Source organism: Schistocerca piceifrons, chromosome X, assembly GCF_021461385.2.
Source record: "Schistocerca piceifrons isolate TAMUIC-IGC-003096 chromosome X, iqSchPice1.1, whole genome shotgun sequence".
Taxonomy (NCBI): Eukaryota; Metazoa; Arthropoda; class Insecta; order Orthoptera; family Acrididae; genus Schistocerca; species Schistocerca piceifrons.
Genome location: NC_060149.1, coordinates 632467385 through 632539473, shown reverse-complemented (window position 1 = coordinate 632539473; position 72089 = coordinate 632467385).

Genomic DNA, 72089 nt, shown 5'->3' with positions numbered 1-72089 from the left:
TAAGAAGTTGCCAACCACACAGGCGGCGTGTGACGACTGCACGGACAGCAGTCTGAGTGGCTTTGGGGTGAGGCAGGATGGAAGGTCAAGGAGGCGCAGAAAGAAGCTACTGTCGAAATTAACACTTTATTTCTACTTACCACAATTATTTTGCGGCGTGGTTGGAAGACGATCACACCCCTGCGCCTGCAGTTGGTCAGCCGTCAGCCAGTGTCTGTCCAGTTGACTGCAAAAAGTGTTGTAGCACTGCTTTGCTAACGTCTGCACCTGGTGCCTGGAGCACAACTATGTTGCACGAGAGTACTGACACAACCGGAATCTAGCAGAGTTAGCCCTTCTTTGATAAATGAGAGCATGTAGGTGGCAGAGGGAACGGCAAGAGACGTGCTCGCCTAATTGTCAGAAGGTGGATGCTGTGCTCGGGGTGCAACACACTATCTTGTGGTATCAGTGTGGCAGCTCCTGGAGGGGATCAGCAGGCCCGCTCAGCTGTAGTACCTAGTTTTGAGGGCAAACTTAGTGCCGGAAGCAGATATCTGAGTGGTGACTGGTGGCTACATGTAGTCTCCTCATCAGACATGGCCCCTGCATACTGGTGGTGCTGCCAGACTGTGAATGAATCTCTATAGTTATTTATACGACTGTGGGGTGTATTTTTTCCACTATTACCCGCCCCTGGTTACGTAACTCATAACATGGTTCTTGCCCTGGCGTGGTGACACTGTCCTGCTCGCTCCAGATATTACCACAGCATGATGCAGATTTTCTTAAGAATGGCTAGCCGGTCCCACAATCCTTTCGTGTATATGTTGCTGTAACCCGTACGTTGCCACACTGCATTTACCAGCCAGCAGTTGGTAACACAACGCACCACAGTAGCTTCCTTAGCTATTTCCACAAGTTTCACTAAAAATTAGGTAGTAACAGTACATAGCCCCTCTCCATGGGAAAGACCTATGTCTTGCTGAGAACCAGTCCCCAGCCGATAATTTGCAATTTAAGTGACTAGACTGATTATACATTTCTTATATTAAATTAATCTTTGTGGCATCTGCCTTATAGTTCCCTAAGTACTTCTATTGTCTACTGTGTACAGTGAGCGCATCCTTGCTCCTGCATAGGTTTCTCAATGCATCCAATCGTCCTCAAGCTCTAACAAATTCAGTGTCCACTTCTCGCTCATGGGATCCAGTCCACTGGTACCTGGATTACCCATGGATTGGTATTCTGAACAGCTCGTTGTCTAAGATAAATAAAAGCTATCCAAAGCAATATCAGAGTCATTATGGCACTAGGAACTGCAACACTCAAGGTCAGAGATACCCATCATCTAGTATCCTGATAGCATTCAACATGCTACATTAGCTGCACCACAGTAATCTGCCTTTGCTATGCAGCTGTTATTTAACTCAGTGAATGAACTGCACTTGGTTCTCAGGTGTTGTTCAAGCAGGTAAGATTTTGTTCAGGCAGTCTTTTGTTTAGGCAACGTCTTAGAGAGTTTATCTGGCCAACACAGCTGCCGTTGTGATGTTTTCGTATCTTAAAGCGTACCTCCCGTCACTATAGCTGGTAAGTGGAATGTTGGTCCATAATACCACACATACTTCCATTAATTAACAACCCACTGGCTGTTAACCCCAAGCGTCTTTCCTTTGTCCTGCTCCCCTTGTTAAGAGCAACTGGCCATCACATTTATATCGGTTCCACTACCTCGTTTTGGCGTGGTCGACCCTCTACCTTACCCCTGAACAATTATATAGCACATGCATTTCCTCACGTCTGAATCTCGCGAGTAAGACACATCGCTACCACCCCACTCTAGCATTACGGTAGTTCACCCTTGATCATCACCATATGCCGATCCCAATCTTCCGCTATCAGTAATATAACACCGTCTTTTATCTGCACAAACTTCGCACTGGCCCCAACTTTATTACATTGGAGTCCACGATGGAACACCTAAACATTGTGTGCTTGTCCGCCACCTTGCGTGGAAGCTGAAGTAGTTAATATACAGGGTATTCAAAAAAACCAAGTCGAATACTTAGAGCGGCATTAGCACTCAGCGAAACAAGAAACATGAGTCCACTAAGCATCTATCCTGAAATGCATACACTCCGACATAAACATGTGGTTATGGGAAGGGCTGTTGGAAGCTTGGTTGCGGATATAAGCACAGTCGTTGCACTGGCGCACCGTCAAATGTGGTGGTAGGGTATTATGATGTCTTACGCTTGGTACTCTACCTACCATTAGGTGGTCTGCATTCAGTCGTGTGGTTCGAGCCGTGTTGTAAGCTACACCAGTTTTCGTCTTATTTGGGTGCCTTGTTGCACAGTACGGTCAGCCCTAGGTACGTTTTGTGGTGTTTTACCTTCTTCCAAACATGGATTCACTTATGTGTTTACTGTTATAGCACTGTTTGTATGTTTAAATCGTGTCGTGCATTTACATTTTCTCTCTTCTACCACTTGTTAGCAATAGAAACCTACTACTTGAAAAGTGAAATGCCGGATATGATATTCTGCTATGATTTAGCAAATGGACGTAGCCAGTGTTCTCTATGCTGAAAAATATCCACAACATAGAGTTCCCTCTGATAAGCATTTGTGACTTTTCCAGCGTCTGAAGGAAACAGGTACCCTTGCACCTCGGAAGACAGACAGTGGAAGGCCGCACCCACTATGCACGCCTGACACGGAGGATCGTGTGCTACGTCCGGTGGAAGAAACCCTTGGGACCAGTGTGCAAAGATTAGCAGCAGTAGAAGGCATGTCTCACTCTCTTATGTATGGATTACTTCATGAACAGTTACTGTACCTATATCACCTACAGAGCGTTCAGTCCCTAAGGCCACAAGATCTTCATGGTAGACGGCGATTCTGTCAATGCCTGTTGCAGAAGTGTGCCGCAGATACACTGTTCGCATCCAAGATTTTATTTACCGATGAGGCTAGGTTCACTACAGATGGTGTTGTGAATTTCCGTAGTTAGCATGTATGAGCGGATCTAAATCATCAAACAGTTCAGGAAAGATGCCATCAACGCCGATTCTCAGTCAACGTATGGTACGGTGTACACAAAGGTTAACTGTGGTGCGTTAATATATTGCCTACCTTGCTGGAGGTTGCGCCACTGCAGCGAGAAATGCAAATGTGGTTCATGCATGATGGCGCACCAGCACACTTTCATCACAATGTTCATGAACATTTGACGCAGACATTTCGGGACTGAGTTGGTCGGGAGGAGGGTGGAGGGTGGTGGGAGGTGAGGAGCCCACACCTTGGCCTGCTCGTTCCCCAAACCCCGATCCCCTAAACTTTTGGTTATGGGGACACTTAGAGGAATGGGTCTACGCCTCGTTAACCAACGATGTGCGGACTCTACAGGGTCGCGTCTTCAATGCGTGCCAGCAGGTACTACAACAACTGGGTGTACTTCAAAAAGTGCGTCATACCTTATGCTGGAGGGCAGAGGGGTGCATTGTCATGAATGGATGCCACGATGAACAACTCCTGTAAACACGTGTTTATCGCAGAGAGTATGCATTTCTCGACCCATGTTTATTGGACTTATCTCAGAATGTATGCACTTCCGGGTCCACGTTTATTAGACTTATTTTCTTGTTTCGATGAGTACTAAACTTCTCAAGGTATTTTGCATTTTTTAAACACTCTGTATAGAGATGTATCTGCTGCTGGCAGCTAAAAATGTAAAAGCCCAGGTACACAATCAACACCAAGTTTATCTAAATTAGGCGAACACAAATTTTCCTTCGTGGAAACAACCTGGAAAAAGTCATGAACATAATAACTCTTCTAGACTGAACACAAAGTAGCACATGTGGCAAGGAATAAGTGTAAAGAGACTAAGAGTTCCAAATCAAAGTTAATCACTAAATATTTAAGGCGGCTGAAGGCCAGCGATAGAAAATAATTAACATAAATATGATCGAATTCAGAATGTCTCTAAAACGAAAGCGAAACCAGTTAGAAAATGTCACTAGCTAGTAGTTATGCATAGCACTATTCTACAAAAATGTTACGTTCTGATAGAACAGTCCCAAGATAAATTGTTGTGAGCATTTACTCATGTAGCGCCCCCGAAGGCCAGTCCATGATTAAGAATCCAGTATGAAGGTAACATACCTAATTCCGGTGTATCGCACATAAAAACAAAATGCTGAATTCATACAAATTCATTTGCGGAAAGTCCGCCCCCGGTAGCTGAGTGGTGAGTGCGACAGAATGTCAATCCTACGGGCCCGGGTTCGATTCCCGGCTGCGTCGGAGATTTTCTCCGCTCAGGGACTGGGTGTTGTGTTGTCCTAATCATCATCATTTCATCCCCATCGACGCACAAGTCGCCGAAGTGGCGTCAAATCGAAAGACCTGCACCCGGCGAATGGTCTACCCGACGGGAGGCCCTATTCACACGACATTTAAATTTTTTTATTTGCAGAAACACTAACTCGGAGCTTTGCATCGTCGATGCGGCTGCTCCAAACTGAATTCCTGACTGAAGAAATGCGTGAGCATTCGGTGTCTATCCCAGGAAGATTAATCGAAGTGAACCGTCTGCTCAGGGCCCATGCGCCAGCCTAAGTAGAGCCCTCGATGCCGCAATACATTCTATCCTGCTTCCTGTCATGTTGTTGGGTAGGAAAGACGACCCTGGGGCTAGAGTCCTCTACCATTAGTGTCACAGTCCTTGACTATCGGTTGTGAGAAAGCTGGCTGCCAGCGTAACTCGGATACAAAGTGTGTTGCAGGCAGAGTGGTATGAGCCCCTGATAATGCACATAGAGAAACGGATGATGGAATATATTTATCAAACATATAGGACAATCTGTTCTAGATATTATAAACACCCTCATTGTTCATGAATCCGCAGTGAGAAGTGAGTAACAGGAGCACAGAACTGAAGATACTACAGTCCATTATGGATTAGGCGGGCTCGATGTAGCTACTTTATAGCAACATAAGTAACTGTCAGGAAGAGCTAATGCGAAAGCAGAATGTAATGCAAGGCTACCAGAGATGTTAATCAAACGCTGCAGAATATTTATTAAGGTCAAAATTGTGCATAGCCGTTCACCGACCTCTGGGAGATTCCAGACTGGTGGGTTGCACATTACCCACTGTTCCCTACTGATAATTTCGGATTCAAAAGTACCGAAAGCAGCACAAGTCCATAACATGTCTACCACAGCCAAAACGAGAGTATTATTCCGAGAGGCCATGCTATGTTGGTTGCTAACTGAACACACGGTGATGCACGGGCATGTACACTACTGGCCATTAAAATTGCTACACCAAGAAGAAATGCAGGTGATGAACGGGTATTCATTGGACAAATATACACTCCTGGAAATGGAAAAAAGAACACATTGACACCGGTGTGTCAGACCCACCATACTTGCTCCGGACACTGCGAGAGGGCTGTACAAGCAATGATCACACGCACGGCACAGCGGACACACCAGGAACCGCGGTGTTGGCCGTCGAATGGCACTAGCTGCGCAGCATTTGTGCACCGCCGCCGTCAGTGTCAGCCAGTTTGCCGTGGCATACGGAGCTCCATCGCAGTCTTTAACAATGGTAGCATGCCGCGACAGCGTGGACGTGAACCGTATGTGCAGTTGACGGACTTTGAGCGAGGGCGTATAGTGGGCATGCGGGAGGCCGGGTGGACGTACCGCCGAATTGCTCAACACGTGGGGCGTGAGGTCTCTACAGTACATCGATGTTGTCGCCAGTGGACGGCGGAAGGTGCACGTGCCCGTCGACCTGGGACCGGACCGCAGCGACGCACGGATGCACGCCAAGACCGTAGGATCCTACGCAGTGCCGTAGGGGACCGCACCGCCACTTCCCAGCAAATTTGGGACACTGTTGCTCCTGGGGTATCGGCGAGGACCATTCGCAACCGTCTCCATGAAGCTGGGCTACGGTCCCGCACACCGTTAGGCCGTCTTCCGCTCACGCCCCAACATCGTGCAGCCCGCCTCCAGTGGTGTCGCGACAGGCGTGAATGGAGGGACGAATGCAGACGTGTCGTCTTCAGCGATGAGAGTCGCTTCTGCCTTGGTGCCAATGATGGTCGTATGCGTGTTTGGCGCCGTGCAGGTGAGCGCCACAATCAGGACTGCATACGACCGAGGCACACAGGGCCAACACCCGGCATCATGGTGTGGGGAGCGATCTCCTACACTGGCCGTATACCACTGGTGATCGTCGAGGGGACACTGAATAGTGCACGGTACATCCAAACTGTCATCGAACCCATCGTTCTACCATTCCTAGACCGGCAAGGGAACTTGCTGTTCCAACAGGACAATGCACGTCCGCATGTATCCCGTGCCACCCAACGTGCTCTAGAAGGTGTAAGTCAACTACCCTGGCCAGCAAGATCTCCGGATCTGTCCCCCATTGAGCATGTTTGGGACTGGATGAAGCGTCGTCTCACGCGGTCTGCACGTCCAGCACGAACGCTGGTCCAACTGAGGCGCCAGGTGGAAATGGCATGGCAAGCCGTTCCACAGGACTACATCCAGCATCTCTACGATCGTCTCCATGGGAGAATAGCAGCCTGCATTGCTGCGAAAGGTGGATATACACTGTACTAGTGCCGACATTGTGCATGCTCTGTTGCCTGTGTGTATGTGCCTGTGGTTCTGTCAGTGTGATCATGTGATGTATCTGACCCCAGGAATGTGTCAATAAAGTTTCCCCTTCCTGGGACAATGAATTCACGGTGTTCTTATTTCAATTTCCAGGAGTGTATTATACTAGAACTGACATGAGATTTCATATTCACGCAATTTGGGTGCATAGATCCTGAGAAATCAGTACCCAGAACAACCACCTCTGGCCGTAATAACGGTCTTGATACGCCTGGGCATTGAGTCAAATAGAGCTTGGATGGCGTGTGCAGGTACAGCTGTCCATGCAGCTTCAACACGATACCACAGTTCATCAAGAGTAGCGACTGGCGTATTGTGACGAGCCAGTAGCTCGACCACCGTTGACCAGACGTTTTCAGTTGGTGAGAGATCTGGAGAATGTGCTGGCCACGGCAGCAGTCGAACATTTTCTGTATCCAGAAAGGCCCGTACAGGACCTGCAACATGCGGTCGTGCATTGTCCTGCTGAAATGCAGGGTTTCGCAGGGATCGAATGAAGGGTAGAGCCTCGGGTCGTAACACATCTGAAATGTAACGTCAACTGTTCAAAGTGCCTCAATGCGAACAAGAGGTGACCGAGAAGTGTAACCAATGGCACCCCATATCATCACGCCAAGTGATACGCCAGTATGGCAATGACGAATACACGCTTCCAATGTGCGTCCCCCGCGATGTCGCCAAACACGGATGCGACCATCATGATGCTGTAAACAGAACCTGGATTCATCCGAAAAAAAGACGTTTTGCCATTCGTGCACCCATGTTCGTCGTTGAGTACACCATCGCAGGCGTTCCTGTCTGTGATGCAGCGTCAAGGGTAACCGCAGCCATGGTCTCCGAGCTGATAGTCCATGCTGCTGCAAACTTCGTCAAACTGTTCGTGCAGATGGTTGTTGTCTTGCAAACGTCCCCATCTATTGATTCAGGGATCGAGACGTGGCTGCACTATCCGTTACAGCCACGCGGATCAAATGCCTGTCATCCCGACTGCTAGTGATACGAGGCCGTTGGGATCCAGCATGGCGTTCCGTATTACCCTCCTGAACCCACCGATTCCATATTCTGCTAACAGTCATTGGATCTCGACCAACGCGAGCAGCAATGTCGCGATACGATAAACCGCAATCGCGATAGGTTACAATCCGACCTTCATCAAAGTCGGGAACGTGATGGTACGCATTTCTGCTCCTTACACGAGGCATCACAACAACGTTTCACCAGGCAACGCCGTCAGCTGCTGTTTGTGTGTGAGAAATCGGTTGGAAACTTTCCTCATGTCAGCACGTTGTAGGTGTCGCCACCGGCGCCAACCTCGTGTGAATGCTCTGAAAAGCTAATCATTTGCATATCACAGCATATTCTTCCTGTCGGTTAAATTTCGCGTCTATAGCACATCAACTTCGTGATGTAGCGTTTTTAATCGCCAGTAGTGTATTTTTTCCCATACGCTGTTTGTCCATCTCATCCTGCTCCTCTCTCTCTCCATCTCGTCCTTATGCCTCTTTCTGTCCATCTCCTCCTCCTTCCTCACTCTGTCCTTCTCCTCCTCTCACCTCTGTCGATGCATCTTCTCTCCCCTCTAGCCATTTCCCCATACCCCCTTTCCCTCCACCTTCTCCTCACCCTACCTGTGTCCACCTGCTCCTTACCCCTCTTCGTGTGTTCGTATCTTCGTCCCCCTTTTTCACGCTCCGCGTTATCACCTCTGTCCCAATAGGAGATAGTTAGTTCTTAACGCCACAGTAGCTTTATCCGTATAGTAAGTAATATGTGTAACAAGTTTCATTGAAATCGATCCACGAATTTAGGTACGACTTATTACATATGGATTTGCCCTCATGTGCACATGTCAGGTGTTTTTCCCATTTTTAACGCATTCCACACATATTTGTGTACATTTTTGACCTGTATCTCTAGTGAAATTCGCTCTGAAATTTCGTTTCCACATAGTTTAATGTCTATGACGTCATATCTCATGATCTATGTGTCATACAATGATATATTTCTGCAAGTACATTAGGAGGTATACGTGAATACTGTTTGAAAATTGTGTTGGAAACAGATTTAATAGAAAAGAAGTAATAAATTAAAAGGCCATACCTGATGCAGCAGTTTTAGTGCAATAATGACTAGATTGTGGCCAGAGAGGCTTCGGAAGGCCCAACGTTACCGACCGACCGCCGTATCATCCTCAGTCGATAGGCGACATTGATGCGGATATGGAGGGGACTTTGTCTGTTTTCGTGATCAGAGCCGGCCGTTGTGGCCGAGCGGTTCTAGGCGCTTTAGTCGGGAACCGTGAGACCGCTACAGTCGCAGTTTCGAATCCTACCTCCGGCATGGATGTGTGTGACGTCCTTAGGTTAGTTAGGTTTAAGTAGTTCTAAGTTCTGGGGGACTGATGACCTCAGATGATGAGTCCCATAGTACTCAGAGCCATTTGAACAATTCGTGATCAGAGTCGTTACTTCTCGGTCAAGTAGCTTCTCAATTTACCTCACGACTCACAAGTGCTGAGTGCATCCCACTTGCCAACAGCACCTGTTAGGCTGGGACGTTCACCGAACGACAGCGATTTACTTGGATTATTTATTTATTTACTTACCGTATGGAAATACACATGCAATTTAGAGCGATATTTACACAATGCAAAAGAAATATTTATACATAACATAAAGAATGTACAAGAGTTACGGTCACTAATTATATCACAAAGTGATATCCAGAGAGTCCATCCAGTCTAGTGCTGTTGGCGAGGCGTTGACTATGTCGTTCCAGCCTCCACTAAAACATCTATTGGAACATTCTTCTACAATGTGTTCAACAGACTGTTCTGCTGCTCCACAGTTGCACATCGGGGAGTCCGAGGGTCCCAATTTGTACGTGAAAGACTTAGTTCCTTCACGTCCACATCGGATTCTGTTGAGCACACACCAGGTTATTCTTGGTAATATGCATGTAGGGTGTGCATGTAAGGTGTCAGAGGCCACGATGAAGTATGCTGGTGTCGTTTCTCCATGTCTCCTTCCACACATCTTAAGTCTTGAATGGTTCGGGTTCTCGAGCTGTCCAGAATGTTTTTCTTGATTAGAGACGCGTGCAGGTGGATTGACCAGTATTTCCTGATTTTCTGGGCGGGTAACCTTTGGAAAAGCTTTACGTTATTAATCTTTACCCGTTGACGGGTCACTGCTTCTTTCCGTCTCAAATGTGATTGGGTGATGCTATTGAGAGCAGACAGCCAAGGTAGTGGGGCTGATATCAGGGTGCCCGTTACAATTTTCGTGGTGTCATTCAGCTGAGCGTCAACCTTACTGGCATGTACAGTCCTCTACCAGACAGGTGCGCAATATTCAGCCACAGGATATACGAGAGATAACGCCGCTGTACGGAGTGTCAGCTTGTGCACCCCAGGAAGTTCCAGCTAGTTTCCGGATAATGTTGTTCCTGGTCTTTAACTTTTCTGCTAGTGATATGAGGTGATTCTTGTACGTAAGTGATCGGTCCAGTGTGGTTCCAAGATACTTAGGATGAGAGTTGTTTTTAAATGATTTTTTACAAAAGGTGACATTTAGTAGCTGGTTTGCTAATCGGTTGTTGAGGTGGAAAGCTGTCACTTCAGGCCCAACTAGATCTCGTATTTCTCACGGCCAATACGACATGCAGCGATCCCACAACTGCACTTTTAAGAAAAAAAAAATGGCTCTGAGCACTATGGGACTTAACATCTGAGGTCACCAGTCCCCTAGAACTTAGAACTACTTAAACCTAACTAACCTAAGGACAGCACACACATCCAAGCCCGAGGCAGGATTCGAACCTGCGACCGTAGCGGTAGCGCGGTTCCAGACTGAAGTGCCTAGAACCGCTCCGCCAAAAACGGCCGACTGCACTTTTAAGAGCCAAACATCAACAAAAGCTATAGGACCTTGTGTACGAACCTTAAAGCTAAATATAGGAGGAATATCAAGAGGTAAAGGTGACTATTTGAGAAAAATAGCGATAGAAAACGAAGTTGATATCATCTGCAGGAAAATCATCTCGTCAAGGAAACCCAGATAAACTCCCGAGCCTTTTCTCTGGTGATCTGATGGGAACCGGTGTTACCACTGCAGCAAGGTCGTTAGCTTTACTACAGTAATGGCGAAAACATAATTAGCGACAATTTTTTTCTTTCATCAACTTGTGGAGGGCGTCAGCGAGAGGACTCATGAAGATTTGAAATTATGTGTAACGTTGGTGCAAGTCTCTAAGTGCTCTCATTTCAAACACTGTATGAATATATTCGCTATCTGAGTGTGATGAGTCTCGCTTCCATTCCACCTTCACGCCCACCCTTCTGAGTTGTTTTTACCTCCACAGTGGTTCTTTCCAGAAAGTAAGCGACATGTGTGCGAAGTTTGGTTGAAATTGATCCAGTGGTTTTGAAGGAGATGTGGAGCATACTTACATACATTGATACATACACTTCTAGAATGCGAGTGGATTTCGTATATAGTCCAGCTGCATCACCGAAATCTGAAAACAAGTTACACTGTCAGGTAATTAAAACCTATATACTATCTTGTAATTGATATTCAGAGTAGAAAATTATGTTCAGACAAAAACGAAACGACTCTTTGGCAACATCCATTCCAAAGCTTGCGTGTTTCGAGGCATGTTCAGCAATTTATGCCATGTCAAGGTTTCTTTGCGTCAATGGCTGCCCATATTTCTTTATAAACTGAAAGGATAATTAAGTATTGGGTAAGTGGCTATGTAGCAAACTTTGGTGTTTTCTGGTTGCAAAAAAATATATGTACTGACAAGTTTACCTTGGTAAAGCAAATGACCACTTTCAGTTTACTGGGAGAGTTATAAGAAAGTGTGGCTCATTTACATAGGAGACCGCGCATAAAACACGTCTTCGACCCATTCTTGATTACTGCTTGATTGCTTGCGGTCCCCACTAGCTCATAATAAAGAAAGGCATCGAAGCAAATCAGGATCATGCTCCTAGATTTGTTACGAGGAGGTTATGTCAACAGGTACGTGTTACAAAAACGCTCCGTGAACTCTAATAGGAATATCTGGAGAAAGATAACGTTCTTTTTGCGAAATATTTTTGGGAAATTTTCTTCACATCAGGTACCATGGCAATGAAATTATTGAAAGAAGGTTGCATATTCTTCTTTTACTGTAGTCATTTTATTAATTCACATTTAGTTTCAGCCTTCTAGGCCATTCTGAAGTACCGTTGTGATTCTGCACAAAATAGAACATATTATTGCATTATTTTATTAAATTAATGTTAATAATATTACGAGATACACTACCAGCAAAACAGACCCATTTAATAACTCAGAGATACAAAACTGGATGTGACAATTGTTCCAGAGTATGCATTGGTAGAAACTTTTGGATACCTTTTTAAAGAACACTTAAAATCTAACAGCAGTACAAGTGCCTTTCCTCCACACCTCCTAAACAACAAGCATACATCCAGAACATGAACGGAAAACTCCAAATTTTTCGTTGTGGTGAGAATACAAGCAAGTCCTGTTTTAAAAGAAATCGAAATTTATATTCATTTGACAGCTAACCAGATGCACACTTAATGAGTAACCAGATGCACTCTTAATGAGTAACCAGATCTGCAGAACAAAAAATTCCTCATAACTTAATCCACGTTCTGTTAATGAGCAATCAAAATTCACCTGCAAAATAAAGTGAAGTATAACTTTAATCTCACCTCGCCTTATATTTTATAGTTTTTTACCTTATTTTCCATAATATGTAAATTTAGAAAAATAGTATTTGAAAATCATTCCATTTATTCCATGCTAGCTTTAGTCTTTTATCATTGTATTACCTTTTGTAAATGGCAAGCTGTCAATATAACAACACAGCACTTGTGAACCAATAAGAATAGAAGACACAAATGTAAAGATGCTGCCATTTCTGTAGGAATGGCTTAGTTTTATATTACAGGTAAATATATTTGCAATATTTTACATTCACTTCATCACACTTATTTCTTGGTGGTAATACACTCCTGGAAATGGAAAAAAGAACACATTGACACCGGTGTGTCAGACCCACCATACTTGCTCCGGACACTGCGAGAGGGCTGTACAAGCAATGATCACACGCCCGGCACAGCGGACTCACCAGGAACCGCGGTGTTGGCCGTCGAATGGCGCTAGCTGCGCAGCATTTGTGCACCGCCGCCGTCAGTGTCAGCCAGTTTGCCGTGGCATACGGAGCTCCATCGCAGTCTTTAACACTGGTAGCATGCCGCGACAGCGTGGACGTGAACCGTATGTGCAGTTGACGGACTTTGAGCGAGGGCGTATAGTGGGCATGCGGGAGGCCGGGTGGACGTACCGCCGAATTGCTCAACACGTGGGGCGTGAGGTCTCCACAGTACATCGATGTTGTCGCCAGTGGTCGGCGGAAGGTGCACGTGCCCGTCGACCTGGGACCGGACCGCAGCGACGCACGGATGCACGCCAAGACCGTAGCATCCTACGCAGTGCCGTAGGGGACCGCACCACCACTTCCCAGCAAATTAGGGACACTGTTGCTCCTGGGGTATCGGCGAGGACCATTCGCAACCGTCTCCATGAAGCTGGGCTACGGTCCCGCACACCGTTAGGCCGTCTTCCGCACACGCCCCAACATCGTGCAGCCCGCCTCCAGTGGTGTCACGACAGGCGTGAATGGAGGGACGAATGGAGACGTGTCGTCTTCAGCGATGAGAGTCGCTTCTGCCTTGGTGCCAATGATGGTCGTATGCGTGTTTGGAGCCGTGCAGGTGAGCGCCACAATCAGGACTGCATACGACCGAGGCACACAGGGCCAACACCCGGCATCATGGTGTGGGGAACGATCTCCTACACTGGCCGTACACCACTGGTGATCGTCGAGGGGACACTGAATAGTGCACGGTACATCCAAACCGTCATCGAACCCATCGTTCTACCATTCCTAGACTGGCAAGGGAACTTGCTGTTCCAACAGGACAATGCATGTCCGCATGTATCCCGTGCCACCCAACGTGCTCTAGAAGGTGTAAGTCAACTAACCTGGCCAGCAAGATCTCCGGATCTGTCCCCCATTGAGCATGTTTGGGACTGGATGAAGCGTCGTCTCACGCGGTCTGCACGTCCAGCACGAACGCTGGTCCAACTGAGGCGCCAGGTGGAAATGGCATGGCAAGCCGTTCCACAGGACTACATCCAGCATCTCTACGATCGTCTCCATGGGAGAATAGCAGCCTGCATTGCTGCGAAAGGTGGATATACACTGTACTAGTGCCGACATTGTGCATGCTCTGTTGCCTGTGTGTATGTGCCTGTGGTTCTGTCAGTGTGATCATGTGATGTATCTGCCCCCAGGAATGTGTCAATAAAGTTTCCCCTTCCTGGGACAATGAATTCACGGTGTTCTTATTTCAATTTCCAGGAGTGTATGATATACTTTCTACGGAATAACAAAATCAATTTTAATGGCCTAGAAGACTGAAACTAGTTGTGAACTAATAAAATTATTGCAGTAAAATTGGGAAACGCCACTTTCTTTCAATTATTGAGAAAGTTTAGAAAACAGGCATTTGTAATTGACTGCAGAAAGATTCTATTGCCGCCAGCATACATTTCGAGTAAGGACAGCGACGACAAGATAAGAGTAACTAGGGTCCGTATGGAAGTATATAGACAGTCGTTTTTGCCTCTCTCCGTTTGCAAATGGAACAGGAGAGGGAATGACTAGGAGTGGTATTAGATATCCTCCGCCGTGCATTGTGCGGCAGCTTGAGAAGTATTCATGTAGATGTGGAAGTAGATGTAAATGTAATTTAATAGGAGCTGCTAAAAGGTGAAAATCTTCTGCGTGTTTATCGGAAAGTGTAACCACTCATAGGAGAAGTTAGGCGGACTTTGATTTCTTGAACGCTCTGCAAAATTTGATAAGCAGCCAATTCTCTGGATATGATCCTAATGGAACATTCAAACGTCGTGGTGAAAGAATGCAACCACAATGGTCTATATCTGTAACAGCACAGAGCTGCTCGTGTGGTTAAATATTGTTCCTGATCACTTCTTAGAAGCATCCGGTATCGGAAGGAGTCGCGCAGCTCTTCCGTGGTTCCTTACCATGCCGTTTTGGTACGTTTCTTCTAAAATACAGTTTACTATAATAATAATAATTATTATTATTTGCTCTTCGATGCCTTTGATCATGGAGACATCGAAAGTTCTAAAATATCTCATCTGCTTGTCGTATATCTAATTAGACACTGGATCATTTACTGGTGGTAATATGCGAATTGTTTGGTGGTACAGGTTCTGTGTTCAGGAGACTTAGGTTCTCGTGTACAGGGAATTGTTAATGCATCCTTTCAATCATTAACTGCAGTGTGCTTATCAAGTGTGAATGGTCTTGTAGAACTGTACATCATGAAGTTGTCCATTCTTATTAAAAGACAGTTCTCACAATAAGTTGTGCAGCTAGGCAAGTAATTTGCTTTCATATCGTGCAGAAATGAGTTGGTGGTGGCTGTGGCGGGCCGTGGGTTCAGGCGTACACGTCTGAGGCAAGAATCGAACCTGGCGTGCCATGCGAGCACGCACTGGACCGTCCTTGGAGGCGTGGCCTTGGCTGAGCCCGCCCCTCGACGCCTGCAGCGCATCGCCGTTTCTTAACAAGTTTCACACGCTCTCTGACATCATCCTCAACATTTCTAAACTGCTCAAATAATCACTAGCAAACACACTCACGTCCACTGTCTCTTTTACACACCAGCGTAAATAATTCTAGTTCCGTATAATTACAAGCGTAAAAAAGCATTCAAATTGACGTTTGTGGCCTTAAGTCACTTTATCTTTCCCTCCTATACCACTAGAAATAATTGCAATGACATCTTGAGACTCTGTTCAGTCGTTAAACTGGAACATTTTCTGCCTACAGACGCTTTTCTTGATATGATACCAATGAATTTGCTCCTTATTATTAAATCTACGCATACTTACCACTTCTGACGCTTCTGCAGAATTGTACCTTCAGAATTTTTCCAGTCCCCCATTACATTTAGACTCTGTCTGGCTCTGAGCATTATGGGACTTAACTGCTGTGGTCATCAGTCCCCTAGAACTTAGAACTACTTAATCCTAACTAATCTAAGGACATCACACACATCCATGCCCGAAGCAGGATTCGAACCTGCGACCGTAGCAGTCACGCGGTTCCAAACCGCAGCGCCTAGAACCGCTCTACCGCTCCGGCCGGCTATTTAGACTCTCATATGGCTAAAATGAAGTTTTTAAAGAAAACTGTAGAGTGAAGAACAGAATTTGTTTTCAACTCTTCTAAAAAAGAGTTAGACGACTCTGATTTACTGCAAGTACAATGTCGACTGGAATCCGTATTTTTGCTGAAGACTAAAAGAACAGAACGGTAGCAGTAGATACTGGTGCCGGCAAATAAACTGCGCTCTTGAGAAGAACCAAAGGCCTTCGGATGAACGGATTATTATCAACGTCTCTTTCTCACTCTGTAAAGGATTTATAGTTGATCAAAACCGCGGGCGTCTGTATCGTTATAAGGAAATGTACGATATAATTTCGCTTCCCTTTGCAGGAGAACCTTATCAGACGGGATTTCTTTTCGAGAACTGCACAAAGCAGATTACCGATTATTTTAACCTTTACATTGTCATAATAAATCTTCCATTACTTCGTCTGGCTCTGAGCCATTCTTGGTATTCCGCGAAGTTACTGGCCGCTCGTACTATGTTTACTAAATAATTTCGCAGTAAACGGTGACCTTGATCTTATTTAAAAGCCGGCCACTGTGGCCGAGCGGTTCTAGGCGCTTCAGGTTGAACCGCGCGACCGCTACGGTCGCAGGTTCGAATCCTGCCTCGGGCTTGGATGTGTGTGATGTCCTTAGGTTAATTAGGTTTAAGTAGTCTTAAGTTCTAGGGGACTGATGACCTCAGAAGTTACGTCCCATAGTGCTGAGAGCCATTTGAACAATTTTTTTCGTTTAAAAACTATTACGTGACTGTGAACCCCAACTGCGAGAATTTATGCAGTACAAAGGAAAATGTCGCTACTGGCGTCATCATGACTATAAACCATTTATCACTGTGGATAAAAATTTAGAAGGAACACGGCTGTTGAATTTGGCCAAAATTCTCGACAAAGAAGTACTCGCACTGCAGAAAATAAGGGCACTGTGTTAAATCGTTTTCTAGAACCCGCATCAAAAGTCGCCAACCAGCTTTCTAGTGAAAGGTGCGCTATTATGAAAAGAGAGTGAAGGAACCTGGGGGAATGACGATTAAACACCTATCCTAAACAACGTGTGCTGGCAGAGGGGTCAATTGTAGATGATCTCAGGGTTCAGAGTGGAATGTATTTTAATGGGTGCATTGATATTGGCGGTTAACATTTTGAGCAGATGCTGTTTGCTTAAATTGTTCTTACAAGGCATAAGCTGTTTACATCAATAATAAACCAAGATTTCATTTCTGCCACTATCTGAAAACACTCAGTATAGGAAACTTCTACATTTGATTTTTTGTCCGAAAGTTTAGGGATAACGTATATTGGTCATGGCATAAGTTGAACACTCCTACAAATTTTTTTTATTATCTCTACACTACTTAATAGTTTTCTTTTTTGGTCAGTTATGCTATTCTACATATAAATCTCACAGGTATCGTCCAGAATTTTCGATATTTTTCAGCCTTTTCACCATGTATCTAACCCCAAGATTACATAGAGTGGTGGAAAGTGAAACCTCGACGCCCAGAAGCAGTTGCACTATGTAAACGAAATATGGGAGACCTAACTGTACATCTGAAATATGAGGCATTTTCAACGTCCGCCCTTGTCAACTACACTGAAGAACCAAAATAACTGGTACGCCTACTTAATATCGTGGAGGGTCCTCGCGAGCATGAAGAAGTGCCGCAACACGACGTGGCATGGACTCGACTAATGTCTGAAGTGGTGCTGGAGGAAATTGACACCAAGAATCCTGCAGGGCTGTCCATAAATCCGTAAGAATACGAGGAGGTGGAGATCTCTTTCGAATAGCGCGTTCCGATGCATCCAAGATATGCTCTATAATGTTCATGTCTGGGGAGTTTGTTGGCTACAGCGGAACTGTTTAAACCCAGAAGAGTGCTCCTAGAGCCACTCTGAAGAAATTATGCACGTGTCGGGTGTCGCATTGTCCTGCTGAAATTGCCCAAGTTCGTCGGAATGCACAATGGACATCAATGGATGCAGGTGATCGGACAGGATGCTTACATACGTGTCACCTGTCACAGTCGTATCTAGATGTATCAACTGCACTCGCCTCACACCATTACGGAGCCTCCACCACCTTGACCAGTTCACTGCTGACATGCCGGGTCCATGGATTCATGAAGTTGTCTCCATACATGTACACGTCCATCCGCTAGATACAATTTGAAACGAGACTCGTCCGACCGAGCAACATGTTTGCAGTCATTAACAGTCCAATGTCGGTGTTGAGGGGCCGAAGCGAGGCGTAAAGCCTTGTGTCGTGCAGTCATCAAGGGTACACGAGGAGGCCTTCGGTTTCGAAAGCCCATATCGATTATGTTTCGTCGAATGGTTTGCTCCCTGACACTTGTTGAAATGGCTCTGAGCACTATAGGACTTAACATCTGAGGTCATCAGTCCCCTAGAACTTAGAACTACTTAAACCCAACTAACCTAAGGACATCACACACATCCATGCCCGAGGCAGGATTCGAACCTGCGACCGTAGCGGCCGCGCGGTTCCTGACTGAAGCGCCTAGAATCGCTCGCCCACAGCGGCCGGCGACACTTGTTGATGGCCCAGGATTGAAATCTGCAGCAATTTGTGGAAGGGTTGCACTTGTGTCATGTTGAACGATTCTCTTCAGTCGTAGTTGGTTCCGTTCTTGCAGGATCTTTTTCCGGCCGCAGCGATGTCAAAGATTTGGTGTTTTATCGGATTCCTGATATTCACGGCACACTCGTGAAATGGTCGTACGGAAAAATCCCCACTTCATCGCTACCTCGAAGATGTGTCCCATCGCTCATGCGCCTACTATAAAACCACATTAAAATTCACTTAAATCTTGATGACCTGCCATTATAGCAGCAGTAACCGATCTAACAACTGAGCCAGACACTTGTAGTCTTATATAGGCGTTGACGACTGCAGCGTCGTTTTCTGCTTGTTTACGTATCTCTGCATGCCTATACCAGTTTCTTTGGTGCTTCAGAGTAAGTTCCGTGCTAGTAGAGCCACTATGACGTGGCTCAGTACGTTTGCTATTAATACACAAAAATTTTCATTGCGAGACCGTTAGTTATTGTTTGGATTTGACGTTGTGAGATATGTGTGGGTCAAACATGCATAGAACGAGACGAAGAAGACAGTATAAACAGCTGATGAAGTTTGAATTAGGACGTATGATAGGGTTGCCGCAAGACGCATCTTCCCTTCTGCCATATTACAGAAAGAACTGGGAAGGGAGTATCCACAGCACATTATATGTGGCAGCAATGGTCCCAAGAAGGCACAATATAAAGAAGGCTAGGGTGCGGCAGCGTACGGGCTATACTATTAAGAAGGAAGACTGCCGTGCGCTGGACTGCATTTGAAGTAGTCACTACAACTCCTGCGCAGCGAATTGTAAGGAACTGATTCGTAGAGGCACAACTCAGAGCCCGACGTCCTGTAGCGTTCATACTACTGACTGCGAAGCAGTACTACGTGTGACTTCAGTGCCATCAACCTAGAGGTCATCTTTCGGCAGAGTGTACATCAGTTCTGTTCTCAAATGAGTGATATTCCTCTCTTAGTGCCAGTGAGCAAAAATGCGGACAGATGAGCCTCTGGAACCAAGTAGCCTTTGCCGTGTACACGTTGGAACTATAGTCTGAGCAACTATTAATTATGACAATCGTCGCTACAACAAGAACCGTGGCAGAAAATTTGTGTGGCAGATTTTGTACCTTAGCCGATTGTACTGCCATGCTTTCCCAGTATTCAAGAAAGTGCTTTCCAAGAGGAGAAAGTGCACTCAAACTGCGGTGACTGCACTGGTTAGTAGGCTACTACTATTTCGTAGTTCTTGTAGGAATGCTAAGGGGCATTTGGCCCATATTCAAGTTTCCGCCAATATTAGATGGTGGCGACGGGAAATTCAAAATTTATAAATTAAAAATCGAAGATGGTGCTTGCAGGAAATTTAACAAACGGATGATGGTGCTGGCAGGAAATTTTTCTATTATCTATTGCAAATGAAATAGCGGATCACTTCACTTAAGAATGCAGGGTGCAGTTGTGGGAAAATTAAGTTTTAGTTTGTATTAAACTGAAACAGCCAGCGATAGTGCAGTATTATTTTACCTAAAACGAAGAAGCCAGTTAGTATGTATAGTCTGCCATGTTCAAAAGTATCTGAATTTTCTGCGCCATATTCAAAGGCAATGAATTATATTACAGTATTTCTACATAAAACAAGACTACGTAAGCTTCACATGAATTGGCGCCTTGTACTAGATTATTCGTCAATATTTCGTAAGTGCGCCCGCACGCACACACACATACACACACACACACACACACACACACACACACACACACACGCACGCACGCACGCACACACACATATATACGTCTGCAGGTATCTGACGAGAGCTGAATATGTGATGGGTAGTAACAAGGAGAGAAACGAGAAGGAATGCTTTTTGTCAGCAATTTTGTCAAGTCCGAACGTGTCTGACTTTCGGAGAAACGTGACACACCATTGCATAACATCTGCATACAGCTCACTCTACACAATCAGCAACAGCTGGAGTGAGGTGACGTGAATCTCACCTCACCATGCGCATGAACTGAGCTGTGCATCTGCCAGCCAGCGTCTGGAGTCAGCGACATCTGCTTTGTACAGACTTTCACATGCGATGCGAGGGCTGTCGATGTCTTAAGATGTAAAAACTTCTTTCCGCGAGAGCACCTTATTAAATCAATTCACTGCCGACGCATACATCTTTATTAAAAGAAGCAACATTGCATTTCTTGTTAAGGTTGGTTGTGGGTACAATTTGAGTCTATTTCAGTGCCACTTGAGCAAAAATTCTAATTTCACATACGTTTATACTAATTAGAATTATACTTCATGCTGATATCAGTAAAAATTGTTTTATGTGGTGGACATCCACAGGAGTTGAATTGCATGATGTTGAGAAGAATTCCGCTGACACCTATTAAAACTGTTGTTTTATTGATATAAAACCGGTTTCACAACCTACAGCCGCATCGTCATATGCAACCTACATGATAAAGAGTGTTATACAACGTCTCAACACATGTGGATTCTTAAAATAAATAAAGGTAATATTTAAAATATACTCACATTATTAAAATGTCATAGCTGTGACTATCACACTGAGTCATGATATGTTATTCAGTGAATATTGTCTACATTACATTAGCAAACGAATGTTCACAAAGGCAAGAGTCATTAATTTGATTAAAATTGCTAGTGGTTGGATCATATAGTTATATACACTGGTTTTAAGATTTGCCTGCATCTAAAAGAGGAGAAAAAGTGTAATTATTATATTGAGAGAGCGCAACAGAATTTTTTTAATGCTGGATTGGCTGTCAAATAATCATTACTAATCTGATTAGTTTGGGCACAATGCAAATTACTGTGTGGAATGGTACAAGATGGCACTTTCTTACCGGTGTTGGCAGGAGTAGAAGCTGCCTACACAAGCAACTAAGCTGGTTGGAGGTAAGGAAAGTATCTTGTGGACGTTGTGATGCCATGTAGTCATGACTAAGAGCGCTGGTTTGCTCCCTTTATAAGCCATTTCAATACTGAATTATATGAGGTAGTGATACTTAACACTGTAAATAATCAAAATTAGCCAGAATAATTTAGTGCTTTAAATCTAGAGCATCTGTCCTGCAAGTATATGACCAATGCAGTCATATACGTTAGCCCTATAGTATAAACCGTAGTTTTCAGTTTGATAACAAGAACTATCTCTCTCTGTGGTACTTATGTGTGGAAAGTAACTTTTCCTCCTTTGCCATATTTCGATTTTCATAGTTGCTAGCTAAATAAATAAATAAATGTGGTTTTACGATTTAGCTCTTAGGGAAAAATGTAAACAACAACAGTCACATAACAATCTTAATTTAATGTTGGTGTTAAGTGTAGTACGATAAACTTGCTCGATACGTATTCCTAAAGCATGGTCACAACGGACACTGATACATCAGTATTATTGTTACTTCTCCATTTATGGATTAAACACTGTATCTTGCATGATAGTACCGGTACTTCATTATGTAACATAACACACTATTCATCTAACAATAAATGTAAGGGTTCTTATAGGTTTAACGTCCAATGTTTAGTTTATTCCAGAAGCTTATGCACCATTTCTCTGAATGCCAAGGAGTATGTTGATAATCCACTTCTTGATTACTGATGAATTTAGAAGCTGTATAAAAGTTGCAAATTCAGTTCGCTGTCGTATGCACATTGTAGTTGACAGAAAATTTTTACAGTTCTGCTGTAGCATGGAGGGTAATATGTTACAGTTTTTCTGTAACAACGGCAATTTGTTACAGTTTTGCTGTAACTACTCCAACTCCGCAGCTGAGTGGTTAGTATGGCTGAATGCTCTGTGAAGGATTCAGGTTCGATTCCCAGCGGGGTCAGAGATTTACTCTGCTCAAGGCTGGTTGTTGTGTTGGTCTCATTATCATTGCATCATCATTCCACATGTTGCTGAAGTAGAGTCAGACAAAAAGACATGCACCAGGCAGCCGAACTCCCCAAGAGCGGAGTCCAGGCCAAAACATGCCATACACAGATTTTTTTTTTTTGCTGTAACTTTGAGGGAAATTTGTTACATTCTTCCATTAACATTGGAAGTTTACAGCAGTTTTGTTGTAACGTGGGTGGAACGAAGTGGACTGGAACATAATAGAATGGAATGGAAAAGATCAGAACAGACAGAAATGGAGTGGAATTTATCAGAGTGGAATGGAACTGACTGGGATGAAATGGAACAGATAGGAACAGAGTGCAGTGGAACAGATCAGAATAGAACAGAGTGGATCAGAATAGAATAAAACGAATCATAATGGACTGTAGTGGATTGGGATGGAATGGAACAGAACGGAATCGCGATGGATTGTAGGAGAATTGCAGTTGATTGGAATGGAACAAATCAGAATTTCCAGTCTGAATTTAACATCATGTCCAAAAATACCTGAACGGTCTGAATATCGTGTTAATTAATGCCACTTTCATTAGTATCAGAGAAATCTGAATTTGCATAAATTAGCAACGTGTTAAAAATTTATGTAGGTGTAATTTGTGTAGATTGACGACGTGATCAAAAATGTCTGAATGCTCAGAATATTGAGTAAATTGGCACCATGTTGTAGAGTATCCAAACCATCTGAATTTTGCATAAATTGGTGCTTTGTCCAGAATTATCCATAATGACCCGAATTTTATCTAAATTGGATTTTAACACTCTCAAATTCACATCATGTTCAAAAGTGAGTGTTCTAGAAATGCGTCTTTATTTATCATAAACAACGATCATACCGTTTTTCTGATTGATGTAGCTCAATAATATAACTGATGCTTGGCAAAATAGTTCTTGATGTTTCCATAAACCGCTTTGGAAAATACTGAAACTTCCGTAATGCAGCGCGCAATTCTTGTCAAAGCATTTGAGCCGCGCACGGTAGCCGCGTGGTCAAGGCGCCTTGTCACGGTTCGCGCGGCTATCCCCGTCAGATGTTCGAGTCCTCCCTCGGACATGGCTGTGTGTGTTGGCCTTAGTGTAAGTTAGTTTAAGTTAGATTAAGTAGTGTGCAAGCCTAGGGACCGATGACCTCAACAGTTTGGTCTCCTAGGAACTTACCACCACCACCAGTCAATGCATTTGACTCATGTTGGCGTAATACGACACAAATACCCATTCCGTGACAGATACGACCAATAAGAACTCACTGACAGTGCATTTTGCTTGTTCTAACAGTTCTTGTTTTGTTGAGATTAGTAAGTCTGAACCAGTTTGAACAGTATGACTTAGAAAGAAGGGGTGGGGGTGGATAGCCGCTCAAGACAAATTATTGATGCTGAAACATCATAGCCATCGTTTAATTCTTTCTTCTTCTTGGAACAAGTGCACACCTCTCCAAAAAATGTGAGTGTAACATATATTACCACAAGTATTAACAACATTATATCTTTCATCCACTAATTACTTACTGGTAGTCACGCATGCTCTATCTAATTCAAAACTGAAGACTAATCAAGCTTCTGAGAGGGGGGGGAGAGCAATGACAGTCGTCTAATACTCAATCATGACTGAATTCAGAGCCCGCGGAAATTTGTGGCAACCATCCAAAACATGTACGTTTTACATCTTGTGCATACTGAGTCTTCTTCCTGAGAAAGTCTGCATAACCAGATCGTCTACAAAGCATCTTTCAATCTCCTTTTTCCCATTCTTTTCAGATGGTACAGACTAATTCAGCTTAGTTCATTTAGAGAATTGACCGGCAGTGTATTTTATACCTTTCGGAAGACAGTCTATTCAAACAGACATATGAATACAACACTACTGTCTTCTCCAATCTCACCGACTTGTGTAACTCAGAGATGCTTTTCATTCACTGTTGAAGAATGTGCAAGCAGTGAGTGTTGTCTAGCACCTGTCTGGAGCAGAGAACAAAAGATTACAGCTGCTGTCATCATAGATCCCAGTAGGAGCAATGACTGAGACCAACAAAGACTACCGACGGAAAAGTCTCTCGGCAGGCTGAAGATTATAACTATTCAGCTCAAGATATCAAGTCAATAAACGAGTTCGCGATCATGTTAGAATCTTACTGAAAAATAACCATCCTGATCATAAGTCCATGTAATTCACAATTACCAGTTTCGGCTTACTGCCGCTGTTAAAAAATACAAATAAAAGCAGTAAGATGACAAACATTGGATCAGTTTTATGACTGATGTCACCCATACCATTAACAGTATTCTGATAGAAGTATCAACTTCAAGCAGCCTGTACATGTAGATACATACGAAGAGTTGGTAATGGCATGAGAGTGTGCTATACCTATACAGACAGAGCTGTAGCCAGTAGAAGGCATTAGTGCCGAGGTACTTAAGTGGCCCGAACCATACGTGGAACACCTTATATGTAATATGCATAGTCATTAAGTAAAACGATTTCACGTAGCAAAACGTGCGTGTAACGATAAAACATAAAATGAAGTGTAATATGTATAGAAATTATGTATTGTTCGACATACATCTGTCCATGTGAAATAGTTTTAAATAATGACTATGCATATTAAAATTTCACGTTTGAACGTATGAAGCTGGTCACTTACGTATTTCAACATTAGTGCCATATAAAAGCAATAGCTATGTTTATATAAGTACAGCCAAATATTTATCAGTGTAATTATAATTAAATATTATGGTCGTAGCGGCAATCTGATGACATTCGACAATGAGCAAATTATCGCAAATAGCTCCTCCTCACGATTGTGGCTTTGGAAATATCTTTTTTCCACGTAAATTTATAGCCTCCTTATGACTGGACATAATATTCCACGTAAAATCTTTCATCCCCCTTACAGCTATCGAAGTGAAGAAACTACAGTTTTTCTCGTCAAATCCATACCTACGTTACAACCGGATGTAGTCAAGCCCTAGTCATTTTCTTTCGGAACCCTGACCACAGAAAAGTTATGTTCCAACAGCATGACATTTCTGCTTAACATTTCTATAAGCGTAAAGCGTCGGAAAAAGATATGGTTTATCCACATTCATATCAGTTGGGTATCGTTTCGCACTGTCCAATAGCAAAACCCTCCCGCCACATCGTCATTGTCATACATTTGTTGAGCAATAAAGGGTGTAATTGCAACGGAACAATCCTCGCATGTTTTATTTATCTTACGTACGATGTTTCACAGTGGCCGGCATTTGCCATAGCAGGAAGAACTGATACCCCCAGCCAAGTTACAGACCCATGCTAATTGTCTCGAAATCACACCACATTCCGACAACACTGCTCCAAAGTTACAAGGCTGTCTATTCCTCCATCCGTCACTGACTACGTAAAGGCTATCATAACGGGGACAATACCACACAAACTTACAGGATGAGCTTCTCGACAATACAGAGTATACACGGACTGCACAAAGAAACTCAGAAGCATAACACTTACAATTCATCGATACCGAATGACAGTCTACAAATATCCTCACGTACATGTTATTAATACGACAGTGAAATGGTATCAAAGTCTCCGCTGACAGCACAGTGTCTCTCTCTTTCTCTCTCACCTCGTTATGTCTGTTACATCCACCAGAGTAAAACTTCGAACTATAAAAGTTTCACTAATGTCACCTGATAAACAACTCAATAAAATTTTGCCGCACATTCTCTTTTGATACATCGGAAACAAAAACCTTTTGCGTGTTGGCATAGACGATATGCATCTATCACATTACGTATACACATATTTATCCATTCGAACAGGTAGCCTGTGACCGAAACCGCTTCCACGGACCTGTGTAAGGTTTTGTCGCCTGCACTGGAGGAAGACCATATGCTACAGACTATCAATCGCAATAGAGGGTCCTTGTGTTGTTGTTTCATAAGCAGTTTCATACAGTGTTTTTTCCTTTACAGCTGTGTACACATCCATACATTTAGTTTTTTACTATAATCTTGAGGTCTGTGTCAGGTACTGGACCGACATTAACATGTTTTGAGCCATCGACTCTCACAGACAATTGAACTTCGCTTGGTGTAGACTAAGCTGCTCTCACAACACACAGAATGGTTCAAATAAAAGACAGAGACTGTTCGTCTTATTGACTTGTTAACAAAAATGTGGAAGCATTCTCAGTATATGAAAACTGGAAGAGTTTGCGGCATTGTGAGACGTTTCCAAACAGCTATCTGTAGGTGATGACTGCTAGATTTTTTCTCATCTTCCACAGTGTGTGGGAGAGGTGTTAGCAGATGCTCGGTGTTCTGTTTTCGAAAACACCCAGAGCATTAATTCCTCATATTGGTGACGTATATTGCACCCAGATATATGATCGCTGCTTGCGTGTTCTAGGCGGTAGTCACTCAGACCTCCAAATCGTTGGGCACTGCATCTCTTTTAATGACTCATAATCATAACCGCATGTGGAACAAGTGGGTATTCTGCAGTACATTAACCCACAGAGCACAGATAGTGTGCACCATCAGTTGTGAATCCCACAGATGAAGTTATGGAATGAAACACTTAATAAATTTGCTAAGATTTTATCACGATTTGCGTCTTCCCCTATGTGGATGGTAGTCACAAAGTATTCTCACATTCGTAGGATATAGTCGGAGACTGAAAGATCTAGCTCTCTGCCTTCAATTTCGATACGAGCTACACCTTTTATGAACCTGTCAGCTAAGAACCCAGAGCAAAATTCTATATGGCCTGTCTCTACGCATCTCGTAACTCTTCCTCTGACTTTGACCAACTCTCCCTGCAACATTGACTCCGATTTAATTCGGAACTGACCAGCTGTAGGAGGGTAGTACACCTGTTACATTCGACGTCTCGTTAAGGAATAGACCGATATGAGTTACACGTAATCAATACACGTGGATATTTAGCTTTCTCAAAGAGTATAACACGAGTCCAAACTTGTACTGATCGATGTTAGTGATACTCCCTTTCAAACAGTTTAACTGCTGTTCTGCAAATATTGTACCTTACCAATCTTACATACGTCACCCATCCAATTACACACGAACTCTCTAGATGCTTGCAGCTGAGGAGTTTAGCACTCCTTGTTGGCGTAGAGTAGACACGACCCTGATACATTGGATAGTGTTGAGATGATATAACACATGGTTAAGGAGAAGAAGAAGAAGAAGAAGAGGAGACGTATGCTTTATGTATAATGGAGCTCCGGACGGAAGGAGTTAGAGACCTTTTATGTAAATCTCTTATGATATCTGTGGTGTCACCGCCAGACACCACACTTGCTAGGTGGTAGCCTTTAAATCGGCCGCGGTCCGTTAGTATACGCCGAACACGCGTGTCGCCACTATCAGTGATTGCAGACCGAGCGCCGCCACACAGCAGGTCTAGAGAGATTTTCTAGCACTCGCCCCAGTTGTACAACCGACTTTGCTAGCGATGGTTCACTGACAAAATACGCTCTCATTTGCCGAGACGATAGTTAGCATAGCCTTCAGCTACGTCATTTGCTACGACCTAGCAAGGCGCCATTACCAGTTACTATTGATACTGAATCATGTACAGTCAGGAGCGACGCTCATCATTAATGGATTAAAGTTAAGTATTCCACCAGCTACGTCCGTTTTTCTAAATTCTAATTTCCTTGTCCTGTTCCAGACCTCAAGCCAGCCTGCGTGAGCTAAAACGCGCGCCTTTCGGCTTCCTCTAACAATCACGGTGTTGGCTCTCCTGCCAACCCACAACAATATCAATTTTGTAAAACTGTTGTAGTGTTTGGATTCCATACCAAGAAGTTACCTGGAAGAGAGAAATGACTGTAGAACATAAACACACACTCCTAAGGCTACACGGTGTTGCATTTAAGCATGCTACAATGTTAAAGCAGTACAGTTTCCGGTATGTTAGTCACTTGGAATGAAATGCTATCGATACTTTAATGCAGGAAATATATTTCCAACACTTAACATACATTCACCCTGCAAGTTTTCTGGCCTAATGAGTATGGTGGGAAACTTTAATATGACAAAACGACTGCCTCGCACACTAAAGGAAGAAAAGGAAAACATAGACTCTTTGTGATCCACGCACTATGTAGCTGTCTGAAGATATACAGCGCCCACTGTTCACATCGGATTACGGATCGGAAACTGTGCTATGCTCTCATCAGTCCTATATATGATCGTAAAAAACGGCAAATGCATGAAACTACGACACCTTATGAGGAAATAGACAAACGCATAATAGCCGTGTTTAACATGTGAAATCACACGCAATGCTACTCTAACTCTGTGAGCAGAACACAGTCTGTTCCACACACGCCATCAGTCAAGCAAATGTATACACAGGGGTTGCAGGACCTCACAAACGTCCGTAACCAGCTTGGAATCACTACAGTTATAAGATTCAAGACTCAATTTACGTCCAAGATGTGGCAGGGGAATGGGGTACTTCACATACATATTCGTTTGTCTAGGGGAGAGTGCCGAAATAAGTTTTCCATCGGTTTCGTAGACATGATTCATCGCACATGCATTGGAAGTCCTCTGCTGACTGCGGTTTGGAGGGATGTGCTATTAACGATAGCAAAGACAGCGCCCTGGGAGGCACACAAAACACGCAATTGTAAACGAATTAAACGCAGGTCATACCACACATCTGAAACACCCCAAGAGAACAAAGGAAAAATGGTTAAATGTGTGATAAATCACTTGCCACAATATCTCCTCTGTAGAATGCCTCATCAGTCCACCATTAAATGATATCTCGTTATAGCCCCTCTCAATCGATTACTTCATCCACTTTCTATCATCCTTTAACGCAGACCCACGTCAATCTAGAGGCATATGGTTCTCGTTTCCAGGAGAGCATCAAAGACAGCAGTCAACCTGTATGTGTCACTATTATCTCAGTAGACATACCGCAGAATGTTGTTAAAAACCATGCAGCAAATGTTCTGTAAGGTATATGTTAGCTAACACCACATGATTGGGTTTGTAGAGAGTACAGAGAAGCACGTAAACAGTCTTGCACAGGATCAAACATGTGATCCACTCTGTAGCTATATATTCCAGCCCTCAAGCTGATAATACAATACTCTTAGGCTAAGGACACTTTATAAAAATCTATAAGGTGGTTGCTGAGAACTTTAGGGTCACACCTGGGCTTATTACTCTGCATCTGGTGGTTATCCACGTTAAAAAATCTATACCAATCGTCTTATCGCTGTCCACGAGAAATGGCTGTTCCCCTGGATCTCGGTGCTTCCATGCCAACTTTTTCTGGTATTCCTCTTGCCGTTACATCCTCGTTCCCATGTACAAGAATTTTCCTGCATCAATCAGACATGTAAGTACTCCCTCATTCTCCCTAAATTTCCCCGCATTTTGGTGTATTTTCCCTCAGTTTATATATATATTTTCTGTCAATTTTTAGTTGTACCCATTTTATGTCACTTCTGCTAAAGTGATCATGACGTCTTGTCTCGCCACGAACTCTAAAACTGCTTCTAACTGCAATATAGTTTGTCAACACCTAGCGCAACTTGGCTATTTTCCTGTATTTATGTGTGCCTGTATCGGTTTCACGTGGTCAGTTTCTAATTAAATAGGAGACAATGTTTCATGGTGGGTTGGTTAAGGCAGAGGAAGAATTATGAGATGCAGAGAGACAGGGCATCTGGAGATTTGCTCCGGGTCGCTGGCAAATACGTTCAATGAAGGTGTAGCTCGTTTCGAAATAGAGGGCAGAGTGAAAGATCTTTGAATCTCTGACTTTATCCTACGAATGTGAGAATATTTTGTGATTCCCATCCACATTGGGGGAGATGGCAAATCATAATAAAATCGTACCAAATTTATGAAGTGTTTCAGCTAAGGAACGAAGTTTCTGCACGTCCTCTCTGCTGATGGCCATTTCCTACAGTAAGAAACAGTGAAATAGCTAGTGTAACATGTATACGACCCTCGCAAAGTAATGGAAGGTGTGGTTTAGCAATGATGCAGAACCTAGCTGCAATGTCATTGGCTGATAGCATCATGTGTTGGACGCGATAAGATGTTTTGTTGACGAGACAATTCGTCGAGAGCTGTGGTTTAGGACTCGAGTGATTGAGCAAAATGCGTTGAAATTATGGAAAATCTGGTAAAAGTACCAGAATTGATGGGAAATACGTAAAATTGATGAAAATGCGACAAAAAATGTGAAGCTATCAGGCTACTTACATGCTCGCCCGTGTGTATCAAAATCATTCCATTTATACACCAGTGGGATTGACAACTGATGTGCTCTTTCGGTTTAAGTCATGCAGAATATCCCCTTGTTCTGAATGTGTTGTCATGCATTGTAAGTCACAAAAATGAAAGATGCAGTGACTACCACCTAGGACACCAAAACAGCGATCACATGTCTGGGTGCAATATGCATCAATAATTTGAGGAATCCATGCTCTGGAACTCTTTGAAAACAGAGCACCAAACATGTGCTACCCCTTCACTGCGGAAGATGTGAATAAATGTAGAAGTCATCACCTTGGGATAGCTGTTTGGAAACGCTTGGCAGTGCCGCAAACTCTTCCAGTTTCCATATATTGAAACGTCTTCCACGTTTTCTTCAATAAGGAATACCACATCTGTCATTGATTGCAACTATTCTGTGTGTTGCGGGAGCAGTTTAGTTTGCACAAAGCAATGTTTGGCTTTCTGTGAGACTCTATGTATCGAAACGTGCTAATGTCGGTTTAGTACCTGATGCAGAGCTCAAAGTCATTGAAGAAAAACCAGATACAGAGATGTGTACACAGCTGTAGTCATACACTGCTTCACAGTGTTACAGCAAAAAAAAGTATCAAATTGCTTATGAAACATCAGCACAAGAACCATCTATCGTGATTGATAGTGTGAGGGATATGGTCTTCCTCCAGTATAGGTGACAAAACTTTACACAGTTCCATGGAAGTGACCTCAATCACAGACCACCTGCTCCAATGGACCAATACATGTACATTTAATGTGATCAGCGCATATGGTCGACGTCAATATGCAGACGGTATTTGTTTGCAATATATCGACAGACAGAGTTTCAATAAAATCTTATTGAGTGTAAGTGAGTAGCCTTTACTTGGAAGTGTGTTAGTGTAAATACAAACCTGGAAATGTGAACTGACAACCGAAATATGCTTCTGAGCTCAAAGACACGTCATTTACATGAAATTGAAAAGAATCCCATTTGTGAAAACGGATCTTATTCATAAGCAAATCAATAAGGAAACCAATAATTTCACACTAAGTAGACTGGTCAGTGCGAACTGTTTGAAAAAAAAAACTAAGCTGCATTAAGAAAAGACAAATTGTAATGTCGACTTGTATAAGATTGTAAGCTGAAACACAGGAAAATTTCTGTACTGACATATGGCTCTGGTAAAATATAGAAACTGACAGAATCTACATTGTGCAAACGAAACAAAACAGTAACGTATTATGAATCTGACCTACAAAATGAAGTACTGGCAGAAACAGCAACAGAGAAAGACTCCGCAACAGCTATAACAATACTGAAAAAAACTAACTACAGTTGGTCCAGGGAAATCGAGTTCATAATCTTGACACAGAATGCAATGAAAGACAAGACTCAACCTTTAAGTTCAGAAAATTCAGTTAGGAAAGAACAAATAAAAAAATTATAGACTCTAATACGAAAACTCATTTCATCTAATAACTTCCATGGTACAGTAACTCACAAGATCAATCAATAGAATAATCATCAAAAACTCGGGTGTGACGAGGGTGAAGTAGACCAACAATACAAGTTTACAACAATAAAAATAAACTTTTTACCACATCTAAACATTCATTTTAAAAACTTTTTTATGTCTGTACGCTATCCAGCCATTGTTCTAAGTCATCGTTCCTCCTCATAATAAATCTGCAACTCACATAGTTCCAAAAGTGCTTCCATGCATTACACTGTACACTCAATGAAACCTGCCTGCTGCACACCGCTGCTTTCCACTACTGACTGTCAAAGATTCTATCATTCCATAATGCTGCCATTGCCGATACAGATACTGTTGCCTAACATCTGTTTCTCTGACCACAATTCTTTAAATACATCATTTTCCTTTACAAATATTAACACGTCCAATAACATCATCAAAAACCATCTTACATATGTTCTCTACCATGTGGCGCTAGCGATGTTTTTTATAGTTCGTAGTTTTACTCTGCTGGATGTAATAGAAATAACGAAGAGAAAGAGAGACACTGTGCTGTCAGTGGAGACACTGTCGCCATTACACTATCGTATTTCTAGCGTGGTAATCATAGGAATGCGATATATCAGATTAGGACATGCACATGAGGATACTTACAGACTGTGATTCGGGTCGATGAATTGCCGCTTTTATGCTTCTGAATTTATTTGTGAGGTGCACATATAATCTGAATGGTTGAGAATTTCCTCCTGTAAGTTTGTGTGTTATATTCCTCGTTGTGATAGCTTTCTGCCCAGTCAGTGATGGGTGAAGGAGAAGACAGCCTTCTAACTACGGAACAGTGCTGTCGGAACATGGGGATTTCGAGAGAATTAGCACGGCTGTTTGACGTGGCTGGTGGTATCAGTTCCTCGGGCTATGGCAAACGCCAGCCATCGTGAAAGATCGTACATAAATGATGCGAGAGATAGTTACACCATTTGTTCCTTCGCAAATATGTGATAACGGCGATGTGGTAGGAGGGTTTTGGTACTGGACAGTGTGAAATAATACCCAGCTGGCATAAGTGTGGACACACCATAATTTTTTCGGATGCTAGATGCACATGTAAAAGATAATCGGAAATGTTATGCTATTGGAACATAACGTCATGGACATCCTTAAGAAACTGATGAGAATGTGACTGCCCAGTAGTAATGCAGGTGTAGCACAGACCTGGAAATCTGCGATTTCAACACATTGATAGCCATAAGGTGGGTGAAGGATTTTAAGTCACAGCCGTCGGGAGGAGCTATTTCTGATACCCTGCTTATTGTCAAATGTCACCAACTTGGCGCTACGAACATAATATTTAATTATAATTACAATGACAAATATGCGGCCGGTTTCCTTGGAAGGCTCTGCCTGGAGTCCAGATGTGTGGCGGATGTAGGTGGTAGCTGGAACGTGTGAACATTTTCGGCTTAAGGTGCAAGCCTCCCAAACCGGTCAGGCAGCTAACAGGGGTGCAGCTGACCTCACCATGTCGTCCTCTGTGCACATGAATAGCAAACTAATACTCAATATATGCTGGGCAGCCGTCACAGTCACGTGTTTTGCAAGTATTCTCCGATTTTTACATGGATATTTCGGAAGATTCGGTGTCAATCAATGCCAAGTGTTGGCGCTTGACGTAAGGATGACATCTGAATTCCTACCACTCTGGTAGTCCTGGACACTCTCCATGTCTGGGCAGTCCTCTCTGGCCGACCAAGTCCAGGTGCAGACCTGGTGCGATCGCTGAGGCATGCGTCCACTGCGGCAGCTACATATGCGCTACTCTCAGTCCTGGGGATCTGGGGGTTGACTCCGGGACATGAGCATGGGATATACTAGTTTTTCAGTGATATGCGACATCTAACCATGACAACTAAGAGGGCTGTTCAACAAAGAACGATCATAATTGTTTCTTGACAACATACCTTTACTCATCCTGATAATTTTGATGGTCCTTCTCAAAGTAGTCTCCCATCAATGAAATGCAATTGTCCCAGCGTTTCTGACAGTCTTCAAACAAACGCTGGAAACAATTTTATGAGATGTCCTTCAAAATTGCGTCCGCAGCCTTCACCACTGCTTCTGATGATTGATAATGCCTCCCACGAAGGCGCTTCTCCATGTTAGGGAATAGAAAAAACTCACTCTGTGCTAAATCCGGACAATAGGGAGAGTGAGGGATGCACTTCACTTTGATTTTTGCAAGATATTTAGCAACAACGTTGGCAATATACGGCCGCACATTATCGTGGTGCAGCATTCAGTCTGCTTCGTGGAAATGCGGTCTTTTGCGCCTGATATGGACTTGTAATGTTTTCAGGAGATCCCTGTAGTATTCTTCAGTTACTGTTGTGTATACAGGTACAACATACTGGTAAACCATTCCGTGATTATCAAAGAATGAGTGACCATAACTTTACTAGCAGAAGCAACCACTTTTGCTTTTTTGGGGGTTGGTGGTGAAGGATATTTCCACACTGAGCTTTGCTGTTTGCTCCCAGGATCAAAATGATGTAGACAAGTTTCATCAGCAGTGATTAAATTTGAAAGAAACTCCGGATCTTTCTCTAACACCAACTCCAACTGCATGCAGACCTGCACGCGAATATCCTTTTGTTCGGGAATTAACAGTCTTGGAACCCATCGCGCACAAACACGTGCCATGTGTAATTTTTCTGTCACCAACGAGTGGGTGGCACCCAATGAAATGTTCAGTATTTCAGAAAGTGATCTTAAGGTAATTCGTCGATCCTCTCTCTCAATCACAGCAGCAGTGTTAATGATTTCTTCTGTAAAAGCAGTAACAGGAGCACCGGGTCCATCTTCTTTAAACATTTTAAACCACCTTCGAGGTGTGCTGTAGGAAGAACAGACTCTCCATAGCCCTCATGTAACATTGTATAGGCCTCAGTTGAAGATTTATTGAGACGAAATCAGAATTTCAAAGCAGCATATTGTTCCTCGAGTGATACCTCCATTGTAGCGGTAGGTGATACTGAACATGTCTGACCTTGCCTGTCTCTCACAGGCGAGAACCAGGAGTCCCAACAATGAAACTACTACGGCGTGTTTGTTGCACATTAAGCTAAGAGAATATCATAAGATTAAATTTTAGCGCGAGAAATTATGACCATAAAACAATTATGATCATTCTTTATTGAACAACCCACGTACAACTACGGAATGGAATGTGGTCTGAGTGTGCAGTGTTTACTGCTTCTCAGTGCAGTACAGTAGACTCTGTCTTGCAGTGGAACGATGGGAGTTGTATTCCTTGTTGTTACTCACACGTTACTCACTATTAATTACAACCATGTGGTAGATCCTTTCTTCTCCTTCTCCTCCTCCTCATTTTCCGCCCTAGTGTAGCTGAGAGAACCAACCTAGGGATTATGTGGTGCTTTGAAAAACCAATTCCAACATAAAATTCCCGATTGATGAATTTATTGTTTCCAGCAGTGGTATTGCAATCACACACATCAGTCCAAGCCAGCCGTAGATTGTTTAAGAACACTGCACACAACTGAACTGAAATTTGAAATTTTCAGCTATTTCCAACATGATGGATTTCCTGTCAAACGATCTACCTGCGCCAGTATCCACCAACAGGATGCAAGTAAAAAATCCTGGAGGAGGAAGTGTAGGGTTTCAAATGGTTCAAATGGCTCTGAGCACTATGGGACTTAACATCTGTGGTCATCAGTCCCCTAGAACTTAGAACTACTTAAACCTAACTAACCTAAGGACGTCACACACATCCATGCCCGAGGCAGGATTCGAACCTGCGACCGTAGCAGTCTCGCGGTTCCGGACCGAGCGCCTAGAACCGTTAGACCACCGCGGCAGGCAGTATAGGGTTTGGTAACCAGCAGCTACAGTATCAAATCCCACCATATATACCAGTTCTAGTATCTACCCGTAGGATGCAAGGAAAAATTGCCTGTACACAAAGTGTATTGATTTAATTAATAAGTCAATCAGTCTTCTAGAGTGAGGGAATATTTCCAAGACATTTACAGCTGGAGATTTACCAGGTATCCAATATTTTGTTCAGAACAAAAGAGGGGCTAGCGCAGTACACGACAGACAATCGCAGGGCAGGATGTCACCATTTGAGAGACAAAAAGGGAGAGAGACAGGTAGATAGAGAGAGAGTGCATGTTTTTCGACAGGAATTTCTCGGGTATTAATATCTAAGAGTTGCTGCCACCTGATGCTTTGTTCGATAGGAAGTATCCGGAGGGGTGAGGGGAAGGGATGGGGAGATTGGAGAGATGAGTGTTATGATGCTTGCTTCTCTCAGGGTCCTAAAAAAAAATGGTTCAAATGGCTCTGAGCACTATGCGACTTAACATCTGAGGTCATCAGTTCCCTAGAACTCAGAACTACTTAAACCTAACTAACCTAAAGACATCACACACATCCATGCCCGAGGCAGGATTCGAACCTGCGACCGTAGCGGTCGCGCGGTTCCAGAGTGGAGCGCCTAGAACCGCTCGGCCACACCGGCCGGCCCAGGGTCCTCAGCTGGTGGTATTGTGAACTAACTCAGTACGTATCTGCACAGCAGGGTGAGCACATAGAACAGCAGCTTCCACTGACTTGGTGTGAAGGTATGTGTTTGGAAGCAGAATGCGCAGGTGCTGCAGCTGGAAATAGTTACTTGACGTGGGAATTCCCCAACAAAGGACGCCGTCACAAATAAATGGGTCCCTGGCTGGACGATCACAAAAAATGTAGCTTGCATCCACTGTTGCGGCCATCGGAGCTCTCTGGATGCTGAGTATGCATCGCGTAATTTCAATATTGATTGAAAGTCTCTGTACGATCGGGTGTTGTGTGATGTCCTTAGGTTAGTTGGGTTTAAGTAGTTCTAAGTTCTAGGGGACTGATGACCATAGATGTTCAGTCCCATAGTGCTCAGAGCCATTTGAACCATTTGAACCATCTCTGTATGATCAATGTGCTAATCCCGGAAAATGTGCGCTTAACAGTAGATGGCCGCCACCCCTCAGAGATTCTGGTCGTATGTAAAGTATCCTAGCGCTAAGACACGTCAATTCCTTCTCTTAGAGACAGCAATGGAAATACTGTCGAAGATAATTAGACGTCCTTAAGGTAGTGAAGCAACTTAAGCACTTAATAAAAGCAGGTATTCTGGTCCAGACTGTATACCATTTAGGTTCCTTTCAGTGTATGCTAATGCAATAGCCCCATACTTAACAATCATATACAACCGTTCACTCCACGAAAGATCCTTACCTAAAGATTGAAAAATGGCACAGGTCACACTAATATACAAGAAAGACAATATGAGTAATCTAATAAATTAGAAGCCCATATCATTAACGTCGATATGCAGCAGGGTTTTGGAACATATATTGTGTTCGAATTCTATGAATTACCTCGAAGAGAACGTTCTATTGACACACAATCAACGCGGATTTAGAAAACATTTTTCTTGTGAAACACAACCAGCTCTTTACTCACAAGAAATGCGGAGTGGTATTGACAACGGATTTCAAATTGATTCCGGGTTTCTAGATTTCAGGAGGCTTCTGAAATCGCACCTCATAAGCGACTTGTAGTGAAATTGCTTGCTTATGGAATATAGTCTCAGTTATGTGATTGGTTTCGTGCTTTCCTGTCAGAGGGGTCATAGTTCCTAGTAACTGATGGAAAGTCATCGAGTAGAACAGAAAGGATTTTGGGCGTTCCACAAAGTACTGCCATAGGCTCTCTGCTGTTCCTTATCTATATAAATGATTTAGGAGACAATCTGACCAGCCGTCTTAGGTTATTTGCAGACGATGCTGTCGTTTATCGTCTAGTAAAGTCATCAGAAGATCAAAACAAATTGCAAAACGATTTAGAAAAATAATGAAAACGTGAAGTTATCCACACGAGCACTAAAATGAATCCATGAAGCTTCTGCTACACGATAAATAAGTCAAATCTACAGGCTGTAAATTCAACTAAATACCTAGGCATTACAATTATGAACAACTTAAAGTGGAATGGACACACAGAAAATGTTATGGTGGAAGGTGAATCAAAGACTGCGATTTATTGGCAGAACACTTAGGAGATGCGACAGATCTACTAAAGAGACTGCCTACACTAAGCTTGTCCGTCCTCTTTTGAAGTACTGCTGAGCAGTGTGAGATCTTTACCAGAAAGGATTAATGGAGTACATCGAGAAAGATCAAAGAAGAACACCACGTTCTGCATTATCGAGAAATAGGGGAGAGAGTTTCACTGACATAATACAGGATTTGGCGTGGACATCATTAAAACAAAGGCGTTTTTCGTTGCGGCAGGATCTTCTCACAAAATTTCTATCTCCCACTGTCTTCTTCGAATGGAAAATATTTTTTTTTTGACGTCGATCTGCACAGTGAGAACCGAACATCATAATAAAACAAGGAAAATAAGAGCTCGCATGAAAAGATACAAGTGTTCGTTTTTTCCTCGCGTTGTTCGATATTGGAATAATAGAGTTATCATGAATGTGGTTCGATGAGCAATCAGCCAGGCACTTAAGTTTGATTTGCAGAGTATCCATGTAGATGTAGATAAGATGATGATGTAGGTGTGATGTCAGGGGCCTGAGCCACCGTGGCTTCCAAGGACAGCGTGTCGTGCAGCCTCTTAACTGCATTGGGCACTGGTGTGTGTTGCAGCCCGTCGATTGCCTGAGGTATTTAGCACGATCTGTGACAGTGTAATTACCTGTAATGAGTGCTTCCTGATGGTACTCCTCACGCGATTAGAATAAAAAAGAGGCAGTACTGTTTGAATATTCCACACACTGTACCCCGTAAATTTTTTAAACAAACAATATTACACACACTGCAATCGATTTCCTGCCAATAAAGTAATATTTCCAGAAGGGGACAGTATCGAACAAGGAAAACTGTCGCATACAAAAAGGATATCGATTTAACTGATTATTGAATCAAATTGATTGGGAGGTAGGGCACTATTCCAATAACTCGAGTCTGACCTGATGCAGCTCATGTTCAACGACAGAATACTGAAAGCTTGAGGGGGCTGTCCTGCGAATTTTTTCGATAAATTTTATTAATTAGTCAGGTAATTTGATATCAAAAGTGGTGACATGGAACAGAACAGTAAGTTAAGGGGGGATGACAAAGAAAGTGCACCAGAAAATCCCTTCAAGGGAGGGGGAGGGGGAAGGGGACAAAGGGGAGTGGCTGAGCTTTTCCTGCCAACTGCCAAGATGGTATCACCCAAAATAAAGAAAATAAATTACCCTATATCTTCTACTCCTGGAGTTCAGCACAGACCAAATCTTATTGCCAGCAATTTCCAGATGGGGCATTGAGGAGTGGAGGAAGGGATGGGAAGGCTGAGAGATTTCCCAGGAAAGGGAGAGAGCAATAAATTGATCAATTTAATTTTCAATTAATTTGATATGCAAATGGTGCTTTTATCGATGAGGGGGACGGGCTGGGTTGTAAGCTACCGCTTCTGTTTTGCTCTTTTCTGCTGATGGTTAAGCCTGCGAGCCGAACGTATAAGTGACAAATTTTGCACAACAGATTTTATAACGCTAATTTGTCGCCCTGACACTTATACGCTCTCCAGAAGCGTAAGCTTATCCTTTGCTCTATATGTGTTATTAACTAGTCGTAGGCAAATCTGGTTGGTTTCTGACCATATCCTCAGTTTACGCTAGAATGTTCAGATGTGCTGACCAACCAACACTGCCTCCACCAGGTGGTTGCAAACATGAAATACACAAATAAGGAAATAATAAAATGACAAAGGAAAGTACTAGCTATGAAATGATACATTCAGTAGTGTTAAATTCTTTACTCTTCTGAAATCTACTCTATACAAGATTACACAATACGAGCAACATTTCAGTTCTGCCTATTCACATTTGGTAATGGCTCTGTCTGGCACTGTCCTGTGATATATTCACGGTCGTAAATTCAAGCGCGGAATACTGACATCAGCTATGGCAATTGGAATTATATTTAGAACTACACTCGCGACTAGCAACGTGAAGCCTCAGCATAGAACGAAAAGGACACATGATCAGCAATTTACTTTACTTCCCTCATCGCCGTGGCGAATGCATGGCCACTACAGTGATCTAACGCTTATCGCTGCAAAGGTTCTCGGCTCAGCGAATATGGCTCTGAGCACTATGGGACTTAACATCTGAGGTCATCAGTCCCCTAGAACTTAGAACTACTTAAACCTAACTAACCTAAGGACATCACACACATCCATGCCCAAGGCAGGATTCGAACCTGCGACCGTAGCAGTCGCGAGGTTCCAGAGTGAAGCGCCTAGAACCGCTCGGCCACATCGGTCGGCTCGGCGAGATAACATAAATTCTACCTCACCAACAGCTTCTGTAGGCACCTCCACGGCTGCCGTGGAACACCAAACGATCCTCAGGCTCTCGTTACAAGTACCCTGTCCCAGTAACGAGGTCGCACACCTCGCCAGGACCAACCTCTCTCCTCGACGCCTCAGGAACAAGTGTTTCCTAGTCACTATGCTTTTTCGTAGTTCCTGTTCTTTTTTCTTCCCCCCTTTAATGTGCGTGGCCAATCATGTTGCTGGAAGGCGTTGGTTTCTGAGCGCCGACCAATCTCAGTTTTGCAACCGACTGAAGCTTCTAGAAGCTTCCAGACTGTTCCAGAAACTTCCACTCCAGCGGTTGGGAAAACCACCTACACGAGGCCACGCGTTTTGTGAGCGAGCCCCTGTGTCTTCTCCTTGTCCTCGGCCATGTGGCTCCCGCTAAGCCGCGGTCCACCCGCCTGAAGTTTCCAGTAGCTTACGGGCACTGTTGTCGTCAGCTCTCAGGCCTGCCTGCCTCGATTGTGTCTTTCTCGTTCCCCTGCCAGCCTCCCGTCTCTGTCCGCTTCACTATCGCCCAACGTGCAGATATTCTGCTACAAATTAAAATCCCTAGCCCATGCCAGTATCGTTAATGGTTTCCTGTCTCGATGTTTACACTATTAAAGGGTCTTCTTTCCGGAGTGGTAGTTTTAATGTGGCTCAAAATGATGCCACCTTACAGGGTATTTCCCAGTGAGGAGGAGGAGGAGGGGAGGGGGGGGGGTTCCTCAGAAGTCTTGATTAGCCCCAGGGGGTTATAAATCAACTCCAGGTAGTAATACTAATAAGTCAATTAGCATAACAATAGGTTTGCCCCTGAAAGTATGCTTGCCCCTGAATGTATGCAACCCACATGAACAAATTCTCCTGGTAAATCCCCCTACCCTCACTATCCAGCTGCTGGCGACTCTCTGGTCTGCGCATCAGCCTCCAGATGGCGCTCGTTAACTCGGACCTCTTTCTGAATCCGCACCACTTCCTGCAATGCATTTTATACATCCGCCAATACAGGGGACAGCCACTATAGGGAGCACTGTCAACTGCAGACTGCATTGTTTCTGTGTCTTATTGACAGTTACAGAAATTCTTCAACCGATAAGCACAAAACACAATATGAAGTGTACACAAATACAGTTATGATTCAGCTGTTAGTTCAGTTGAGTGCCTGAAGTCAGCTCAGTATAGTAATTTGAAGACTAGGTTCCGACTTTGCAGTAACAGAATGATTAACACAGTGTCTGCACATTACTATCACTTGTAGAATAATATTATAGATTGCCAAGAGGCCACAAAATTATTCAGATTTCATTGTATTAGGTTTAGAACATCAAGTGTCATGCACCAAACTGTACGAAAGGTAAGTACTGTATTGTAACAAACTCTTAATAAATGTTAGTTATTATTTGTTATTGTCTTGCCACATTTCTGTTATAGGCCTTACCTATTAAAAAGTGTTAATAATCATAGTGTGCAATTGTCTTGGAATGGTAGCAATGAAACACTTTTGTGTAACTGTGGATGTTTGGGTTGAATTGATAACAGGAATCACTTACTAAGTTCACAATATATTCCTAGATATTCTGCATATTTGACTGTCAGCCAGTTGAACTTATTTTTATCATAATAAATGAAAAGCACCAGTTTGCTTTTGTTCTACAATATTATTTTCATTGCTAACTGGTTTTCGGCTTACAAGGCCATCTTCTAAAGGTTTTCCTGTCAACTCCATTGTTATTTAAGTACTGTTCAGTTTTTACTATTTCATTGCAAAGATGTTACTCACTGTATGTTTCTACTTCACTCTAGATGTGTTACTTCTCTTCCAGTGTTGTCTGCTAACATTTAACTTCTTTGGTGATAATACTCAGTAAATGCCTGAAGATGGCCTTGTAAGCCGAAAACCGGTTAGCAATAAAAATAATATTGTAGAACAAAAGCAAACCGGTGCTTTTCATTTATTATTATAATGTTGTTCTACCAAGAACCGACGGAAGATTCTGTTAATATTATTTTTATCACATTGGTGTTTGTTTTATTTTGTAACAAATTTTGTGCTCGCAATAAGCCAAAACGGATCACTGTAAATTGTGTAGTGTATGTGATCAACATAGACCTTTATGAGTAACAATCGATGAATATTTCCATCGAATCTGAAACTAATATAGTAATGTTAATGTATTAGTATCAAGTTATCGGTGAACCAGTACCAAAACACACTGCATTAGACGCAATCACTTGTCTTGAGTGGGTTATTGTTGAGTCAGCATGAAGAAATCGAATATGTGGAGGTATGTTAGTTAATAGAAGTCGGTGTAAAGAGCCTAGATATTTTTTGGATGCCTGTTTCCATGTTTGATAACAGATTTCGTCTAATGAATCAACCACCTAAAATCAATTTTTAGTTGATCTACACTTTCTCTTGGCCAAGTCATGTAAAGAAAAACAAATGTAGCTCAACATAAAGTATGTGAATTTAGCGCCATCCTAAACTAGTGATGATTGTTCTTGAGTAATGTTACTGAGAAGCTGTTAAATAATCCTGAGACATTTTAAGAGAGGGATTGGTGTTGGGAATTTTAAGAAATAGTTCAACAGCATGTTAACGTAAATTAAAATAAAGGGTTGTTAGCAAGACTACATAGATAACTAACAAAAGTGAAAGCATATCAAAACGCGCTAATGAACGTTCAGTCACATGGTAATGCCTGTTCGAAGTGATAATGAACGTTCAGTCACATGGTAATGCCTGTTCGAAGCGATCAATCGTGGTGAGTTTGTATCCTGTAAATGGGCACGTAGAACATGGGTCTGAATATATTCTGTGTGCAAACAGATTAATCATTCTAACCTATTTTTTAATAGCAAACTGGAACATATTCAAATTTTCAAAGGAAGGAAAGATTACTGGGGTCTAACATCTCAGCGACATTCCGATGATTACAGATGGAACGCAAGCTCGGATTGATTCAAGGGTGGGGAAGGAAATCGACTGCGCCCTCTCAAAGGAACTATCAAGCATTTTCCTGGAGTGATTTAGGGAAACCACTGAAAGCCAAAATCTGGATAACTGGATGCTGGTTGGAACCATTATCATTCCGCATGCAAGCCCAGTGTGCTAACAGCGCGCCACATTTTGGAAAAGCAGAACAAAGACAACTGTGTAAACGTCTGTAGCATCTAGTAGTCTGATGGCGAATGGATGGTTGTAGATGACATGAGAGGTGAGAAAGAATTTCGAGCTGTACCACTACATGTTACAAAGCACTATCTCGAGAAACATGTAAACCTATTAATGTTGCTGTTCGCTAGTACAGACACGTACCATTTCTATTACATATAAAACCTTTCAAAATTACATTACTGTTCATGGTAAGTCCATTACTCTATCTAAGCACTGTCTGTGTTATTTTCATTCTAAAGAGAAGTCCCCAGGGCACAGTCGAAGCCAGTCAACAGGATCATACCAAAGGCAGAGGAATAGTGCAGATATTTCGAGTCATGTATTAAACATGGTTACCATGAGTCGTTCATTGGAACATCGAATGCTTGCTGCAGCCATATTTTGGTTACAAAATTCATGTGCGCAAATCGTGTAATACTGCATTCTATGTGCATTGTAGTTACAATGCCGAAAATTCAGAGTTTCAACTGTACTGTGGTACTGACAGCATGGAATGAATTAGCAAGCAACTGCATAAGATTGCTGAGCTGATTAAAAATGACGTGTTGCCAAACTAGAAGATTATTATTAGTCTCACAGAGGAAGAAACGTTTTGCACAGCAGAAATTTGCCACATCTGAAAAAAAAACAACTTCAATTGAACACATATGAGATTCAGAGATCATTGCCATTTTTCGGGCTGATTTTGTCGAGTCGCTCATCACAATTGAGATTTAAATGATAGACCCAGTTTTACTGTTTCTGTTATGTTTTACAATGTAGCAAATTACGATACATATTTTTTGTTATGAACTTATGTGACTGAATGGAAGACATGGCTAAAATAAAATCAGATCATGTTCCTGTGATTGCAATGAATTTGGAAAAATATAGAACATCCAGCAAATATATCGCATTGAGGTATCGTAGTGTCATAAAATTTTGGTTTATAGATTCCAACAACTTTCTTTCACGATCGGTAGAAAACTGTCTCTCATTTAAAGCCTAAAGACCATTTCTCCGACAGTGAGCAGTTTAATCTGGTCAACAAGAATGGCATCTTTCCTTACAAGCATGTAACTGACGAATCCTTTTTGTTGGAGGAACAGTTGCCGCCGACTGAAGCGATCAAAAGCGTGCTGACTGTTGAAACAACACTCAAAGAATTAGATTGCCAAAGAGCGTGCAAAACGTCAAATTTGTTTGAAAGCAAGACATTAGGAGATATCTATTACTTATATTAGAAAACCAATGCCCAATGTGTTTGAACTCGTTTGCACTCACTGACTTAAAACATACTAACTAGATCTAGCCTATCGTGCGACCAAACCTGGCTTTCCATGGGATGCATTTCTGAAAACTAAAATTGCAAATGTATTATGTACATAGAACCATTATTCATTGATGAGCACAGCATCAGAGGCGGCATTGTTTGCTGCTCACATAGACATGCAGTAGCAAGCAATGGGGTCATGGCTGATTATGATAAAAATGAAGATGCATCTTATACTACGTACCTACAGGTTAATAGTGTGTAGAGCACTGTCATGTTGCAGTACCTACCACTCTTTGATTTTGTATTGATGTCTGTGGGTGGTCTTGATGTAATGAGCACACCTGATGATCCAGACGGTTAAATGTAAGGAGTGGATCTCCTTACCCAGAAAATTTAGTTCACACTCATCTACTAGTATGTCCAGAGAAAATTTTACAACTAACTAGCATTAACAAGCCGGGTCTTCGAAAGAAACTCATTTCCGCATAAGACAAGAAAAACTCTCTGATTCACTAAAGTTATTGAAAGCGTTGCCTGATTGATAATCTTATTCTAAGAAAAATTCATCGGATATTATCATTCTGTCAAACTCCCTGGATGAAATCGTATATCACCTTTAACGCTGAGAAACGTTGGAAAGCAAAGATATAATTCGAAAAGAAGTTCACTGAATTAAATAGACAGAACATTTTTTCTGATAAACCTGTTGATGTAGGAACAGTCATTTTAGTTGTTTCCAAGACGCTGCTGATAGATTTTCTCTACGGCTATACGCTGTAAAAAACAGACACAAAATGTTAAAATGTGATGCACAGATAAAATTAGCCTAATATATCGTGTAACCACCACAAATATTTATGATAGTTCTAAAAGAGATGAGTATAGGTGGTTTGACGTGTTGCTTATCTTGATAATAATATTTACAGCATCCCACTTGTCAATAAAAAGGAAGTGGGATTACTGAAAGATGAGTCATCAGCAGAGATTTTTACTGAATTCATAAGACTTAGATCAAAATTATAAAATCCGAAACTTTAGGACAGTGCATAATGCACACAATAGGAAGTTCGAAACGTTCAGCAGAAGCAAAACTTAGCATTGATGATTGCTGAGAATATATGTTGAATGACACTAAATAACTGACTGTGAAATATATAAGTCATTAAAAGCAACAATTTAAATCAGCACTTTCAGCGAAAAATGACAATAAGTGTTCCGTACCTCTGTACAAGGCAAATACATTAATCTGTGGTCACTACCTCCTCAAGAATGGTTATTACGACACCAGATTTCTGTTGTACATGTAAAAACTGTAAAAATATTAAATGCGAAAACTCTAAAATAACGTAGAATGTAGAAACATAGCTCAATTTAAACTCTGAATAACTCTCATCTAAACATGCACAGGCGACCTACTGTGCATCTAACTTTCTTTGAAATATATATTTTTCGTATGTAGATGAGTTTAGTTATTTGGGTAGCAAAACAACTTATGATGGCCAAAGTAGAGAGATTATGAAATGTAGACTTACAACTGCAAGAAAAGTGTTTCTGAAGTAGATAAATTTGTTAATATTGAATAGAGATTAAAGAGTTAGGAAGTATTTTATGAAAATAGTTCTCAGAAGTATGGCTTTATATAGCACTGAAACGTAGATGATAAACGGTTCAGAGAAGAGGAGAGTAGCAGCTTTTGAAGTGTAGTGCTCCAGAAGAATGTTGAAGGTCAGAGAGGTAGAACATGTAACCAACGGGGACGTACTGAATAGAAGTGGGCAGAAAGGAAATTTGTGGCATAACTTTGCTAAAAGAAGAGATCGGTTGACAGCGAACGTTCTGGGACATCAAGGAAACACCTATTTAGTACTGGAAGGAAATGTTACGGAGGAGGGGAGAATTTTAGAGGGAAACCAAGAAATGACTAGGGTAACCATGTTGCGAAGAATATAGGTTGCAGCAGTTATTTGGAGATAAAAGTCTTGCACAGGATAGAGTAGCGCGGAGAGCTGCATCAAACCAGTCTTCCGAGTGAAAACTACACTCCTGGAAATTGAAATAAGAACACCGTGAATTCATTGTCCCAGGAAGGGGAAACTTTATTGACACATTCCTGGGGTCAGATACATCACATGATCACACTGACAGAACCACAGGCACATAGACACAGGCAACAGAGCATGCACAATGTCGGCACTAGTACAGTGTATATCCACCTTTCGCAGCAATGCAGGCTGCTATTCTCCCATGGAGACGATCGTAGAGATGCTGGATGTAGTCCTGTGGAACGGCTTGCCATGCCATTTCCACCTGGCGCCTCAGTTGGACCAGCGTTCGTGCTGGACGTGCAGACCGCGTGAGACGACGCTTCATCCAGTCCCAAACATGCTCAATGGGGGACAGATCCGGAGATCTTGCTGGCCAGGGTAGTTGACTTGCACCTTCTAGAGCACGTTGGGTGGCACGTGATACATGCGGACGTGCATTGTCCTGTTGGAACAGCAAGTTCCCTTGCCGGTCTAGGAATGGTAGAACGATGGGTTCGATGACGGTTTGGATGTACCGTGCACTATTCAGTGTCCCGTCGACGATCACCAGTGGTGTACGGCCAGTGTAGGAGATCGCTCCCCACACCATGATGCCGGGTGTTGGCCCTGTGTGCCTCGGTCGTATGCAGTCCTGATTGTGGCGCTCACCTGCACGGCGCCAAACACGCATACGACCATCATTGGCACCAAGGCAGAAGCGACTCTCATCGCTGAAGACGACACGTCTCCATTCGTCCCTCCATTCACGCCTGTCGCGACACCGCTGGAGGCGGGCTGCACGATGTTGGGGCGTGAGCAGAAGAGGGCCTAACGGTGTGCGGGACCGTAGCCCAGCTTCATGGAGACGGTTGCGAATGGTCCTCGCCGATACCCCAGGAGCAACAGTGTCCCTAATTTGCTGGGAAGTGGCGGTGCGGTCCCCTACGGCACTGCGTAGGATCCTACGGTCTTGGCGTGCATCCGTGCGTCGCTGCGGTCCGGTCCCAGGTCGACGGGCACGTGCACCTTCCGCCGACCACTGGCGACAACATCGATGTACTGTGGAGACCTCACGCCCCACGTGTTGAGCAATTTGGCGGTACGTCCACCCGGCCTCCCGCATGCCCACTATACGCCCTCGCTCAAAGTCCGTCAACTGCACATACGGTTCACGTCCACGCTGTCGCGGCATGCTACCAGTGTTAAAGACTGCGATGGAGCTCCGTATGCCACGGCAAACTGGCTGACACTGACGGCGGCGGTGCACAAATGCTGCGCAGCTAGCGCCATTCGACGGCCAACACCGCGGTTCCTGGTGTGTCCGCTGTGCCGTGCGTGTGATCATTGCTTGTACAGCCCTCTCGCAGTGTCCGGAGCAAGTATGGTGGGTCTGACACACCGGTGTCAATGTGTTCTTTTTTCCATTTCCAGGAGTGTAGAAAAACAGCAACACGTGTGAAAAAAAAGACATTAAATGTGACTTTATTGCGTCTGTTTGATAATATGTGATAGGCATTGCTGGACAAAGTGTGTAAATGTGCACCGTCAACCAAGTGTGCATCTAACTCTCTTCATGTTGCAATCTTTCTTTGTATTTTGTGCTTTGTGCTAAGTTAACTGTTATTTTACTGTGGCTGGATGATGTAATGAATTCAAATTTAATTCTTTTTCCAACCGGAGTATTTTTGTATTGTACGAAAAAACGTAAGGAAGATAAGTGCACAATAAAAGAAAAGCGTTTAATGTAGTCTAGAGTACAACTAACTTTCTTTGGAAAGTAATCTTTTTTATAATAAATTATGTATCTAGATTATTTCTGTTTGATTTTTCCTTGTCCTTCTGTTTGTAATATAGTACAAAGACAAAGATGAAATTTGCTGATGATGATGCAGTATATTGAATTTTCCTGGCAGGTTAAAACTATGTTACAGACCGAGACTCGAACATGGAACCTTTGGCTTTCACAACCAAGTGTTTTGTCAACTGAGCTACCCAAACACAGCTCACAACATCTGCTTACAGCTATTATTCCGCCAGTATCATGTCTCCTACATCCCACATTTCTCAGAAGCTCTCCGGCGAAATCTGCAAGAATAGCTCGCTTGGAAGAAAGGATGTTGCAGAGACGCGGCTTAGGCACAGCCTTGGGGAATGTTTCTAGAACGAAATTCACTCAGCCGATTAAAACTGTGTGCCGAACCGCAACTCGAACTCTGAACCTTTGCCTTTCGCGGGCAAGTGCTCTACCGACTGAGCTACCCAAGCACTACTCACAACTCTGCCTGTGTGGCTTAGAACACTGGCCCTTCTAGTGTGCATAAGAGTTCCTTTCACATTGGAAGCGTGGGCTCCAAGGCAGTTTCGCATCCAGGAACACCCCTAGATATAGCAGTGCCCACTCCACTGGTAGAGTTTTGTATTGAGATTCCAGTACGTGTCCTAGATATGCTTGCTCATGAACGGCAGTATAATAGTTTTCTTGGGACTTACTCTTAGGTCTTATTCCCAGCACCACGTTTGCACAATGATCCCTGCACATTCTGCCATTGTTTTAATACGGTGCTAGCGCATTTGCCAAGTATTATTGTGACTAAGTTGTCTGTGTATCCTTGGCAAAACTAACTTCCAGTATATAACTATTTGCTGAGTTTGATGACCACTAGGTTCCACAGTAGTGAGGACACCCTGTGGTCGTGTTGATCACCGTTTTCTCACTAAATATGGTGGCTTTTACATTTCGTTTACTCAGTGTGGTATTAACCCCTACATGTGATGATCTTAATGCCATGCGATTCTGACACTCTAATCATGGATTCGAAGGTCTTATAACTAAAAGCCCCAGGGATGTATAGAGATATGCACAGAACAATTTCCTGAAAGAGTAGTGCTTCTTCTACCTTCTCAACAAGTTAGTGAAGTGTTGTTTCACACGATTTTCCTGGTTGATATGTGTGTTGGTTTACACGCAGAGAAACCTCAGTTAACCTCCCTTCCATAACATCCATCTTAGCCACTTTTTACGATGTCTTCAGAAGAAAGTAGGACTGACTGCTCGGTCTCAATCCTTAGCACTGGTATGATAAATTCTCTCCAGCTTCAGAATGAAAATAAGCTTCACTATCCTTCAACACTAGGAGTCTGATAGGCTAACTCTAAAAAGTCTGCCTAGGTTTCTTATTAGTCCTTCTCCTGCTTGTTGCTGTAGAGGTAGAAAGATACCATCAGGGCCTGAGGGACTTGAATAGCTGATACGTTCCCACTGCGTTGCATTTTTTTAATGGAGGCATTTTGTTGCAGCTTCCCAGTTCTCCCCTTGGTTTCCTGGAACCTAGTATGTCCCAGGGCTGCATCTTTGTCTGTGTTAGCTCCCAGAGCGCACTGAGGGGACGGTCTTGAGCAGCACATCCAGAGTCTCAGGTGTTGTCCTTGTATACTCACCATCCTACCATTTGAGAGTACCTGTTGGATTAGTTGCTATCCTAGTGAGGATTTTTTGAAGTTTGGTGCATGTAGCTCTCCCTTACACCTCCTCACATAACGCCATCCAGGATGAAAGTTTCACTTGCTTAACAGCAAGCCTTTATTTGGCAAGGGCCTCCTGGTATTTTGTCCATGATCCTTTCCTAATGGCAGCGTTAAAAAGTCTTCTTACCTTCCTCCTCCGCATTTCCACGGATCGTTCCACCAAGGTACATTCTTGTTTGAGCACTTGTTAGTGACAGGATAGTATTCTACATACGAGGTCACAATCGCCTACGTCACCTCGTCTGCCACTTCCACTAGATTCTTTATTGAAGTCCTCAGTTCACATTAAATAGGGAACCACTACCTAATTTTATCAAAAATTATATTAATTTGTCCACGAACCGCCTTTCGGCTTCTTATGTCATCTTCAGATGACAATTGAATGTCGAAAACACAGGTAAAAGTGATATGCGACTTACCCAGATATTACCCGTACAGAAGACACAAAACTGACACACTGCATACTTAATAGAAACGTTACGTTTTTTGTCACATAGAAATAATCACACCGACTAAAAAAGAGGGAGATACATTCAATAACTGATAAGAAAGAGGCTGAATTTACAATGTGAACCTATCATTTGTAACTCGTTACAAAGAATGGACTGAATTGTAAATTTGTATCTCGTTATAAATGTTAGATTCACTTTGTAAAGTCAGGTTATTTCTCATTAGTTATTAATTGTATCTCCTTCATTTCTAGTCAATGTAAATATTACCATGCAGAAAATATACTGTTTTTCTTATGTAAACGCTCTAAGTAATTTTTGTATCTGCTGTACAAATAATATTGGTGTAAGAAGCGCATCGTTTTCTCTGTGTCTCCGTCATTCATTTGTTACCTGAAGATTGCCTAAGAAGGCGCAAGCTGGTTAATGATCAAAGAAATATACTTTTGCAGAACATTAGGAAGTGTTTTCCTATTTAACCCTTCGACGGTAACAGTGCTGATGTGTCATACCAGCTACAGTCTGGTTCTTACGTAAAATTATCTACAATAGTTTGACTTTTCTATCATGACTGTCTGTTGCTTTGTCATTGTTGCGTAAATCAGCTAAATGTCAGTCGTGCGGTTAATCAGTTCCCTTCTGCAGCTACTTGATATTGAATAATGCTTGGTGTTACAAGTCACCGCTCTTTCTGTTTACGTAGCTGAAACTTCTTTTCTAACTTTGCTAGTTTTCATGAGATTTACGAGTATGGAATCTGTAAATGTGAATGATACACGGTTTGAGGACTTCGTGAAAAGTGTTTTGGAGGAAGACGATGACGACGATAATGAGCATTCCTTGTTTTCAGGATATGAAGATATTTGGAAATACAATCTGAACATAATTCTGAGAATTCTGAGACTGAAGCTTGAACTTCAGAACATGATGATAAAAAGAGGGGGAGGAATAGGAGGAGGAGGAGGACGGGGAGGAGGCGTCATCAACAAACACAATCAAAGGTAAGAACGGATTTTTACAGTCTAAAGTTCCACCTAAGAAAAGTAAAACCCAAAATCGAAACATTGTGAAAGTCCCTAAAGCTGCTAACGGTCCTCAAAACATTCATTCAGAGATAGATGTTCTCAAACTAGTACTAAATACAAGTATAGTTGATATGATCGTAGCAAATAGAAATGAGAAAATACAAAGAAAAAGATGCACATTTACTGACCAGAGGTTTCCTAATGATACGGACAGGGAAGAAATATGCACACTAGTGGGATTACTTTGCAAATCAGGTAGCAGGAGAGATGGTCACCTCAACACTGAAGAAATCTGTTCTCGCTCGTCAGTGTGAAAATGTATTATATCTCGAGATATGACGATAAGACCAAGAGAAATAGGAAAGAAACGTTTTCACTCAATCGTGAGCTCTAGGCGACTTTTGTAACCAATTTCCGCTCCAGTTATTCTCCTCATATGTATGTCACTATTGATGATCAACATTTAGGGTTTCGTGGCAGATGTACTTTCCGTGCCTATATTGCTTCGAAATCTGATAAATGTGGCATCAAAATGGAACGTGTTATGCCAGAACATATTTGATTTTGTTGATGATATGGCTGTGTATCATAAAATATAGTGAGCAGAGGCAAGGGATGTAACAGTTAATAAACCACACATTGATCTTGTCAAAAGCCGAGAAGCGATTTATTTTGTAGCCGTGCCCTCACACAGTATCATATCCCCAGACGATATTTTACCCCCCGTTTCGTTGCACTTCATGGCAAGCGATCCTCGGGTTACGTTTCAGCAAGATAATGCCCACCTGCACACGGCGTGAGATTCTACTGCTTGTCTTCATGCATGACAAACACTAATTCGGCCAGCAAGGACCCCAGATCTCTCCCCAGTCGAGAACGTTTGGGCGTTATGGGCAGGGTCCTCTAACCAGCTCGGTATTTTGACGATATGGCGCTCTAATTGAACATAATTTGACACGATATCCCTCAGTACGACATCCAATAACTCTTTCAATCAATAACAAGCCGAATAACTGGTTACATAAGGCTCAGGAGTAGACCAATGCGTTACTGACTTGCTAAATTTATAAAGCTCTTTCTCTTTAATAAAACATCCAATTTTTCTGAAATTCTTGTTATTTATCTGTCTGTACATGTACACCACATCCGGCACACAATCACCATGCTCGCTTCGTAAGTAAAATAAAGGTCAGTACTATCCTCGAAACAGATACGAACTGCGATCAGCAGTGATAAGAGTACCCCTTCTTAAAAATGAGTTACAAAGGAAAAGACTAAAATAGTTTAAAATAATTAAACGAAAGGAGACAATAAAAGAAAGAATAAAATTGTCCCCACTGTAATAAAACACTAAAAGTAAAAAAAAAATCTAGTTCTCTCTTTTTCTATTCACTGTCTGCGTACACGTTATATCACTATAAGACATCGATGTTACCATGAATGTCTTACCCAAGTATGTGTGTTCATAATAATAATACTGGGTGTAAGTGATAAATATATCCAACGTATCACAGTGGTGTAGAGAAGATCGAGACGAACAATTTGATATAGGCCACCATATATTCTTTCGCACTCTTTCGCACAAACTATTAGCCCAGGATAAAAGATGAACAAGAAATTTTTGTAGGAAATGTAATGTAAGGCTCTGAAAATTTAATGCAGTTGAATTTTGTACTGGGATACATTTTCGATAGAGGCCTCGATTTTCGGGCCATTCAAGAAAGCCTTACGAAAGTGACCTTCAGACTCACCCGAACCTTCCCCCCTGCCCTCACTCACACACACACACCCACCCACCAACACACCCACCCACCCACCCACCCACGCACCCACCCACACACCCACCCACCCACACACACACACACACACACATACACACACTGTACGACATTTTATATAATGGTAGTTTTACTTATGACATTTCGATATATTACGCCTTGCGTTTCCTTGAAATGTCTTTTTAGGATGTGACACCATATATTGTGCACACGGATAAGATTCTTTGAGGTGTAGTGCATCAGATCCGAAATTTGCAACATAGTTTGCCGAAACCGGTAATCTAATTAGATGCTCTATAAAGTTGATCGTGACTGTCTGAAGTATTTTACTTCTGCTTTCAAAGTCCTGCTTGTCGCAAGCCACCTGCCTGGACAAAGCAAAAGGCTCGTGAATTTTTTAAGTAATTACAGTTGTGAAAAGTACCGATCCCTATACGGCTGGTGGCAGATAAAGGGATAGCTGTTGGAACACAGTCACCTACAGCCTTCGATTCACGTGAAAAGTGGCGAGGATCCTTTGATATGTTTCTTTGTCTTCTTTTCCTTCTAGTCAGCAGACGAGACGAGCGGAACACAGATAGCAAAAAGGCGAATAGCGTCATGGATAAAGAGGCTGTGCGCTGTCAGTAGCCGGTAACTTGCGTGAAGGCGAACGGAGACACCTCCTGCAGCGGAGCTCGAGGTCGAGGTCTTCAGCGCTTCAGTCTTCCTCGGACGCTTGCGGACCAGAAACCCTTCGCTTGACAATTACTTGGAAGTGAACGTCGATTTAAACTATTTGTTCACTACTAAAACAGTCGTGAAGAGCATGAAAAATGTTTCATCAGTCCCACGAGAGCCATGACATTGAAGTAAAGACTTGAACACCATAGGTCATGAAAGTTAAACCATTTTCGAAGGGGGAAGCGTTCACTGAACAAGTTAGGATATTCTGTGTCTACAATAGGGTACATTGCCTTGTTGAAAAATTCTATCGATTTCGTGACAGAAGAACAGTATGCACTAAAAGCTATTGCTTTCGAAGCAGCATTCATCAGCGAGTATCAAGCACATAAATAGTTCAAAAATTCTGTGAATGCAGTACGTCACATCTGAGCCTTACATGGTACAGTTTCACAGTACCATTTTTTTCTACGATGGGTTAAATATTGGAAAAAAGCTGTAATATATAACATCAACGAAAAATTGTAAGAAATATCCAAAAGGTGTAAGATATCGACGTTTCTACTCTAGGTTCTAATGAACAATTCATTATATGGTGGAAAATGGAACCCCAACACCAAGAAGACATTGGATTAAAGGAATAACATTTAGGCTAAGCAGCTGTCTAGGTAACATTCACACTACTGTGCATAGCATAATACCTTATGAAGATAAACTCAGGGTGGTATTTCTATACGGACAAGGTGCGTATCTCCTAACGGCAGAAGATGCGAATGCCAAATCCTTTTTGTGGCGCAGTAGGCAAACTGACGAACGAGGTGAGATACTAGAGGACGCAATACAGGAACTGGACTTCATTGTTTTAAATCTAGAAGGCTAGCCAAGTACATTCGAGGGATAAGCAGGTGTTGCCCTCAAGAAGAAGAGCTTAACAACGAGCTTTAGGTCAATCAGAGCGCACTGAAAATATACGGCAATTAAGATGTACTACAAAATCCATGGAGAAGAAATAAAAGTTTCGAGATTTGCCGACAACATTGTAATTCTGTCAAAGACGGCAAACGACTGGAAGAGCAGTTGAACGGAACGGACAGTGTCTTGAAAGGAGGCTGTAAGATGAACATTAACAAAAGCAAAACAAGGACAATGGAATGTAGTCGAATTAAATCAGGTGATACTGAGGGAACTAGATTAGGAAATGAGACACTTAAAGTAGTACATGAGTTTTGATATTTGGGGAGAAAAATGACTGGTGATGACTGAAGTAGAGAGGATATAAAATGTAGATTGACAATGGCAAAGAAAGCGTTTCTGGTGAAGAGAAATTTATTAACATCGAGTATAGATTTAAGTGTCAGGAAGTCTTTTCTGAAAGTATTTGTATGGAGTGTAGCCATGTATGAAAGTGCAACATGGACCATAAATAGTTTAGACAAGAAGATAATAGAAGCATTAAGAATGTGGTGCTGCAGAAGAATGCTGAAGATTAGATGGGTAGATCAAGTAACTAATGAAGAGGTACTAAATGGAATTGAGGAGAAAAGGTATTTATGGCACAACTTGACTAGAAGAAGGGATCCGTTGGTAGAGGGAGACCAAGGCATGAATACACTAAACACATTCAGAGGGATATAGGTTGCAGTAGTTACTCGGAGATGAAGAAGCTTGCACAGGATAGAAGCTGCATCAAATAAGTCTCTGGACTGTAGCCCGCAACAATAACACAACAAAACATTGTTTCAGGAAACTAAAAGAATACACCGGGAGAAGTTTCAACGAATGCAGCGGCAATCTGAAATATGGGGAAGACCAAATAAGCTACTGACCAGACGTTAAGTAACGAACTGTCACGTCCAAAATTCATAAAGAGGATGGCACAATGACGGCTGAATGGAGGGAGTCCGCAGAATACCTGCTAACCGCCCTACTTCCTGATGATAATCCTAACACAGATACTGAAATACACGCACAACTTAGAAATAAACTTGATAACGAATACCCCAATCAGATGTTGATGGTACCTTTCATTCAAGAATAAGTTGCTATCGCAGTTTCCAAGCTCAAAACTGGAGAGATACTGGGTCCGGACGGCGTTTACCCTGCGGTCATGTGGATAGTAGATCCTCTGATATTGCCATATATGACAACATTAATAAACATGGGGTTGCGGATAGGTGGGATCCAGGCGATATGGAAACAGCGAGAGCAGTATTGATTAAAAAGAGAAAAAATAAAGACACGGTATCACGGAAAAGCTATAGACCTATTTGCTTATTAAACGTATAGTTCAGGAGCATCTGTCCCGTGACCGGTTGCAGGCGCACAAGCAGCTCTTGCGTCTAAACTAGTTTCAATATGAATTCAGAAAAGGGAAGTGTATACATGATGTGGTTAACAGAGCTCTTCAGATTGTACAAAATTTGACAGTGATGTATGCAGTCGCGTTCGTGGTTAACATCACAGACGCATTCCACAGCCTTTGGTGGCCTGCGATGTCCGCAAACCTCTGAGATTTCGGTGTCCCCAAATGTCCATATAAGAGCCTTACAGATAATTGTAGTGGTCGTAGCGTCCAGTGGCTTCCAGGGCAGCTCAAAGAAATAAAAAATGCTACCAAGTACTGTCCTCAAGGCTCTGTAATGGTCCATTGTTCTGGGGTCTTAGTTTTGAGCCCCTATTACATCCAGTAGTAGTGTATGGAGACTCAAGGGCGAGACTTGAGGCAAAGACGAACGAAATGCTTGTGCTCAGATGCAGAACTGGAGCAAGGGCAACAAAATGATTATAGCTGTTCATAAAAACGTATACATACTTCTGAAGGGAAGACTTTCTCTTGCTCGAAATCCCTCTCTGAGGCACAACGGATTCCCTGTAAAATGCAGCACTGCTTTTAAATGTTTACGCATTCTTCTAAACGAGAAAATAAACTTTTTAGAACATAACGAGCTGTTACTCAGAAACTGGCTACAGTTACGCATGAGGTTGCCCGTCCTGGCACTGCTGACTATAAATTAGATTTACATGTGGTGTGGTCATATCGCGAAGCTATCTTCAACGCAATTATCGGCTACGCTGCCAGAGTCTTGGCGCATCACCTTCGACCAGGCAGCTACAAAACAATACTGTGATGAATTCACCGGAGCGTACTTCTGAGGCTCACCGGCGCTTTTTCGCTCTGCACCTGTCGAGGGATTACTGGTGATTCTCGGGATATGTTCCATGGATATCGTGTTACAGGGCAGCGAAGGGTTGGTTGGGGTGTGGACAATATGATCGTGTGTGCGAGATCACAGGGAATTATATTACAGAAAAAAGACATTTACGAGCCTGGAAGTTAGATGAATGGCAGTCTTACTGGGGCACTAGAAGCACTGCAAGGAGGGTTTACAACATATTCCCAAGAATCAGGAACTGGTCCAAACTGTGCGAAATTTTCCCTACTCGAGGTGTGGTGCACCTGTTAACAGGTCACGGTCTATATCCCAAACATTTACATCGAACGCTGTCCCATTTTTCATGTAGAGAGAGACTGCAGACAATTTGACTGCGATATGCAAGCAACTGCAAGTGACCAAAACTTGTGGACTACAGTTAACGTGATTGCATATAGGATAACTAGAAGGTAACTGCTTAACTTTCAGTCTGCAAGATCAAGTGGACGCTCTGAATATCAAAATAGTGCCAACAGATCACACGATTGTCCATTATAGACAATTGTCCATTACAGACTATAATAGGCACATATAAATTTAATTAAGAAAAACTCTAAAATATGGAATATTTTTTTTAAAAAAGGAAGAAAGGTAGAAAGAATACTGTGGCCAACCGTACAGGAATGCGTACACTCGAGGATTGGCGAGGCAGGGATATACAAGTGTGGGCAATGTACAATAGTGCATTAACAATAGGTTAAGAAGTCGGTATAGTTGTAGTTAGGTATCCCGAGGCTGTCAGTAACATCTAGTAATATAAGGTATCAGTTATTCACCTGGAACTTGAGTTAATTTCCTTTTTTTATTTTTTATTTTCAGTTTTCTGTTTTATTTCTACATTAGTATTACCAATGGTTGCTGTTAATAAAATTTATAACTATATAGAAAACGTAAATCACTGTACGTCCCCATGATTAATGAATATGTACGATCTTTTTTGAGTTTCCAGACAGCAGGTCAAAAATTCGTGGCAATAAATTGAAACTGAATTGAAAATTGAGTTACTCAACATCTATACTCCTCAAGCCAGGTTGCGGTGTGTGGTGGGTTGTATTTTGTATACCACTGATACTTCCCCATTTCCCGCTCCAATCTTGAATTGTCTGCAGAACGAACAATTGTTGGAAGGTCTCCGTGTCAGCTAGAATCTCCATAATTTTTATTTCATTCGGTTTGCACAAAGTATCCGCGGGGAAAGTCAGTGTATTTCTTAACTGTTATAGGAAGGTATGCTCTAGGAATTTGAACAGTAAACAACACTGTTATCCACAGCGCCTCTCTTTTAGCGTTTGCCAATGGATGTGGCTGAGCATATCCGTGACGTTTTCGTGTTAACTAAATGAACCTGTATCGAAACGCACTGCTCCTCTTTGGATCTTTTCTATTTCCTCCATTAATCTTGTCTGGTAAAGGTCCTAAGCTGACGAGCAATATTCAAGGATTGGTCAGACCAGGGTTTTGCAAGTTACCTTCATGTTTAGACAATACTTCTAGAGGATTCTTCCAATTAATCTCAGTTTGGCATCTGGATTACCTGCGATTAGACTTACGTGTTCGTTCCGCTAGAAATCGCTCCGTATGCATACGCCCAAATACTACCACCAGTTATTGTTCTGCGAGCGTGTAATCATGCTCATACAATAATGATGGTTGATCCTATTTATGTACACTGCATTAGATATGTTTATGTTGATATGCGTATTAGATTCAAGATGAATGGCTACAGCAGTAGGAGTTCTATGGAGCTTTTGGCACGCAGTTAAATTTTCCGCTGGCGCTACAATCGCAGAAAAATCCAAGATGGCAGTGGTGGGACATTTAAAAATGAAGTTGCCGGTGGCGAGAAATCTAAAAATCATAGGTGACTGATTCGGGAAATATAAGAATTGCAAGATGACACCGGCAGGAAATTTAAATATTACAAGATTACATTGGTGAGAAATTTAACATGGCAATGTCTCTCTCCGGGGAACACCGATTTGTGGAAGTACTGACCGTGCGAGCAGGGAGGCTTGCATGTGTGCATGAAGCTGAGGGCCATACCAGCTGTAGCGTTGCTACTGGCAGGTCTCTTACGCGAGACAGGCCTCACTGGATGAATCAGATAAAGAGTGTATCCCAGCGTCCCATCGCCCCCACATCCATTCCCATAGTCCTTTCCCTAATTCCTCTGTTACACAACCCAAGGTGTGATGCGCTCTGTGCCAACGGGTGTGTAGCACACGTGAACATGTGTCATGAATGGAGCATCAGTGATACCACGTGACATTCCTGAGTAATTAGTTTTGCACTGCATGGGGCTTCCCAGTTCTTGTGGGTCGAAAACGGATAAGAGAGAACAAAACAAAAAAATGAGGTACTTCATGAGATCTCAAACACCCAGACATAAGGGTTGGAACTAATGGAAGCCGTTTCGACAACTGGCTCGGGCGAGAGACCATTGGAACTTCATTCATGGCGATGGTGTATAACAGTTCCAGCGACATAATGAATAACAGCATTAAGTAGAGGAACAAAGTTAGCTGGAGGGAAACTGTACGGGCCTCAGCTTATCTCCCTTACGAGAATAGCTCTCCGCTTTCCCAAGAAGTGAAGAGATTGGTAGACAAACTGTTCACAGAGGAAAGAACAACTGTTGCTTGGTTGCGATGACAATGCTCACAAGCTTGTTTGGGGAAGCAACAACTGCAAAAACGGGCATCAGTAACTTTTAGAATGTTTACTCGAGAGTGACCTGAAGATCCAAAATAGGTGCAGGCAACTACCATAAGGGACATAAGATGGGAAGAAGTAATTGACAATTTTTGGGTCCATTTTACTGGATAATTGTATCAAACAAGGGCATTTGGCGTTGGAGCCATTATTACCTGACCATGTGTATTCCAAGTTTGAGATTGAAATGGGTGCTAGAGAGACCATAGCCTACAGATATCGTAGAAAAACCGATTGGGGCTCGTAGAGGAAGGACCTGGTGTCACGTCCGTTATTCAACAGAGCAGTAACTGAATTTTCCGTCGGTACTTGGTAGAACATGATAATAATATTAACCATCCGTTGGTAACATGAACATTACAGCATTCAGTGGTTAGAGAGGCGCCTCATAACTTCAATTTCTTATTTTGTAATTAATTGTAACATTATAAAACTTTTATAGTGAAAATTGGTCCGTTACTAGGAATTAACATTCTTATTAAGATATAAACGCTTTACAGTAATTTAATAACGATTGATAGGACATTGGGCTTTAAAAGAAACAAGTTACTCAAATTTATTTTCTATGCTCATTGGGTGCAAATGGCTCTGAGCACTATGGGACTAAACTTCTGAGGTCGTCAGTCCCGTAGTACTTAGAACTACTTAAACCTAACTAACCTAAGGACATCACACACATCCATGCCCGAGGCAGGATTCGAACTACGACTGTAGCGGTCGCGTGGTTCCAGACAGAAGCACCTAGAACCGCTCGGCCACACCAGCTGGCTCATTGTGTGCAGGCCTGCCACGTTTAACACAAGCAATTTTCACTTTGCTGTCTTTATCCCTGGAGCACAAATGGCGTCTTGCTTGCTCCTACAATTTTTGGGTCTCTGTTCTTGATCTTGGGGACCTTTCTTTTTCTTGGTTGCCAGAAGTGATGTTATTCAGAGGTGATGTTATTTTCCAAAAGCTCCCGCGGCAAATTCCTCTGTAGGCGTCGTTTCATGCGTGGTGAATCAAGTTTAAAACCAAAAGTCTTCATAAAATGTTTACTTTGCATCGATTGCTGTGATTTTACTAAGCATAAAAGCATTTATTGCTGCCAGATTCAAAATTCTATACATGTGAAGTGGCCATAGTCGTGTACTTCCTGAATCAGAGTTTGCATGCGCCGTCAATTCCTTATTTTGTGTGATGAAATTCTAGTTTCTTTGTAGTCTGATCAACAACGGGAGCACTATACGGAGGAGATAAAATCACTGCAGATATCACATTTCTAGGAGTAAAGGACGTAACTGTTTTTCCTGATGAAGAGCAAATTCCATAAATAGTACTTTATTCTTTTTGACAGGTAAGAAACCTGGTGGGATTTCCGCCTTCTTTTCTCTCATCCCACCAACAATTTTCAAATCATACAGCATGTCCGCCAAAGGTATAGATGTGAACCAGTTGTTAACAAAAAATGTTTCGACCCACCCTACAGAGACAGAGCTTTCACACAGTATGTCGACAGACTTTCGTTTGTGTTTCTATTCTCCTTCCCTACGTCTCCAGACACATCTTCGCTAGTCATCGGGACTCAGTTCAAAGCGGCACTCGTCGCCGAAGACAATGTTACTTCAGTCAATGAGATTCCAAGACAAAGACGTTTTCGGAGACGCCCCGGACAGCGGTGGAGTACCAACATGGCTATTGCCCGCCACGCGGCCCGACTGACAGGAATGATGGTCCGGGGTGCCATATCATTTCATAGCAGGACCCCTTTGGTTGTCACCCACGGCATCCTTACGGTACAATGGTATTCGACGATATTCTACGCCTTGTTTTCTTTTCATTCATGGCAAACCATCCATAGCTTAAGTTTCAGCAAGATAATGCACGTCCGCACATGGTGAAAGTTTCTACTGATTGTCTTCGTGCCTGTCAAACCTTACCTCGGCCAACAAGGTATCCGGGGCTCTCCCCAATTGAGAACTTTTGGAGCAATATGGGCAGTGCCCTCCAGTCAGCTCGGGATTATTACGATCCAACCCACCATTTGAACAGAATTTGACACGTCATCCCGCAGGAGGACCTCTAACAACTCTATCAGGTGATACCAACGCGAGTAACTGCATGCGAAAGGCCCAGAGGTGGACCTACGCTTTGTTATCTTGCTCATTTTATGAAGGTCTTTTCTTGCTAAATCATCCAATTTCTCTAAAATTGTAATCATTTGTTCTCTGTACATATACATCCTACCTAGCGATTTCCTTCCCATTCGAATGATTTCTTTGTTGTGCGTATCTTGGAGTGAATTTTTTAAATATTTTTAAGGATTTACTTTAATTATGTATTGTGATTTTTTTATCACAGAATGGCCTGATCACTGTTCTTGGTACCGAAACCGGCAGCTATTAGGCAAAACAATAATTACAGCTATAAACTAAAGCAAATAATATTTTCAGCACTTCCCAACAGTGTACTTGAAATACCACAACACCACTATCACTTAGAAATTGAATAATAATGATTTCAAGAACGTTCCACGGACACGCGGGTGCTAGTGGTGCGCTCCAAGTAGCTTGACCTCAGTCGTATTGAAGACATCTGGGATCGTAGCGAGTGAGAAGTTGGCCTTTAGGTTCCTTTTCGGAGGAATCCCAGAAAATTATAGTGGGTGACTAAACAGTAATGGGTGACGATGTTTCCGCAAAGCTTTCGGTATCTCGTGGAGTTCGTGCCACAAAGCGTCATCTGACATCAGAGCTGTATGCGGTGCCACACGGTAGCATGTAGGTGTCTCTATTTCTATCACTCATGAGATTAAAATGCAAATGGCTAATTAAGATCAATAATAAATAAACTAATATGTGTTCTCAACATTTATCACGTGTTAGAGCTGCTGTAACTGCCGCTGAGAAACACTCCAGATAAAGTTCAATCGGCGTACTTGTACAAAATTTCATTTATTATGTTTTGAAATTTCTGCCCTAGGTAAGCGTCTCTTTAGAACGAGCGACTGTATGTTCGTTAACGCAGCAGTGAGGTATTTGGCGGAGAAAGACGACGTACAGGAAGGTTCGTGGCAGCGCAATTCGTCCCTGACAGCGGAGACTTCAGTGGTGCGTGAGTGTCTGGACAGGCGGCACTGCGGCCGGTTCCGAGGCAAACTGGCTGCTCGTGATTAATGATGAAGCAGCGCTGCGTGCCTCAATCAAGTCCACGTAAACAGTAACTGCGCCGAGCAATGGGAGAGGCCAGGCGCGCAGAAACTCCTCTGGCTGTACTCACGGGAGATGAAAAATATGGACTCTCTTCGCTCACGAAACTCGACAAAGGTCAAGACCAAATTCTTATTTTTGTTTTACGTAGATCGTCTTTAGTCCGCTGAGATAAGTAGGAGAAGTTTGGAGTAGCAACTGACTAAAAATCTGCAGTGGGCTAGTGATACAGGTATGAAACTATCCCTCGTCAAGGTTGGCAAATTGATATTAAGTGGTGGGAGGACGTTGCCACTTCAATTGTTAGAGATGAAAAGAACTTTAGACGCTGAAGTTATAAGAGAGGTGGCGGCGCACTTAATATCACAGATTGTACATCGTCATACCATTTTAAATTATAAATATCTGAACAGTGCCGTGGGAAACGCATGTGTGAGTCAACATTCATGGTACGTTATCGTCAGGGAGAGTCGCCAAGCTTGCGGCCTGCATAATGTCCACTGCTCTTCATTTCTGTACTCATCCATAACAACATTATTATTCATAAACAGGATAGGCAACGTGGAACAAACCATCAGAATTACTAAGCAAATTTTAATAATATACATTCAGGCTTGGGACTAAGTTGCGGGAAGTGAAAGAGGATGCTAGTAACACGCTGTGCTGTAATGGATAGATGGATGAAATGTGAAGCTTCCTGGCAGATTAATATTGCGTGCAGGACCGAGACTCGAAGTCGGGACCTTTGACTTCCGCGCGCACGTGCTGTACCAAATGAGCTACCCAAGCACGACTCTCAAGCCGTCCTCATAGCTTTACTTCGGCCAGTATCTCGTCTCCTACCTTCCAAACTTCACAGAAGCTCTCCTGTGTGAAAGGCAAAGGTCCCGAGTTCAAGTCTCAGTCCTGCATACAGTTTTAATCTGCCAGAAAGTTTCATATCAGCGCACACTCCACTGCAGAGTGAAAACTTCATTCTGGAAACATCGTCCAGGCGCTGGCTAAGCCATGTCTCAGCAATATCCTTACTTCCAGGAGTGCTAGTTCTGCAAGGTTCGCAGGAGAGCTTCTGTAAAGTTTGGAAGGTAGGAGACGAGGTACTGCCGGAAGTACAGCTGTGAGAACTGGTTCCGCGTCATGCTTGGTTAGCTTAGCTGGTGGAGCACTCACCCGCACAAGGCGAAAATCCCGAGTTCGAGTCTTCGCCCGGCACACAGTTTTAATCTTTCAGAAAGTTTCATATCACTGCACATTCCGGTGCAGAGTGAAAACTTCATTCTGGATGAAGTATGCTAACTACCTTTTAAATTTTGAAGTCAATGATATGTTTTTACTAAGGCGTTCGACAACCCTTACAAATACCACATGTAAAAATGCAGTACGATTGCCTAACATCCGTGGCCACTATATGGCTAGGGACCATGTAATGGCACGAATAACTTTTTTCAGTGTATGCCTCGGACAAGCATAACACTCTCTCTGCATGTTTTTCAGCATGCAATGTGTGTCTTTAGCCAGCAGAGGGCGTTGTAGTAATGTTATCACTTTCAAACAGTGTGCATCTCTACAAACGAGAGAACACGAACGACGGGTACTCTGTGGGGATCGAGTGTTTACAACTCTCCTCGTCACTCGAGGATATTAGATACAAAAATTATTATAACAGCTGAAAGATTGTCTGATGAAAGGTTTTTTAGGGTAACACAGAAAAACGGGAACATTTCCACAATCCAATGAAACTAGAAGTGATGAAGGAAAGAAATTGCAATCATAGTAATTGGTTCAATTGGCTCTGAGCACTATGGGATTCAACTGCTGAGGTCATTAGTCCCCTAGAACTTAGAACTAGTTAAACCTAACTAACCTAAGGACATCACAAACATCCATGCCCGAGGCAGGATTCGAACCTGCGACCGTAGCGGTCTTGCGGTTCCAGACTGCAGCGCCTTTAACCGCACGGCCACTTCGGCCGGCCAATCATAGTAATTGAAATCTTACAACTTTGCCCTTTATGAAACATTGATGGCATTTATCATTTTTCAAAAAGTACGTCCTTTAGTGGCGTCCTCCTGTACGAACACATTCGTGAAATCTGCTGTTGTGATTCCTCATTGACCGCTGCAACATCTCAGATGGGTTACTGTGAATTGCATCCCGAATTCTCTGTTTTAACTCATCCAGAGTTCTTGGTCGAGTACTGTAGACTTTGCTCTTGAGTTAGCCCCACAAGAAAAATTCACAAACGTATAAATATGGCGATCTAGGGGGCCAGGGAAAGTTAGCGAATCGTGAGATCACACGGTTGTCCAACAGTTCTCGCACATATACCACTGATTGCCGTGCAGTGTGTGATAACGCTCCGTCCTGTTGAAACCAGGCATCTTGAACGTGTGGAAAGTTGTTCAATGCAGGTGTAACGAAAGTTCATAACATCTACACGTAACACTCGGCTTGACAGTTATTGTGTTTCCCTGTTCATTTGTGATAAAATACGGTACGATAATCACATGTGATGAAACACCACACCATACTGTCACTTTACTAGCGTGTAAAGGACGCTCATGGACGTCATTAGCATTTGCGTATTCCATTAAGGTTAGTTCTGTTTATTCACACAACCTGTGAGATGAAAATGTGCCTCATCTGACATTCACAACATGTTTAGAAATTCATCGTTACTTTTTTATCATCTGTTGATATTATCCTAATCGCGTTGTTCTTCAATTGTTGCAACTCTGTAGTCTGCACGGATGAAATTTTAAATCGAGATGAAGTATTCTGCGAACACTCTCCCGGGACATTCCTACCACTATTGCTTGCTTACGAATTGAACGCCGTGGGCTTCGTAAGACAGACTGGCGTACAACATCAGTATCCGCTGGAGGACGCACACTTCTTGGTCGTCCTTTTGGTTTCTTCTTAAGGGCAGATCCAATCTTTTCAAAGTTATTAATCGAACATTTTATCGCGTGTTTCGACAGAACGGCATCATGACGTCCTAAATTATAAAAACGTCGAAACTAACTCTGCACCGCTACCAAACTATCATTGTTTTTATAAAACATTTTTATGACTAACGCACGCTGTTGTCCGTTCCACTGATCCATGATTACTGAAATGGCGGACTGTTTACTAGATAACTGCCACGAACCCGTAGTGCTATAACCTACCCATGGCTGCTACTACTCATTTCAAACATTCCCATTATTCTGTGTCACTAATGTCACCATTCCTGTAAATTACTTGTTTGCACATATAACCCAAACTTTGTAAGCAACAGGGAACTATGGTAGTACAAAACGCCGACGACAAAAGACGCCGAACAATGAGGTACACTCACTGAGCTTATCAACAGCTGTAGCGGACAATGTACATGCACATGCAAGTTGGAAAGTAGTGCCTCCGAATCTTTTATGTGAAAACTCTTGAAACGTTTCCAAGAAAACTAACTTTATTAACACTCTACATCCTTGTTCTTCATGTCTACAACTTCATTTCTCAGCACGTTAGCCCTAGCGACGAACAAATCTCTTCCATCGAGAGACCATTTTGTTGATGTCACTATAGAACGTTTGACTGTTGACGGAGGCACAACCACACGTCCGCTTGCAACGCTTCATCATTATCAAAGTGAAGTCCTTGAAGATGTTTATCTAACTTCTGAAAACAGATAGATATCGGAAGGTGCCAAGTATAAAGTATGAACGATAACACTGAGCCCAGAGCGTTGGGTTGTTGCAGATGTCGCAACGCTCGTATGTAGTCTCGCTTTGTTATGCTGAAGGAGAAGGTGAAGCATGTGTGGAAGAACTCTTCGAATTAGAAACTGTATTGGAGCAGGCTGTTTCTCACACACCGACATAGTTATGTTATGTATATGCAGACTGAATCGAGGAATGAAAATTTATACTAACGACGGGATTTGAACTCACGTCTTCCGCTCGATATTCAGATGCGCAAACCACTTACCCATCCCGGAACAGCGACTTTGCACATCTGCACGGAATACCATAGCACGCCTCCCTCCTGGGTCCAAATTCACATTCGCGCTTCAGCCCACTACGTATCCCCCCCTAAACTCGAACAGCACTGCAGAGGCTATCCAACTGTATTGGAATAGCATCTCAGCATCGAACGAAGTGGGGAATCCTGCCTCAAACTCAGGCATAGGTGATCTAATCAAATGAAACTGTGTGGTTTCGGAGACATTTTCAGGCCTCAAACGTCTATGATATCCCGTTTCATTCGATGTTGAGGTGCTATTCCAATACAGATGGAGAGCTTCCGCAATGCGGTTTAAGGTTAGGGGGAATACAAAGTGGGCTGAGGCGTGAATGGGAATTTTAACTGAGGAGGGAGGTGTGCTATGGTAGACTGTGCAGTTGTACAAATCCACTGCGCCAGGGTGACGCAGTGGCTAGCGCATCAGCCTAGTGAGCAGGAGGCCAGTGTTCGAATCCTGGCCTTGGTACAAATTTTCATTTGTCGCTTCAGTCTGCATATACAGGGTGGTACATTGATCGTGACCGGGCCAAATATCTCACGAAATAAGTGTCAAACGAAAACACTACAAAGAACGGAACTTGTCGAGCTTGAAGGGGGAAACCAGATGGCGCTATGGTTGGCCCGCTAGATGGCGCTGCCATAGGTTAAACGGTTATCAACTGCGTTTTTTTTAAAAATAGGAACCCCCATTTTTATTACATGTTCGGGTAGTACGTAAAGAAATATGAATGTTTTAATTAGACCACTTTTTTCGCTTTGTGATAGATGGTGCTGTAATAGTCACAAACATATGGCTCACAAATTTAGACGAACAGTTGGTAACAGGTAGGCTTTTCAAATTAAAAAATGGTGCAAATGGCTCTGAGCACTATGGGACTTAACATCTATGGTCATCAGTCCCCTAGAACTTAGAACTACTTAAACCTAACTAACCTAAGGACAACACACACCACCCAGTCATCACGGGGCAGAGAAAATCCCTGACCCCGCCGGGAATCGAACCCGTTCAAATTAAAATACAGAACATTGTACGTTTGAACATTGTACCTTTGTGAACTTATCGTTTCTGAGAACGCATGCTGTTACAGCGAGATTACCTGTAAATTCCACAGTAATGTAATAAATGCTCAAATTGATGTCCGTCAACCTCAATGCATTTGGCAGTACGTGTAACGACATTCTTCTCAACAGCGAGTAGTTCGCCTTCCGTAATGTTCGCACATGCATTGACAATACGCTAACACATGTTGTCAGGCGTTGTCGGTGCATCACGATAGCAAATATCCTTCAACTTTCCCCACAGAAAGAAATCCGGGGACGTCAGATCGGGTGAACGTACGGGTCATGGTATGGTGCTTCGACGACCAATCCACCTGTCATCAAATATGCTATTCAATACCACTTCAACCGCACGCGAGCTATGTGCCGGACATCCATCATGTTGGAAGTACATCGCCATTCTGTCATGCAGTGAAACATCTTGTAGTAACATCGGTAGAACATTACGTAGGAAATCAGCATACACTGCACCATTTAGATTGCCGTCGATAAAATGGGGGCCAATTATCCTTCCTCCCATTATGCCGCACCACACATTAACCCGCCAAGGTCGATGATGTTCCACTTGTCGCAGCCATCGTGGATTTCCCGTTGCCCAATAGCGCATATTATGCCGGTTTACGTTACCTTTGTTGGTGAATGACGCTTCGTCGCTAAATAGAACGCGTGCAAAAAATCTGTCATCGTCCCGTAATTTCTCTTGTGCCCAGTGGCAGAACTGTACACGACGTTCAAACTCGTCACCATGCAATTCCTGGTGCATAGAAATATGGTACGGGTGCAATCGATGTTGATGTAGCATTCTCAACACCGACGATTTTGAGGTTCCCGATTCTCGCGCAATTTGTCTGCTACTGATGTGCGGATTAGCCACCTCAGCAGCTAAAACACCTACTTGGGCATCATCATTTGTTGCAGGTCGTGGTTGACGTTCCACATGTGGTTGAACACTTCCTGTTTCATTAAATAACGTAACTATTCGGCGAACGGTCCGTACACTTCGATGATTTCGTCCAGGATACAGAACAGCATACTTACCACACACCCGTTGGGCATTTTGATCACAATAGCCATACATCAACACGATAGCGACCTTTTCCGCAATTGGTAAACGGTCCATTTTAAAACGGGTAATGTATCACGAAGCAAATACCGTTCGCACTGGCGGAATGTTACGAGATACCACGTACTTATACGTTTGTGACTATTACAGCGCCGTCTACCACAAAGCGAAAAAAAAGTGTTCCAACTAAAACATTCATTTTTCTTTACGTACTACACGAATATGTAATAAAAAATGGGGGTTCCTATTTTAAAAAACGCAGTTGATATCCGTTTGACCTATGGCAGCGCCATCTAGCGGGCCAACCATAGCGCCATCTGGTTTCCCCCTTCAAGCTAGACGAGTTTCGTTCTTTGTAGTTTTTTCGTTTGACGCTTATTTCGTGAGATATTTGGCCCGGTCACTATCAATGGACCACCCTTTACACATCATAGATGTTTGAGACCTTAAAATGTCTGTGGAATCACGTAGTCTCATTTGATAGTTGCGCAGAACCTTGATTCGTCGGAAAAGACTGTCTGATGCCTTTTCTGTCCCCAGTGAGGTCGTTCCATGCAACATTGCCGTCTAGCACGCTTCTGACATTCGTCAAAGGTAGGCAGAGAAGTGGACGCCACGCACGTAACCCATGACGTAATGAACGGCGGTGGACTTTCACTCCTGATAGTGTACGATGTATTCCACTGTCCCGCTGCTGCGCCAGAGCCGAAGAGATGTGCCCTAGGCAGATGAGGTGTTGATCTTCTCGAGGAGTGACCTGCGTGCTGAAACCTGACCCATCTCGTGTTCTACGGCCTTCCGTGAACCATTTTGCACACACCCGTAGTACTGTCGATGCACCACAATCTCTCATGCCAATAATGCGCACTCTTTCAAACGCACTAATTTGACGGTACGATTCACGGTATCCGTCTGGGAGGCATCCTGCACGTCTACTGAAGTCACATTGATCCATTACCTTCGGTTTATAGCGTCAACGGGAGCCTCAGAGACATTTTACCGGTAGGTGCTGTTCCCCAGCGATATTGATGTGGACCTTGAACCAGCGGGCCGATGTGGTTGAAATGCTAATCGTTTCTGAATGTCCTGTGCATATGAATGTTTTATCTCTAGTAGTTATACTCGTATAGTGCTAAGAATTTCATGCGTTTATGGTTATTGACACCATAATGAACATTTTTTATAATTCGGGTATCTAGTATACAAAAATCAAAGAGCTTAACTTTTGTGAAAGGCTCTATTAAAATCTACATAGTAAACAGTACCAATGCTTTTATAATAACTAACTGTCCTGCCATATTTCCATATCCTTTACACCTTAGGGTAATCTGATAATAGCACATGCTACTTCCAACGATGAAGTATGGAATCAGATACACTTTATTCTGTATTCGGAAAAAGTAATAGGCTCTTTATCTCTACCTTCACTTACGCCAGGACATTGAAATTTTCTCTTAGTACAATGTAAAGACAAAAGATGATGAGAGGTTAATGCCCCGTTGACAGTGGTGTAGCTATAATCTCGGGTTGGACAAGGCTGGGTGAGGAGTTTGGCTGTGACCTTTTTAAATGGTCCATCTCGGCGATTACTTACTGTGATTTAAGGATACCATAAAAAAAATATAGTTGACTGGACAAATATTTGAAACCAGTTCATTCCTAATGCGAGCCCGGAGTCTTAACCATGTGCTCACAGATAGTCCTGTGGTTGCGTTTTAGGACCCGCTGCAGCTTTTCTTTTGTTTCAGCTGTCCAGGTTTATAGTAAGCATAACTATTGAAGTTCGTGAAAAAATGTAATAGTAAGTAACTACGTTTCAAAATTAGATTTATCCCGTTCTATTCCTCCTCTTCTAAATTAGCTTGCTGTTCAATACCGCTGCACCCAAATAGGCAAAGACACCGAACAGGAATTTTAATTTTAAACACATTACCTACTAATTATGTAACTTTTCATCAGAATGTGGCCTTTCGTATGTGAAGTTGCATATAAACAAGTCATAGTGCTACAAAACTATAGCAAAATGCAGAGAGATAAAGCTCTGGCATGGATGATTTTTTTCTTGTATTTTACTGTTATTATTCTGCTTTCAAGAGTCTTTAAGTATTTTTGCAATTTTACTGCCCTACTTTTACGTATTATCACAAAATTTTGGCGTAGAGAGTTTTCGTTTTGTCCATATTCATGTATATACTATTAACGGTTAAAACAACAGGGGCATAAATTATGAGGATATTTTTCACTTATGACTACGACATGTGAACCTTTGTTGTAAGAGCCTCTAGTGAGACCAGTGGAGTCATCGAGGTGTCGA